At 43.2% G+C, this 72,089-nt stretch overlaps 1 protein-coding gene and 1 pseudogene across 2 annotated transcripts; both read left to right on the top strand.

Moving 5' to 3' along the window:
- Positions 1-29,189: 29,189 nt before the first annotated feature.
- LOC111155346 (zinc finger protein 366) lies at positions 29,190-50,520 on the top strand. The gene is made up of 4 exons (XM_022515498.1): positions 29,190-30,515; positions 34,186-34,377; positions 43,170-43,344; positions 46,408-50,520. Exons 1-4 carry the CDS (start codon positions 29,190-29,192, stop codon positions 46,968-46,970), a joined length of 2,256 nt encoding a protein of 751 aa, XP_022371206.1. The 3' UTR covers positions 46,971-50,520.
- Positions 50,521-53,732: 3,212 nt separating this feature from the next.
- LOC111155255 lies at positions 53,733-56,576 on the top strand (annotated as a pseudogene). Its single transcript, XR_002641129.1, has 2 exons — positions 53,733-53,941; positions 55,942-56,576. The product of XR_002641129.1 is annotated as a 40S ribosomal protein S8 pseudogene (transcript).
- Positions 56,577-72,089: the final 15,513 nt, after the last annotated feature.

Genomic DNA, 72,089 nt, shown 5'->3' with positions numbered 1-72,089 from the left:
GAGAAGGATCACAAAGCAGAGAAATGTGGTGAAGGCGGAAAGAACTAGCATTTACTTAGCACCAGCTCTGTGCCAAGCGCACTACCTATCACGTATCATGTTCGAATCTTTTTCCAGATCCACGAAAGAGTATATTAGTCAGGGTATACTCACTTAGACTTTAAAGACAAACAACTTTCAAATTGCCATGGCTATAAAAAAAAAAAAAAAAGAAAGAAAGAAAGAAAAAGGAAAGAAGAAAAAAAAAGGATTTTTATCTTGCTTCCGCTACATGGCTCCAACTGTAGCTTTGTTCCAGGTCATCTTAACTTTAGGCTTAAGGCTAACAGAATAGCTATTATTGGAAATATTTCAGGTTGCTATGGCAGGGGGATAGAAGATTATGCAAAATCATGAACTACTTTGCAAAGATTCCACAAGGAAATGACACATGTCACATATGCTCACATTTTGTTGGCCAAAGCAAGTCTCAAGGCCATGCCTACCTATAAAGGGAATCGAGGAATGCAATCCAACTGTATGTGCAGAAGGAGAGCTAGAAACATTTGGTGGATAAAGTGTTATTATAGCTGAGAAAATGGATGCTTACGAAAGTGAGTGGGTAGTGGAGTTGGAACTCCAAGCCAGGTCTTGTGACTTGGGCTCCTGGGCTCTCTACTCTCCTATGGCAGGTACGTTCTATGAGCACATTGTCACATACGTGGCATCATGTCTTCTCTCCAAATAAAGTGTCCTTGGGGCTTAAGAAGGAGGTGTGCACAGGCACCTGGGTATGAATAGGTTAGAGTCAAATCAAAGTTAATGTGACTCAGTCTTTCCTTTATTGTACCAATTTCTACTCTCTGTAAAGGTCTTTAACACGCTTGGCGTGAAATCATTATGTAATAGAAGTTTCATCTCTGAACACACGCCAGATTTTTGTTTTTAATCATAGTTTCAAGTACAACAGGTTTCCTTGCTTATTGCTTTTATTTGCTGTATAATGAGAAAAGGGTCACTGTGCCCTTAGTCTGGTAAGGCTGTTGCCTGGTGGATGTTCAAAGTCCAGGGGAAAGGATGTCCCAGATTCCCTCTATTATTTTCAAGATAATCTCTAGAAAAAAAAATCTTATTCAAAGAAACAAAATAAAAAGACTAATTCTACCAGCCCTTAGAAAATCATTCCCAATATTTCAACTCCCTGGAGCCCAGAGGAAAGGCTATGCTATGTTAGTTCTTCTCAGACTTTTCTAATCTAAGTACCCCTAATGGAAGGGAAAAGAAATCCTAAGTGGTCTGCCACAGGTGCAGTTTCAGATTTTAACCAGTCCTGGGTACGTGCGTGTGTGTTTGCATTCTGCTCCATAACATACCCACATTTGTCTGCATGTAAAATATTTTAAATCACTCACCACTGCATAAAATTGATACGCCAGAAAGATACACTTATTCTTGACTTTCACCACTCCCTAGGAACCTGACCTCAAGCCTTCCCTATCCACGAATAACAATATGTCTATCACCTGAAAATGCACCCCCCCCATAGGGATAAGGATTACTCTTAGGTTGGGGATATGTGGGTTTCCCTTGGCAACTAGAGTACCCCCCAAAACCAGGAGAGGATAAAGGTGAAAACAAAGAGGAAGTGGAGGGGGTTGCCTGGGTAGCTCAGTCGGTTAAGCGTCTGCCTTCAGTTCAGGTCAGGATCCCAGAGTCCTGGGATTGAGTCTCACATCGGGCTCCCTGCTCAGTGGAAAATCTGCTTCTCCTTCTCCCTCCCCTCCGGGTTCTCTCTCTCTCTCTCTCTTTCAAATAAATAAATAAATTTTAAAAAAGAAGAAGAGCAAAAGCCAGGGGCTTCCAACGTTATCCATGATGCAGTTATCCCCCTCCCCACATACCCTACCACACCCTCCATTGCTTACTCTACTCCAACCCCACTGGCGTCTGGTTCTTTCCCACACACAGAAAGCAGTCTCCCACCTCCGGACCTCGGCACTTGCTTCTCTTTCTGCCTGGAGAGCTCTTCCCCAGATATCTACATGGATCTCTCTTTTGCTTCCTTCAAGTTTTTGTGCAGTACCACGTTTTCATTGAGGCTACCCTAACCCTGTTCCTCCACCCCCCAGCCCTCATACTCTCTGTTCACTCTCTTTTCCTGCTTTGAAATTCTCCATACCTTTTAACATAACTTATAGATTTTATTCAGTGTCCATTTCCATCCACTAGAACGCAAGCTCCATAAGCACAGAGATATTTGTCTTTTGTTTCCTGAAATATCCCCAGTGCCTGAAACTGTCTGCTGGAATCAGTTGATACATGTTTGCTGAATGAAAAACCAAGAACCCACCCATGCTGAGAAATAGGCAGGCTTGAAATCAGCAATCTAGTGTGAATGTGCAGCAGTGGCCATTGTTGTCAGCAGGCTGACTTGGCCCTACCTTGGGGGCTGGTTCAGGAATCTTGGAGGTTCCCTAAGGCAGGATCATCTGCCCAGTTTCCCAGCGTCATTCTGGTAACTGTCTATGAGGCCCGAGGAAAAGGTCTGGTTCCAGAGAGCATCTAAATGTCTCCTCCCAACATCCTCTGCTCCTCCCCCTCCTTCATCACACACAAATACACCACACAACCCTCTCATTTTCCAAGGACACAACTCAGGCTATTTCCAAAACTGAGATTCTGATCCAAAACAGTAGCACGGTGTGTCTCCATGTGCACAGGAAGAGACAGAAGACCTCTGAGCAATTTCCTGGCCCTATATTTTTCCATTCCAGTAAATGAGGCCTTCTTTAGCTCTGGAATCTCTCTCTGAACCAAGCCAATGCCTTACTGCTGCCTGCCATTTGTCACCGCCTGGGCTTGCTTCTTTGTTCTTTTATTTTCTATTTTAAGGGACCAGTGCCAGGGTCCCTTATGTCAAAAAACTTTTGACTACCAGGTGTTGACTACTAGTTAAGGCACACACAATGCTAATGGAGAGTTCCCTTCCTAAATAGGCATTTTATTTAATAATATGTAATACTTCAACTGCACTCTGTCTTCAAAGAGTTCTGCAAACTGCATATGCTGTTAGGCTGAGCAGCACTTGAATTCGTGTTTTATGGCTCAGAAACCAGCAAGGTTAAATAATTGCTTAGACTCTCGCTAGCTGTGCTTCAGACAAGGCACTTTGCTTTTTATAATGGATAAGGAAATATAATCCATAATAATGTTATTCTTTAGCAACTGACTTAATAAATTAGTTTTCAGTTCTCCCCATGTGCTTTTTTTAAAGCCATATTTGTAACTTGCTGCCTTGGCTGTGCTGGCTTCTCTTTGTTTCCAGAGACCGTTTCATGGTCCTCTTCTCCCTTATCCCCATCCCTCCTCTTCCCCTTTCCTCTTTTTTTCTTTTTTTTAAGATTTTATTTACTTATTTGAGGGAGAGAGAGAGGGAGAGCAGTAGCAAGGGGGAGAGGCTGAGGGGAGGGAGAGAAGCAGATTCCCTGCTAAGCAAGGAGCTGGAAGTGGGACTCAATCCCAGGTCCCTGGGATTTCTCTCTCCTTCTGCCCCTTCCCCTGCCCTCTCTATCTAAAAATAAATAAATAAATCTTTACCCAAAAAATAAGCCAAAGTTCCTGGAAGAAGGCTGTTTGGCATGGGCCATGGTAGGGGCAGTCCAGGTGGTGAGAAATGGCTGGAATCTGCATGGACATTGAAAACAGAACCCACAGAATTTGGTAATCCATATACTTGGGCACTCAGGAGGTCTGTCCAGGACTGTCACTGAGCTGTGAAGGAATGGTTATGAATGGTGTGCCTTCTTCCCTTCCAATAAAGGAAGAAGAGGCAGGATTCTTGTTGGTTCAACCCCCTTGCCTTTTGTCCCTTTTCCTTCACGTTAATTGAAGGCCTATTGATGTGCTAAGCATTGTGTTGGGATATAGCAGTAAATGTGAACAGGGTGACTGCCCTTACAGAGCAAACAGTTTACAAAGGGAGTCAGATGTTAAGTGAATAATCACACACACACACGTAAATGTAAAATGACCACTCTAATGTACACTAGGTGTCAAAATTAGTTTATCTGGGGGCATCTGAGTGGCTCAGTTGTTAGGCATCTGCCTTCCACTCAGATCGTGATCCCGGGGTCCTCAGATCAAGCCCTGCATTGGGTTGCCTGCTCCACAGGCAGCCTGCTTCTCCCTCTCACACTCGCCCTGCTTGTGTTCCCTCTCCCGCTGTGTCTCTCTGTCAAAGGAATAAATAACATCTTAAAAAAAAAAAAAATGGTTTATCTGCCCTGGTCAGGAAGTGCTAAAGAAAGAACGCTTTACTGGGATCTGAAAAGACACGTGCCAACCAGACAAAGATGGCAGAGGGAGGGGAAGAGTGTCCCAGGCCATGGGAATGGCATGCACAGTGGTTCTGGAGGGAGGGGGAGCACAGTATGGATGAGGAACTGAGAGAAGGTCAAAGTGAGTAAAATGCAGAGAGCTTGGGGAATGTGAGCAAAATGCAGCTGGAGAAATGGACAGGGTCAGACTGTTGGGCTTGTGGGCCATGTTCAGATTTTGATCCTCATCCTGAAATCAATGGGAAATAGCTGGATTTCAAGTAGGGGAATGATGGTCCTACGTGCTTGCTGAGTGGAGTGAGAGTGATGTGGAAGACCAAGTACAAGACAAATGCCGCAGCTCAGGTGAGTCGATGCTTGGTGCTCCTGTGGAGCTGGGAGAGAGCTGGGAGGTCCTGATGAGAAGAAAGATCAAGATCCGAGAGCTATTTAGAAAGCAGACCAGGGTTTGGGTGGGCCAAGAGGCATGTTCCCAGTTCTTTGTTTCAAATACTTGTACCAGTGGGGGTAAGACTCTCCTATTTGTAGAAGTCACCTACTTATATTAGACCAAGCCCTAAGGCAAGCTGGAAAATCTATTTTTCTTTAAATATTTTTTAAAAAAGTGTTTACCATAGGATGGTTTAGTGTCTAGGCTTACCAGAAAGAGAGGATGAGACAGATGATTGCCCCTAGCCCTGTCCTGGCCTGCTTGTATAATGAATTAATATAGTCCTGCACCAACAACAAGGTCTCTAAGCCAGCATTGTCCAAAAGAAACATAATATGATACAAGCCCTAAATGTGATCTTGTATTTGTGAGTAGCTATATTTAAGGAGAAAAAACCCAGATGAAATTAATTTGAATAACCTATTTTATTTAACCCAGTAAATTAAAAAAAAAAAATACTGAGACAGGCAACCAACAGAATAATCACTAGTGAGGTACTTTTTTTATTTTTAACTACATTTTTAAAATCCGGTGTGCTTCTACACATATAGCATGTCTGCATTTGGATTAGCCATATTTCATGTGCTCAAAAGCCACATCACACATGGCTAGTGAGTACTGAACTGGACCACAAAGCTCTAAACCACCGAAGAAGCCACACAGATCTTAAAACCACGTACAAAACACTGAAAATATAAGTCCTTCTATAGTAATTTAAAAAGGCAAGTAGGGGCACCTGGGTGGCTCAGTTGGTTAAGCGTCTGCCTTCAGCTCAGGTCAGAATCCCAGGGTCCTGGGATCGAGCCCCACGATGGGCTCCTTGCTCAGCAAGGAGCCTGACTCTCCCTCTGCCTTCTGCTTGCCTCTCTCCCTGCTTGGGTGCTGTGTGTGTGTGTGCATGTGTGTGTGTCATATAAATAAACAAAATCTTTTTTTTTTTAAAAAGGCAAGTAATATTTTAAGTAGAGCTTCTTCAATTTCAAAATCAAATAATTTGCAATTAACTAACTATATGAATTCAAGGAAGCTGGTTTTCTTTTCTATGCCTCAGTGTACAGAAAGGAACCACAGTGGGACTGGATAGTATGTATCAGCCTTTCTGGTTTGACTTAACAATCACCGACTCCCTGTAAAGGAAATCCAAATAGTTTTTCCTCCTCTTTATTTTAATTCTCATTTCCCACAGAAATCTTTCCTTCCAAACTTCTAAATTCTTCTATGATAGCTGAAGGTGGGAAATAAGCTAGTTCAATAGTAAGCAGACAAAACTCCAATAATAGTTTTCATTCTAAGGCAAAAAAAAGTTGGATTTTCTTAGGAAATTTGAATACTAACTGGATATTTAATGATTAAGGAAACTTATGATGTTTCAGATATTATATACAGCACTATGGCTGTATTTTAAGAAAAAAATCCTTATGTTTAAGAGATACATCCTAAAATATATTTATAGAGGAAATAATATGTTGTCATGGATCTATTTCAAAATCATCCTAATTAGGAGGCAGGGGAGAAGGTGGGGTTTAGATGAAATAAGATTTGTTGTAACTGAAATTTGGTGTGAGATTCACATGGGATTCATTGTTCTATACTCTCTACTTTTATAGTGTACTTTTTCTTTTCCTAAAGATTTCCAGACTTTCTGAGGTCCTACTTGAGGTAAGGTTTTCAAACGTTCCCCTTAAATACTGTGTATGCCTCATGGCACGGATGCAAAAGCTTACCTAAGCACCGAGAATACACAATTCTTATTTAATACTGCAATGGAATAAAGCCATATGTTAAGGGCCCCAAATTCCCATCATAGTTTAAATCTCTGATATTTTCGGTGGTAACAAGACTTCACCGTTTCATCCTACCCTTTGGTACAGACTTAGGATCAACAGTGGTAAGCAAAGCCTGTGTCTTCTGTCAAGGAGAGCTCCAGACTCTGCCTGAGCCACATAGGGGCTCAGGGAGCATAGTGATAAATCATATAGACAAAGGACATTGCAAACCCAGAATGGTACAGACGCTTGGCCCATAGGCATAAAGACTATCACCTCTTCCTGGCATCATGGAGGCTGCATGTGACAGGGATAGGTAGGAGCAGAGGAAGGAACTCAGAGGACATGGAGCCCCAGAGGCCAGAAGACATAACACCTAAGACCCACAAAGGAGGATGTATGAGTATAGGTCACTTGTCACAAAAATGCCTGGGCATTTTGTAAAGTTCTGGTGTAACACTCTCTCTAAATTCCATGCAAGATTTCTGGCTACCTCCTGTCCACTCAGCCCTGTTGAACATCGTGATGGGAGATGAGGAGGCTGGAGTCTACTCCCAAGTTCTTGCCCGAGACAGTGTGAGGAGCTGAATAATAAACTGAGAACATAGGACTACCTTGCAGATATGCTGCCTTCAGGCACCCTTGACTGCTAAGCTCCGATCTTCCTGCCTCCAAGCCTTTGGGTGCTTGACCTCTCACCAAGAACTACAGAGCAGGTGCTCATTTTCACGCCCAAAGGAATATCACTGCTAGTGTCTACATAAAAGGATATACAAAGGAAGAGAACAGGACTCAGTCTGAGAATGTTTTCCTTTTGCATTTTCATCAGCCAAAGGCGTATTGAGTTTAGGGTACCAACATATGGCACAAATGTTAATTTTAAGGAAAATTTGGCACCCGTAATACGCTCAGCCATGCTACTCTCCACACATGTGATACTTGGCTTCAGTGGGGCAGTACTGTGCCAGATTTTCTTAAATGTCAAGCATTTTAAGAAATGGTTTCTTTGAATTAAAATTACACACCCCCCAAAATGGAAATACTACTGAGATGTTTCTAAATAAAATAAGGCAACAGCTGACCAGAGGCCATGGTAGACTGCTGGAGAACCAAACATCAGCAGAATGGTGTTTTAACTTCTAAGCAATTTATTACAGTCCTGTAGTGCATTAACCAGATGGTAATCTGCAAAGAGTATCCAAGTCTTTGGGGTAAAAGAAGACTTGACAGTTTTCAGTGAAGATCTGTCCTATCTGTTGACAGAATTCACCTGTGCTGCCTAAGTCACATGAGCAGGTAGGACTTATCCATGGACATGATTCCCCCTGGGTGAGCACACTCTGGCATTCCGCAGTCCTCACGGTCAGAACAGTCTGGTGGTGAATATGTCGAGCCTGGAGCCCTAGACTTGTTTTTATGAAGCTTCCCTTGACCACTTTGGTTTATCAAGTTCACTCCAAGTTCAGACCTGACTACCTCAACTCCACTGGCTCATTTTCATCCATATGCTTCTTTTCTAAGTCATCATACAAATCACAGATAAAATGCTCATTTCCAGATTGCTCTCTCTCTGCTTAGGAGTCTGAGTCTAGATTTCCAGTTATTCCCAAATCCCTAATACAGGGAGAGACTGAGTGGTATACTTCCCAATGGATTGACAAAAAAGTACAGGAGGGGAGGAAGTTGGGAATGACAAAGGCTTACAGGAGCCAGTAGAGAGTCAAGGTCATCCAGTAGGAAGTCATATATGAACTGAGATTATAGACACTTGGGCTCTAGAACTTTAAGACTCATATTCTCCCTTTGCGTCTATCACATAGAAACATTAATATAATCTGAACAAGATGATGCCTGAAATCCTCTCCCGTGATTGAAACATTCTACAATGAATTCTCTTCATCTCATGGGTTTTTTGTGGGAACTAAATGTAATATTGGGTATGAAAGGTTGTTTTTGTTTTTTCTTGTTTTTTTTTTGCAACTTGAGAACCATCTTGGTATAAGTTACCACAGTATCACAAAATAATTCTCTCAATAAACCTGGAATTATTTTTCATTTCTATTATAAAAATGTTGGGTCAAGTTTAGCATTTTATTTAATTTCAGGTGGAAAATGAAAGGATCCACAACAGGTAAAAAGATGCATTGAAGGAAATGAGTAGTTTTTGTATAAATTTGAGTGAACTTTCTGGAAATCAATTTAGCAATATGTACTAAGACCTGAAAATTCATAACCTTTGACTCGGTAATTCTATTTCTAGAGATGCTAATCTAAAGAAATGGTAGTCAAACAAGATTTATGCATAAAGTTATCTACTGCAGTGTTATTTGTATACTGCATAGAGATGTACAGTAAATAGTGTTGGAAAAGAAAACATTCATTCATATAAAAGACTTTCAAGAAACAAATCAAAATAGTAACAGTTACTCTTGGTGGTGGTATCATTATTTTCCTGTTCTTCTTTAAGCATGTCAGTATTAAATTTTATGATGGTAATGAATTCATATTATATAAAGGTCATTAAAAATATATTGTGTAGAGTTACTCACTCACTAATTGTGGTGTTAACACATTTTGTCTCTTAATTCATCTTGATCAATAGTGAGCTTAACTCAACTGCTCCCATGACTTTCTTCGTATTCTTCTGCTAACAACAACATTCTGTGGGCCTTATATTATGCCTGTCGTTTGCCCGCAGGTGAGACAGCACCCAGAGAGCTGACTCACCAGTCAGACTGAGACTGTCCACATATGTGAATATCCCATATATTCTTTTTCTCATGAAGTTCACAAGATGTGAATTGGCCCAGGACTCATTTCTTCTAGAATAGGACCTACCAAATAACACTCTTGAAGTGTGGCTTGCTTGATTCTCCCTAAAAAGCCCCCAGGCAGAGGGGTACCTGGGTGGCTCAGTTGTTTGAGCGTCTGGCTCTTGATTTTAGCTCATCATGATCTCAGGGTAGTGACATGGATGGCCCCTGTCAGGCTCTGTGCTGGGCATGGACCCCAGCTTGAGATTTTCTCTCTCTCCCTCCCTCTCTTAAAAAAAAAAAGAAAAAGAAAAAGAAAAAGAAAAAAAAGTTCTCAGGCAGAGGCATTCTCTAGTCACATTGAATTTTCCATCAATCCCTACAAAATAGTCTTTTATTCTAAAAAAATCAAAGGTTTCAGAAATTATAGGCAAGTCCCTAAACTCCAGATCGAATTTACTCCTATTGTGTTATTAAATGGAATTCACATGAGTTATCTCTTACCAGATGGTAAGCAGAAAGTTGTTTTGTTAATTTACTCACTACATTATTCACTCAACCAAAGAGTTCCATGTTAAGTTACTCCAGCATTTCTTTAATCAGCATGAATGGAGATGAAAACTTGAAGGAATTATTTCCCAAATACTCCATTAAATGATGCTATCTATCAAATGTCCCTTTTCATTAGAAAGCCAGAGAAGGTTAATAATCTAACAGAATCAGCCTGCCTGTTGCTGGTAATGGAGAGTGAGGGAGAGGGGGAGAGAGACAGAGACAGACTGATTAACTAAAACCAAAGTTATTCCTAACCACTCAAAGTCAGAAAGCTCCAAAAAACCAGATAACAACCTACGGAAAAGCCCATCAAAGGATTCTTTCTTTGGCTAACCCTTCCAAGGAAATAGTCTTTAGCCAGAATCTTCCAGATTCAGTCTTGTAGCATTCAGACTCTCAGAGTAAGCCTGTAAGTATCTTAACTGGCTTTTCTTCACCACCTCATCAATTCGTTGCACAATTCTTGCTCAGTTTAGATTCAGCTATTTCTTCACAATTTTACACTGATTTGGAAAATGTCCTTCATACTTTGGTTGTTGTCTCTCCTCATGAAATGTCATTTACATTAGGATGATTCAGTTTCATGAATGGATTTTCTTCCTGTGTGACTGCAGCCTTTGATGAGCCTAGGGCCTTGTACACTTTATTCCAGATATCGTTGCAAAACAGGAGTTGTGAGGCTGCTTCTATATTCCTCCCTAAATATACACCTTTTTCATTCTCCCTTTGTCCAAATTCTCAGTCTTGAAATCTTAGTTGTATTTGTATATGGTGTTTTCATAAATTTTAAATCTGAAACTCAGTCCAATCCTTGTCTCTGGTACTATTCTCTTCTGTCATCTAAACTGCCTCAGGCAGGTGTGGCTTACACAGAGATTACACACCCATGCACACACACACAACTTACGAATGGCACATATGATCCTGTATGTTTTGTCAAAACAATTCCATTACTGGCGATTCCATGAGAATTGGAGGTCTAGTGTTACTTGAAACTAGCTTTAGATCTGTCTTTTGAACTGTTCATGTGCATTCCCTTTTGATGGCTTTTGCCCAATTTTCTACTTTAAGTAGTCACATTTCTGACTAATCTGTGGAGGCTCTTAGATATCAAATCATACTATTTCTCTGTCATATGCTGCAATTATTTTTCCAGTCTGCCATTGCCTTTTTAATTTTTTTAAATAAGATTTTATTTATTTGAGAGAGAGTACGGGTGGTAGGGTGGTAGGGTGCTGAGCAGGGAGCCTGATGTAGGGCTTGATCCCAGGACTCTGGGATCATGACCTGAGTCATCCAGGTGCGCCAATTTATGTGATTTTTGACATATGGGTTTTTTTTTCCCTTAAATTATCAAACTATTCAAACTTTCCTAGTTTTTTTTTTCTTTCTTTTTTTTTTTTTTTTAACCAAGGGCTTTAAAAGGTTACAGGTATAAGGCAAAGACACATGAAAGCCCTCTTCCCCATGAGCTGGAGCTTCAGGCTTTGAGTGAAGCTGGTACAATCCTTCCCTACCATGTTCTTGAAACAACTGGGCAGGGGATCAGTCTGGAAGATATGGTTGGATTTACCCTCATCCTGAGGAGAAAAAAGCCATTGTGAAAATAAAGGAGTAGAAGTAGGGTGAATGCAGGGTGAGGAGGGACAGCAATGACACTCATGTGTCACATGTGCTCAAAAGAATCACTTATGTGACCAGAAACTGGATGACTACTTCTGTAACCTTTTCCTAGTTCCTGAGCTTTGGGTTGATTTCAGGGGATTTTTTTAGGGGCCAATTCCTTCCCAGACTTGAGCAATCTGAATGATTCCGTGGCCAGGGTCCCCTGGGTGCAGGGGAATACTTTCAGTGGCCAGCAATGTGGTGAGGAGGTGAAGGGACCCGCCTCACCACAGCTGTGACCAGGTCCCTGACAGATGCCACTGCTGCACATCCAATGAGCGTTCCGCCCTTTACAAGTATCCTTCAGATGCTCAACCTTATTGGGTTATGGCAACAAGTATGTGAAGCAGGTAGGGCACACCGAGGTTTCCTCTTCCTCTTCTACAGACTAGAAGTAAATAGAATACCAAATATAACTGACTTTCCAAACTTACGTGAGTGTGTGATTGAGTTCTGAAGCAAGGTGAGGTATGTGGTCCACTATAAACAGGCAGCGTGGCCAACGGGTGTACAGGCAAAGAGAGGGGGCACATCTAGGCGGAAATGCCAACTTGGCCAGTTATTTGCTCTTTGGCCTCAGGCAGTGGCTTCCCTCTGAGCTTCTAGTTCTCATCTCTGGAACGGAATAATGGTCTGGCAGGATTGATGTGAGGATGAAGTTACATAATGCTCCATCTCCTTCAGTCTTCTGTCTTGTTGGGGCTGTGTGGTTTTGAGGGCCACCTTGAATTGCATGGAAGGAGTAGTATATAAAGACCCTATCAGGAAGGGCAGAGCATGAAGAGCCCCTGCACCGTGCCTGGCAGAGAGTGGGTGCTGCAAGAACCTAACGCCTCCTCTACCGTGCCAGCTTCTAGTCTCCTGAGAGCTAAGAGCAACTTGGGGGCTTTCCTCTGAAGAGTCCGTGTGTGGTTTATAACCCTGCTCATCTAGAATCCCTCCCCTATCTTAACACTTACAGTGCTGCTGGCATTGAGGATTATGGTTCATCAAAGAGCTCAATTATTTGCCCAGTAGGCCATTGTATAAGTTGGCTTGATTAGCATTTGCAATAGCCCATATGTAAATGTAAAGGATCTTGAAAGAGGGTTGTTAGAACAAGAGTTCAGCAACAGCCCTCAAGAGAGAGCTCAGTGTCATGGTTAAGAGTAGGAGTGGGAAACTGCGGCCCCCTGGCCAAGTCTAGCCCATCACCTGTTTTTGTATACAAAGTCTTATTGGAACACAGCCCCACTCCTGTTTGTTGATGCGGCTATGATGGCTGCTTTCATTAGAAGGACAGGGCTGAATAGTTGCAACAGAGACTGTAGGCTTCACAAAGCCAATGATGTTTGCTCCTTGACCCTTGAAGTAAAAGTTTACCAATACCTGGCTAAGAGCTGCTACTTTCAGGCTATGTGACCTTAACAAATAATTTACACTTATTGTGCCTTAAATTCCTCTTCTGTAAAATAGGGATAGTAATAATAGTGATTGAACGAGATAATCCATGTCAAAGCCTTGCATGTGCTGAGTCCTTGGTTAATGATAGTTATTATTTTACTAATAATACCATTGATTTATAGCAAAGTCCCTTGAGTAAAGCATCCTGACCCAGGGACAAAAAACCTGTTTGTTCAACCTCAGTTAAAAAGCCCCCAGGCCCACTGCAGATATCAACAGCACCTAAAATAGTCACCTCTTCCTGCCACAATGGCTTTCTTAAGAGCAGCCATTTCAGTGCCAATAGCTCAGCTTCTGGGATATTAAATGCATACTCTACCTTTCCTTCACACTTAATATAGACATTTGGATTAGTGTCATTGAATATTTTCCGATAGTCTGCATATCCTATCTGGGGGAGGGGGGAACTGGATGAGGCCTTTTGATGGAATTAAATGTCAGTAGTATCAGCTGTTTCTTTCTACAAACACAAGCAAGATATTCTAAAAGATGTGAACAATCAACCAATGTACAGGGAAGACCTTGCCTTTAGTCGCTCATTGTTTGCAAATGAAAAGATTTTCTTTTTTCAAAGACAATCAAGCTTGACAAATGGCATTAAAAGCCACTAAGGAAGCTGAAAAAAACAGCAACTCACTTTGCTTCCTAAATATAATGGGAAATGCTTTCTCAATGTAAAGAAGAAGTCTTATCCTACAGTCCAATGAGCATATGGAGGTGATTTCCAAGAGAGAAGTGAGAAAGAAAAAATCCCACAGCTCAACCTTTCACAAGTATCAGTCATTCAGGGAGAAAACCTTCTTGTACTCTCTTCCGCATTGTCAAGTTTTGCAGGTTAGAAGAGCCAAGACGAGCCATCCCTATGAGGGACCAGATCTGCAGCCCAGCTTCCCAGCAGGTGGCTAGGCAGGGCCTTGGGCTAGGTTGGGGCTTGGGAGGAGGAAAAAAGGTGGGGAAGGTTCTCTAGTTTGAGACTCACATGCCCTCAAATGATGCATGGGTGGTACCCCACCAGCACCAGGTACAGCATGACCCGCCCAGGATGCTCCCTTTGTGGATTACATGGACCCCACAATGGCCATTGCCTGAGCTGTGCCTCATCAATTCAGCCTTGTCATAAAGAAGAATCTCATCACCCCTGTATCCCACCCCTAGTAGCCTGATTGTGTGGAAGAAAGGGAAGGATGACTGCATGTCACAGGGCTTCTTCCATCAGAATCCTTCTTCTGCCACCCTAGGCCCCATCACCTTTCTCTTATCATAGAGTTTCTGCCATTGATAGATAACACAGCTTTATGGCACGCCTCCCTGCAGTAGTTCTTAATCTTGGATAGCTGTGAGAATCCCTTATAGAGCTCTTAAAATAGACTAATGCCTGGTTCCCACCCCCAGATCCTGATATAATTTAGATCTGGAGAGGAGTCTAGGCATGACATTGTGTTCAGGCATGGGGGTGGGTGGGTTCTGTGCATTTACAAGTTCTCAAGTGATTCCCATGTACTAACTAACTATGCAGGGTACTCTTCTCGGTGGGTATGACTGTGAATAGAACAGGCAAAGACCTGGTCTCATGGAGCCTATGGTCTAGCGGAGTAAGACAGAGAACAAATAAATGAATGGTAAAGATTTCTTCTGACTGCCACTGGGAAAATAAAGCATGGCGCTGTGCAAAGAGTTGGAGGATAAGAGATGATGCAACTTTAAAATGGTCAGGGCATCATCCCTGTGGGGTCCTACTCTGCTGCTTTGCTTGTGGTAAGCTCTGTTAGCTCTCGGGGCTAGTGACAGGGTTGTGGTTAGACATCTACTTCTTGTTCAGGAAGTGACAGTGTTCCTGTATCTCCTGAACCCAGTTTCCATAGACTGATGCACCATGCGAGACTCTCACTGGACATCCCAGATCAATCACTGTAACCAGAAGCAGCCCCACAGGGCGTGCCTTCTCCTCAGTATGCCAGCATGCCCCCTCCCTCTTTCCCTTTCACCCACTATTAATTGGGTGATATCTTATCACCAGCATCCTTACTGAACATAATTTGCTGACTTGTAATAATGATAATATTAAAAACAGACTGAATGACATTTACTATGTGCTGGCACTCGACAAGATATATTCTCTCATTCAATTCACTACTAAGGTAGGCAGTATCAGCTCTGGTTCATAAAGGTGGAAAACAAGGCCCTGAACGGTTAAGAGACTTATAACGTGGCTGACATTTTAGACCTTTTAGGTCCCCCCCAACTCAGACAGTCTGTGGTCCTACAATCTCCAGCTCATTTCCTCAGCTAGGTGGCAAGCTCCCGGAGGAAAGGCACTGTGTCATATACATCTTTGCAGGAGAACCCCTTCACTCCTCACCCCCATGTGGCCTTGCCTGAGGTGGGCAACAAATACATCAGAGGTCAATTTGTGGAGGTAACCTGGCAATCACTCCTGAGCCCCTGAGGTCCCCAAGGTATCCTTTGAGTCCTGCAAGCCTGGGTGTCACTGCTCATAAGCTTAGACTCTGTCCTCTTCTATCAAGACTGCCTGGTGGAGTTTCTACCAAGCAACAATGAGACTCCTCAGAGTGCCCCAAAGCAACTCACAGACACTTATAAATGGGTCCTGTGGGCGTTTTCCCCAAGGTCTTTCCCAAAAGAGATGATTACTTCATGTTCCCCATCATTTTTGTTTCACTAATTAAATTTTTTAAAAAAAGATTAATATACGAAATAAAAAAGTCATTGCAATTTCTTAGACTAGAGATTGCTATTCAATAAGACACACTTCTGCTGATGTTTTAAGGTATTTGGAGGATGTATCTTTGAAGAGACTTTCTCATTTTTCCCCAGCTTTTCTGAGGTATAACTGGCAAATAAAATTGTAAGATCTTTAAACAATGTGATGACTCGATATGCCTATACATTGTGAAAGGATCCCCTCCAACTAGTTAAGTAACACATGCATCACCCCACATATTTACCACTTTTTTTGGGAGGGGAGAGGACTTTTAAGTTCTACCCTTTTAACAAATTTCAAGTATATAGTATGGTGTTATCAACTAGAGTCACCATGTTTTACATTTGATCCTCAGATTTTTCATCATATAACTGAAATTATATACCCTTTTACCAGCCTCTATTTCCCCCACACCCAAGCCTCTGGCAGCTATTTCTCAACATTCTGTTTCTAGGCGTTCGACTTTTTTTTTTTTTTTTTTTTTAAGATTCTACATATAAGGGATGCCATGCAGTATTTATCTTTCTCTGTCTAGTTTATTTCACTTAGTAGAATGCCCTCCAGCTCCATTCATACTGTCACAAATGCTAGGATTCCTTCCTTTTTAAGGCTGAATAATATTCCAGTACATAAACTTTTCTTGATTTATTCATCCAATGACAATCACTTGGATTGTTTCCACCTCTTGGCTATTGTGAATAATGCTGCAGTAAACATGAGAATGCAGGTATCTCTTCCTAGATGGAAATACAACCTAAATTCACATATCCTCGTAAAGCCACAAACAAATGTATTTCAAAAAGCAGCTATAGCAGTGCATAGTAAGAATCCTAACCTGGCAACAGTTCTCTACCAAGTAACTTCATGGCAATTAGTACCATGCAAGGCACAATGGGAGACAGATGGGTTATGAATCTCAAGCTGAAAGGAGCTTATGGGAAAACAAAATCTAAGTGTGAAGGAACCAGAGTGAAGTAAAGAAAAAAAAGAAACAAACAAAAAACAACAACAACAAAAAAAATCCCAAACAAACACTGTATTTAACCCAGGGTTCAGTGGGGTGATACAATAAGATTTGAAAGAAGGAAGGGCCACCTGGGTGGCTCAGAGGGTTAAGCATCTGATTCTTGTTTTCGGCTCAGGTTACGATCTCAGGGTCCTGAGATAGAGTCTGAGTGGGCTCCATGCTCACTGGAGTCTGCCTGAGATTCTCTCTCTCTCCTTCTCCCCTTGCCCCACACCCCTCCACTCACAGGCAACTCTCTCTCAAATTAATTTAAAAAACTTTAAAAAAGAGAGAGAGAGAGAGAGAAAGAAAGGAGAAAAAGATAACTGGGCATAAGGGTTAGGGTGGAAAAGTTTCCGGGAGGAAGCCTGGAACAATAGGATGGATCAATGGAAAGAATATTCCTGGGTGGCTGACCAGTCTAAACAAAGGCCAGGAGGTAGAAATCAGTTTGCTCTGCATAGAAAGAGGAGTGAAAGCCTGGTCTCATTGGTACTGAGAGGGTTTTTGTGAGAAGGAGAACTCAGCTGGATCTGTTTTAAGGGACCTGAAAGTCAGGGAGAGGAGTTCACATTTGCTTTGAATGTCAGGGAGCAAAGTTTACATTGCCCTGTGTATCAGGTAGGGATTTTGTTTAGTTGTAGCCACAGAACTCTGTATACATTTTCCTAATGAAGTAAAGGATTTGTTTTGCCAAATAACCAGAAGACCAGCACCAAGAGGGTCACTGCAGTTTCATACTGACAACTGCTCTCTTCCCCTCTACTATACTTTGTGGGAAGCATTGTCATTAACTTTGTTTCATGGTTGTGATATGACTGCTGCACTTCCAACCTCATATCCACATTCCAGAAAGAAAGAATTAAAAAAGGAAAAGATAAAGCAGGTGGTTTCTGTGTTAGGAATGCAAGGGCTTTCTCGGAAATCCCTAGCCCCCACTGTTTACATCTCATTGGCCAGAACTGTGGCACCAGACAACCCCTACCTGAAGGGATGTTGAAAAGGCTAGCACTTCGGCTGGGCACATAGTCACCACAAGCAAAATCTGGGTTCAAATCCTAAAGATAGAAGGAGGAATGGATATAGGAGCAGCAATTAGCAAGCTCTACAAACTATGTATAGCAATATCTATACACTATTGTTGTTGGTTCCTTAACAGAGAGTTGTCTTAGAAAAAGAGATGAGTTTTCCTGATGTCCTCCATGCTATTCCTTATGTTCCACAAATAAGTGAAACCATATGATAACTGACTTTCTCTGCTTGACTTATTTCACTTAGCATAATTTCATCCAGTTCCATCCATGTTGATGCAGAAGTTGGGTATTCAGCAACATGGAGGACATTAGGAGAAGGAAAGGAAAAATGAAGGGAAGGAAGTCAGACAGGGAGACGAACCATGAGAGATTACAGACTCCAGAAAACAAACTTAGGGTTTTAGAGGGGAAGGGGATAGAGGATGGGTTGGCCCAGTGATAGGCATTAAGGGGGGCATGTATTGCATGGAGCACTGGGTGTTATACACAAACAATGAATCATGGAACACTGCATCAAAAACTAATGATGTACTGTATGGTGACTAACATAATAAAAAAAATACAAATTGTGTTTAAGAGTTTAAAAAAAAGAAAAAGGGCCAAATTTTTAGGAGATTAATTTGACTCTGGTATTCAAGAAATCTTTTAAAAAAGGAGAAAAATCGTCTGGAAGAGTGGATGGAAACTGTTGAAAGAAACCTGGGAGTGAAGTGGGCAACCAGACTACAGTCCTTGCTCTGGGAATGGAAACAAAGAGAAAGGCTAACAGCCATTTCTAAGAAACAGTGAACAAGATTTTCTAGCAACCACCCAACAATGCATGGCCAATGTGGAAGGTGTTGGCAAGCTGACTTCTTGGTTCCCTCCCTCCTTCTCTTTCTTCCTTATCTTTTACATAAAGTTAGTATTGGGGATTTATGGGAGAGAACACATTAAAGGGAGAAACTGTCAAAGAAGAATGCTAGAATGAGACACACTGAGGTGATTACAAATCTTGGAGTATTATTACATTTTAATGTCATAAGCACTTGAGGTATGGAAAAGAGACGAGTTAGATTCGAAGTTATGGATTCTGATATGAATGTGCTCCTTCTTGGGAATGTGAGCATTGCTTTTCAGGGCCATTCTCTAAACACAACACTTAATTAGCAAGATGAACTACATCTGAAAATAATGTTCCTTTTGATGACTAATCCTAAACAACAACAGAAAAGCATTGTCTATTTGTTAGATGGGAAGTAGAAAGAAAAGAGTACAAGGAAAGAACGCCACAGACTTTTTTTGTAGTTTTATCTACTAGTTAGTGCTAATGAACAGAGTAAGATCATTTTATGACTAGAACGTTATTGCAATTTGAAATGTCTCACTTAAAACTGTAAGTACCAGTCATTTTACAAGGCCGTGAAGACTCAGAGAAGTTTAGGCATCAGTCCAACTCTCAAGGGGATCCCAGTGACATGGGCAAGCAGGTTGTTGCAGTGCTCAGGGAGGAATCGGCGTGACAGGTGTGGGCACAGACTGTGGGAGCTGAGAGGAAGGAGGGACTATTTCTGTCTGAGGGCTGGAGCAGGCTTGCGCTTTGACATTTTATGATTGTGCAGTGTCATAAATAGGCTTGGACTTTTGCCCTGGAAGAAGATTTTAAGCACCCTAATTACCTTAGTGCCCTGGGAGAGGACCTGATAATCCAAGGGCCTCATCCTTAGCATCCCAAAGTTGTTTCTCAGCACTGGGGAAGGAGCCAGGATAAACTCAGGAATGGGTAGCTTGAAGAAACTGGATTAGTCATATTTGCCTTGTGTGATTCTGTAATTACTGTGAATCTTCACATCAAACTCATTTAATCTGAACTTCCAAGGTTGAATGTATTTTTGTCTTATATACTCCCGGTTTTCTTAATGCAGTTCATCAAAGTTCAGCCCAATTTTCTTTTTTTAAAGATTTTATTTATTTATTTGACAGACAGAGATCACAAGTAGGCAGAGAAGCAGGCAGAGAGAGATAGGAGGAAGCAGACTCTCTGCTGAGCAAAGAGCCCGATGCGGGGCTCGATCCCAGGACCTGGGATCATGACCTGAGCCGAAGGCAGAGGTTTTAACCCACTGAGCCACCCAGGCGCCCCTCAGCCCAATTTTCAAGTCACCAAAGTCTTCCTCTGTTCTGCAGGATACATGGCTAGTGGTGACTAGAGCACTAGTTGGGGAAAAGGCAATTTCATTTCTCTCACATTCACAGATACTCTTCCATCTATTTTTTTGTTATTCTAATGGAAGTTTTAATGATTAAAAAAAAAAGGAAATAAAGGAATATCTTGAAAGAAATTATTTTATGTCAAAGAAATGCCATTCTGCTTCTTGTTCCCTCATATCCAGCAAATCAACCTGCCAGTTCAAGGATTCTCTATTGTAGCTCCTAGACTTTTTTTTCTCCACTTCTGTTTGTCAGTTTCTTCTCCCAGACCATGAATTCCTTGAAGTTGGCTTTTGGCAAATTAGACATTATTCTCTGGCTCTCACACCGTACAGGCACAGCGAAAGCACTTGAAGGAATTTCCTGAGTGAATGCCTTTGGGGAGGTTTCTTCATGTCTGACTCTTTGCGGTTGCTTACACTTAACTTCCCTGGGTCCCAAAGCTGCAAGCCCAAAGTCTAAACCAGGATTAACTTTGCCAGGGGCATCAAAAGACCTTGGGCAGATAACTTGAGAAGTCCAAAGAAATGCTTCCAGAGAGTTCTTAACCACTCAAAAGAAAGGGGATCCCAAGTCTAATTTTGTCGGAATGTTTGCTGTTTGAAAGCCAATATGAATTTTTCTTTTTTAGTGCAAGTATTTGAGCAGTTAAGTCAGTCACAGTCTGCTAAAGTATAAGTTGAAAAGCTACACAATTAAAAGTTTCCTTTCCACCCAGGGAACTCCACACCCACAGGGCACTTTCCCATGTCTATAGACTATGATGGCAACAGTCCATCCAGAATGGGTAACTTGAGTGCTGGACTCCCAAGCCTTCCTCCACTAGCCATATAGTCTACCTCCTCAGAGGCAACCAGTCTTACTAGATTCTTGTATTTCCTTCCAGAGACAGGTTAGGGGTACAAGTACATGAGGAAATAAATACATTTATGTATTTTCCAAGAATGCTTTTAGTGAGCAGAATCAGTAGAAAAATCAACATGAAACAGAAGACCTTAAACTAAAAAGTGTGAGGTGAAAACTGGTATCCAGGATAAAAAGTGATCATGTGTCAGAAGATAGAAATAGAGCAGGAATTTTCTCTACATAAAAATAAAAAAGAAAGGGTGAGGTCACAGATCCTTTTGCCCATTAGGGTGGGCAGGCAGCCGAGATAGTGCAGCAGGGAGAGTGTTAGACTGAAGATCCATTAGGGTGGGCATTTCCACAAAACTAATGGACATTTGCCCAGCAGATCATGGGGGAACTCGCAATTATGGAGTGACTGAGAGAAATTGTGGTGGCCTGCCTTGTTGGGATATTGTTTGCTAGAACGTGGGCATGTTCTGCTCTAGGGTGACACATTCCCTTAGAGGCTCGGTGGCATTTGATCACTGGGCATTTCCAGAGCCTTCCCACATTCACTCAAATTATTTCAGTGTAACAGGACTGGAATTCCACCTTCTGGGTCAAAGGAATACAGCCTACACTGGCTAAGGATCCTGCACCCACAGCAAGCAAAGAGGGCCGTGCTTTCTGAAAAGCAAAACCCTAGCCATTGCTATACCTTAGCTAAACCACCTTCCTCACCAGAGTTGTTCTTGGCAGTGTATTTATTGATGTGAAGTTGGCCTAGGATGAACTGGGACAGGGTAGGTCAACCAGTTATTCCTTCTTTCAGGTAAGAATAGGGACCAGGGAACAAGAACAAGCTAAAACGTGGGACTTATTAAATCAATTTCTACACATTTACTGGATCCCAACAACAGTTAACACACTAGTTAAGTTTCTGACTTTCTAACCAGATTGTTAGAAATATAAGATACCTACCCACAGGAAAGGTGACCAGCAACATAGGAACTAGTCAATGAGTCAGACAGACAAATGTGATAAACGTCAGAGAAGTGATGCATTTTCTTCCAGCTTTGATAGAAAGGAGAGTTTCACCTGTCCATCTCCATAAAGCCTCCAGTAGGTGAGGTTCTCTCTGCCTCCTGTCTGGCTCATATCCAGGGACAGTCTGGCTCATATCCAGTGTAAGGTATAAAAGACTGATGGCAGGTGACTGCTCAGGTAGACCTCATGGGATAGCAGCATCTGATGGGGTTGCCATGACTCAGGATTGGGTCTGTGGGTTTGGACATTCATGTGTTCCATTTCATAAAATCACTCCATTAATCACTCTTAGAGGAAATGATTCATTCACAAGAGTTATCGTTGGACCTGCATGGCAATACCAATCTATTGATTTACAAGGGGGAGAAATATCTTTCCTAATGACCAGAATGATCCTGTCCACTGATGGTAGACAAACATTTCAAAAATGTTGGAGAAGCAATGGAAGATTATTTACGAATATGCAATTGGGGCCAAAAATTAGACCTTGAAGTGTAATTTAAAGCACCATCCCTGCCTCCATAACATTCACACGGAATAGAAAACATACAGAACAAAACAAACAAACAAACAAACAAACAAAAAAGCTGATATATCTGCCACATTCAAAGTCTCCCCTTTGGAAAGATCAATATTTAAGATCACCAAATACTTGTAACTGAGTTCCCCTCTTCAAATATCATATGCATATTATTGGATGCATTCCAAAGATAAGACTTGATTAGAGGGTGAAGTCTGCTAGCCCTGACTAGTATTTTCCAAATATCCTCAGTTACTTTTTTTATACTAATGTGCAGAGTAGCATTTTGGGGTATGTTTCTTTTATATTTTTAAACTTATTTTTAATTTACATACTGTAAAATTCATTTGAGTTCTAGTAGCTCTGACAAATAGAGTTGTGTAACCACCACCAGAATTAAGACACAAAACAGTTCTTCACAACCCTCTCCCAAAAATACAGCCTTGAGTTACGCTGTTAAGATAGGTTCCTTCCACAGATGGCTATCCTCATTTATTATGTGTTAATTCTTACCACCCTTGCTTGCCAGAGGGTCATATTTTCTGGCATTAGCTACCTATTCTAAGGCCTACCTAACAATATGCTGTCATTCCCAGAGATAGACAAAACTAAGCTTTATAATATGCATGTGCATATTTGCATAGCTAGAAGAGGCTATATTAAATGTACTTCATCTACAAACATAAAACAAAAAAACAAACAAAAAAACCCTGACATATATTCTAAGGATAATTCCCCCAAAAGAAAGGAGGAAAAAATTTTAACATTCCAGTTACAGCTCCATCCACAAGAAATATGTTAGCTCTGAGGGTTGGGAAAGAAAACTGCTAAGTCACATCTCCAGTTCATTTCCTTCCTTTAAATGGGTCACGAGGGCAGAGATAACCCCAACAACCTAGCAGCTGTTCCAGGGCTCAAGTCATTATATTCACTCCTGCTTTCCAGAAACTTGACCTAGGCATTAACACTTTCCTAAATGAAACCCACATCTCTTTATTTATTTTTCCCACATCTACTTAATTTATGCACGTTAATAGCTGAATTTGTCGCTGTTTTAATAAGACCTTTTTGGTGTACATGTCAATATATATAGTATATATGCATACTCAGCATGGACAATCTAAACAATGAAAAACTAAACGACTTTAACTATTTAATGTCCTGGTGATTTCTAGAAATTTAAGAAAATAAATTATGTGAGTTCAATTAACTGTTTTACATGTAAATAGGTCTCATCACCAATTAATATCTTCTTTGACCACCATGCTGTAGGCTGACAGATTACTTTACAACAAAATGGGAGGAATTTGGGTTTATAAATTAAATAAGGGCCACAAAGCCATCCAGAAGGGCCCTACCTGGGATCTTGCTAGCAGGTAGCTGGTTACCTCTTCTTAGATATACTACTAATCCAGGGTGTGACAAGGCAGACAATTCCTTTCTTTGAAACATATTGCCTTATTTGCCAGCTGCATACAGAGACCCTTCTATTCCTGCCAATCACAGGAATACAAGACTGAATCCTTATTTGCCAAATATACACAGATGAAGAACTCAGCAATACAACTACATATATATTAAGACAATAATGTTCCATCATTACAATGTTTAATTCTAAGATTCGAATCTTTTGTTATCAAAATCACAAAGAACCAGGTGATCCAATAACATCTCACTTTGGAGGAATGTTACAAAACCTTCTTGCATGAACAGAATCCATATATCTCCCATCCTGCCTTCCTGATTCCTTCCCCCTCAACTCCCTTTGCTTCTCTTACCACTGTTGCTTTATCTTAAATGTCTCCTCAATACCCACCTCCTCCCTGCATCCATCTTTGTTGAGAGCAGCGCTCCAGGTAGACCACATAAGAAAGTGCCACTCTCTCAAATAAAAAAGGAAGTCAGTGCCTCCAATAGCAAGATGTAACATTTTCCAATGAAATGTGGAAAGCTTCAAGGAGTAAAGAATGTGAGAGAATATTTTTCCATGAATTTCAAGATGAACAAAAATCAGTATTATGGAGGTAAGGTAAGCAGATCTGCCTCTGGCATGCTGACTCACCATGACTCTTCTTATACCATTTACTGGAATGACCTTAGATTCGAGTGAGAACCACAAAATACCAGTAATTTTATCTGGGGAATATTTATATTTTAGTGCAGTAGGTGAATTCCTGATTAAAGGGCATTATTAGAAGAATTTTTTTTTTCCCCAAACTAAATGTGGTTTCATCGTAGGCCTTGCGTTTCTAATTGGTCTTTATGGTTCAGAAGATTTTATTTTTGTTTTTAAAATCCTTTCATTCCCCATTTCCTCATCCCTAACTCTTGTGGATAATACCCATGAAAGAAGACATCTTAAGTCCCAGATTCTTCTAACACAGATCAACCCAGTATTTTCCTCCTGAAATTATTTGCTTCCTGATTTACAGCCCATTTTCCTTGGTGATTTGAGTATACAAGGAAGAAAGTCAGGGACATTCTCGGACAGTAGCAATGAAAATCTGTGATTATTCTAAACCTCCACACTCACCTCACAGCACAAAATGTCTCCTTTGGGTGGAAGAGCACAGGGTGACTACTTAGTCTTGGTCTAGGTTTCACATTCTTGATCCACGCCTCCCCCCACCTTTTTAAAGTAGGCTCCATGCAGGGCTTGACTCACACCCCTGAGATCAAGGCCTGAGCTGAGATTAAGAGGCAGATGCTTAACTGACTGAGCCACCCAGGCACCCCAAAGGTCTGTCTTTCTAGTCACTCTTGCCTGTTGGCCTTTTTGGGCATCTGTTTTCCAACTGGGTTGCAGACCCTTATAAAGCACTTTGAGGATGGCTTCCCAGCATTAGCTTCCATATACTTTGCATCCTGGAAATAGCCAGGATGTAGGGCTTACCCTGATTTGAGGATCAGGTCAGGGAAGGCAGCCCTTGGAAACTGAGGAGGGTAAGCAATAGCACACACAAGGTGTATATTTCAAGTTCCTCCCACAATAATTACCTGAGAGTTTATGAATGTGCTCATGCTCTGATTAGGGATGTCTCAAAAAGTCATCTGCAGGCTAAATAAAGATAAAATTATACATTGAAAAGTTCCATATGGAGACTAAAAACAAGAGCTTTCCTCCCTTCTCTCCCATAGCAATTTCTTGAGCATTTCCTTGGCATCCGGCACCGTGCCGGGTGAACAAAACAGACCCAGTTCCTGCCCTCACAGTTTAGCAGGAATTGTGAGAGTCAGTTGGCCACTGTTGGCTCAGCACTGTCCTAAGTATCTGAGACTTGGGGTTTGACAAACAGATCCTCCTGTCTCTGGGAAGGTGACCTCTGATATTAGACTAGGGGCAATCCTTCAGCTTCCCACAGACTGGCTGAAGACCTTACAAGCCCACCACATCCCTTTGGTCCCCACTCACCAAACCCATCTGTTCTTTTTTTTTTTTTTTCCTCTTAAGAGATGTACAATGTATAATTTGACTTTTTATTTTGAAAAAAAGTTCAATTTACAGAAAACTGCAAGATTACATCTGCAAATGAAAGAGACTTTCATTTCTCTTAAGAGATGTATACATGTGTAAGTATTTATTGAACAAATCATTTGACAGTAAGTTGCCATCTATTATTAATGTAGGCCCAGAGCCATCACCATAATAGGAAAGACAGCCAGAGAGAAGGGATGGGGGAGTAGTCTCAAACCAGAAGTTTGATCCCCACACTGAATGAATACCCATGTCCTGACCTCACCCACTGGCCTGTTGTAGTGTGGTTCACATCCACTGCTGTGACAAGATCAACTCAGGGTTAATGAGTCCAGTCTATGTTCTGACTTGCAAAGCAGAGACCCAGAGGCTGACCAAGAGCTTCAGCATGGAGAAAAGAGATGCTGTCAGTCAGCATCAGTCTACCGATCACAACAGCAATCCTCCCCTCCTGTCTACTCTTTCTTATACCTCGAGAGTACCATGCTGTCTTTCACATACATGCTCTATTTTAAGTTTCCAACAACTTAGTGGGGATATCCCAACTCCCAAGGAAACCAAGCCCCAAAGTTAACTTGCTCAGTTCCTCACAGCTACCAACACAAAGAATTCAAATCTAGATCCTCAGCCTCCAAAGCAAAGCTCCAAACTATCCCACAGGTGGCTATTTTACAATTTCAGTTCTTCTTTTTTACATATGGTCTTGCTCATCCTAGTGGGGAACGGTCTTACGACATGCCAGTTTTCTGGGGGAAGCCACGGCTTACTGGCCAGGGGAGGGCCTGCCGTTCCCCACTCGTCTGCCTTTGACCAAGAAGATGACTGTGTCACTCAGATCTCTCTTGCCACCTGAATGGGAACCCATTCTTGCCGCCTGAATCGGAATCCCTATCTGCCATGGATGCCTGTGGATGTATTTTTAGAAATAGAGGGGAGTCTGTGGGTGGCCCACATTGAGGATTTCTAGGAGTTTGTTAATATTTTTGTAGAGGCCAGAATTGTAAGTTGACTGATTTCAAGATAAATTACCTCCTGGGGAAAACATCCTTTCCCTGTTCTTCCCTTCAACGTTCCCCACCCCCAATGAGTTTGCTTTTTGTGGTTTTCTTTTACCCCTTAGGGCTTCTCCTTAGCACCCTGTGCTCAGAAGACAGGGATATTAATAAGTAGCAGCAGCTATGGCTGATTTCTCTCTCAAGAGGGCTGAGAGGAAACAGATCCAGTTTTCCTTGACCTCTGTAGGGACTGGTAGTATCCCTTAAGATCTTTATGCAGAGGGGACTGCTGTTTTAAAGTTCTGGGAAAATGCCTGTGGATGGATCTCAATGTCTTTTTAAAGCTCCTGAATTAATGATTTTATTCCAGAATAGGCACACTACTGTTTTAGGGGTAGGGTATGTATACACACAAGTCAGAAACTGGGGAAAATTTTAATCATATTAAAATAGGGAGGAAATTGAAATGCGTATACAGAAAATCTCTGCCTTTGGGGGCCACAACTCTGCTGCGGATATTTAAAAACACAATATCTCTGTTCAACAATGTTTCTTTGCCTTACTAGGTTGATGGTGATAAAATGCAAACACTGAAAACAAGTATGCTTTTGAAATTAGTATTGTACTAAAAATGTCACCTCTAACACAGTAAAGTGACTCAATTAGTAGACTACATCACAACTAAAAACAAAGATACTAAACAAAGGCAATAATAATATGTATATACCAAAACAGCTATTTCAAATTTAGTGGTAACATCCATTTCCATGTAAGTAGCTTTCTAGTAGAAGGTATAACACGTGGTATAGAGATACCAGACATCATTAGCCATGCATTATCTAATACCTGCTTAACAAGAAAATACACACACAAAAAATTAATAAATTCTGGTCAGTGCTAAATAAGCAAGCTCTTGCTCTTAATCACTAAGTTCCAAACCCATGGAAAGAAGACAAACCACCACATAAATACAAAGCAAAGATTAATGCCATTATTTTTTCATTTTCTGATGATTTTATGTAACAGTTTTAAGTAATGCCCAAATATTCATATAATAAAAACACATATATTTTCTCTCAGTAGGCTCATCTGTATATGGAATTGGTAATCCAATGTAAAAAGACCCACTTTGTTTTAACTGTGCTTCAGTTTTTAAACCTCCCATGAAGACACATGTGCAATTTTGGGACTATCTAGGTCCTTGTGAATCTACATTTGGTCCATCAAGGACTGAAGAAAATCAGTAGAAGCCGTTGGTTCCCTCACCCCTGGGACCCTCACCCTACATTGCTCAGCATGTAGCCATTCTCACAGGGCCAGGGCCCTAGGTATCCTATTCAAGCTCAGAGGACTTCAGTACAAAGGGCCTCCCTGGAAACATGGAGTCAGAACCACTTGGTTCTTTCTACCACTATCCACATGAGGAGTGTAGAAAAATGGCAAGGAGACACGTGAAAGGAAGCAGAGTCCTTGGTTTACACTCCAGTTCACAGGCTCTCCCCCATACCTGATGTAGTCACCAGGATGCAGTCAGTAACTGGCTCAGCAAGGAAATGTCACGCACCTCAGGAATCACTGAAAGTCAGGCTTTACCCGAACACCTGTGTGAAAGGAGGAGCGGCAAGCACAGTTTTAGAGATCCACAATCTTGGAAATTTGCACCTGAGGTTGCTCCAGGTGGAAGATGAAAATGCAAAAGTTGCCAAGATGACTCTGTGACATTGGCTTATAGGCTTTTCTGGATCCCATTGACCTCATCCACTTGATATACCCCGGCAGCACACCTTGCTTGGAGTGGGTAACTCAGAAAATCTGAGATCCCAGTTAAGCAGGCAAATCTCTTCACCTGTGTGGACCTGAGTACTCCCCACCCTCCAGCAGCCAAGGCCCCCAAGACAGAGAGGGGCAGGGGAAATTGGTTCCTTCAACCCCAAAGACAAATGTAAGTCACCACTAACAGATGACAGTTCCATCTCACACTATCAGAATGGGTCCCAGTTCTGACTCCTGCCCTGACCAGCTGTGGGCTTCAGCACGTCACCTCATCTGTCTGGGTCTTGTTACCCTCATTTTTTTTTTTTTTTTTTTTTTTTTGTAACTTCATCCTAAGTGGGCACCATGGCTGGTTGAACTCTCAGGTTTCTTCCCAGTTCAGTGTACTCTCACGCCCTCCCCGCCAAACCCCAGCTAGGATTCTATGGCTATGGATTTAGACTGAACCTCTAGGGTCCCAATCCAGGGGGCCAGGGCTCTCCAGGAAATGGGTCTGTAAGAGGAAAAAAAAATCATACTTCAAACAGCCCTAGGATAAGTGAGGGTCAGTAGTAAACAAGCATCATTCTTCATAAATTAGTACTGATACATAGCCAGAACCCTTCAGGGGAAAAAAGGGACTCTTTTTTTAAACAGCAAGTTTCTTTCTCTTTAAAGGAAAATTGCCAAGGATGCAGAAGGAAATGAAGATGATCAAAGATGAGGATGTGCACTTCAGTCTGGGTGTGAAGAGAGCTCCCTCCTTTCCCCACTGCCTGCAGCCAGTGGTTTCCCGAGGGAAAGCTCCCCAAAGGCACCCCTTCCCAGAAGCTCTCCGGGGGCCTTTTTCCCAATTTCGGTATGAGCCTCCTCCCGGACACCTAGACGGATTCCCGGGGGTCTTTGAAGGAGGAGGGTCCCGGAAACGGAAGAGCATGCCCACTAAGATGCCGTACAACCACCCCGCGGAAGAGGCCCCTCTCTCCCTCCACTCTGAGGAGAGCAAAAACCAAGGCCCTCCGAGCCTCCCTCTGCTCTTTCCGCAGCCCCCGCGCCCCAAGTATGACTCGCAAATGATCGACCTGTGCAACGTGGGCTTCCAATTCTACCGCACCCTGGAACACTTGGGGGGCAAGCCCGTCAAGCAGGAGCCCGTGAAGCCCAGCGCCGTGTGGCCCCAGCCGGCCCCGTTCCTGCCCACGCCCTACCCCTACTACCCCAAGGTGCCCCCGGGGCTCATGTTCCCCTTCTTCATGCCCTCGGCCTCCCCCTTCCCCTTCGGCCGGCACACCTTCATGCCCAAGCAGCCCCCGGAAGCGCTGCTGCCGCGCAAAGCCGAACCTCCGGAGAGCGAGGATACCAAGCAGAAGGTGGAGCGGGTGGACGTGAACGTGCGCATCGACGACAGCTACTACGTGGACGTGGGCGGGGCGCAGAAGCGCTGGCAGTGCCCCACCTGCGAGAAGTCCTACACCTCCAAGTACAACCTGGTCACCCACATCCTGGGCCACAGCGGGATCAAGCCGCACGCGTGCACGCGCTGCGGGAAGCTCTTTAAGCAGCTCAGCCACCTGCACACCCACATGCTCACCCACCAGGGCACGCGGCCCCACAAGTGCCAGGTGTGCCACAAGGCCTTCACGCAGACCAGCCACCTGAAGCGCCACATGATGCAGCACAGCGAGGTGAAGCCGCACAACTGCCGCGTGTGCGGCCGTGGCTTCGCCTACCCCAGCGAGCTCAAGGCCCACGAGGCCAAGCACGCCAGCGGGCGCGACAACATCTGCGTCGAGTGCGGCCTCGACTTCCCCACGTTGGCCCAGCTCAAGAGGCACCTCACCACGCACCGCGGCCCCATCCAGTACAGCTGCTCCGAGTGCAACAAGACCTTCCAGTACCCGAGCCAGCTGCAGAACCACATGATGAAGCACAAGGACATCCGGCCCTACATCTGCTCCGAGTGCGGCATGGAGTTCGTGCAGCCCCACCACCTCAAGCAGCACTCGCTCACCCACAAGGTACCGTGGGCTCTGCCGGCCCCGGGGGCGGGCACTTGGGGAGCAGGCGCAGAGCCCCTGGTAGGAGCGGGGTGGAGGGGGCCAGGGGCCCTTCGCTGCCCTCCGCTTAGGACTGGAGGGGCAAGGGGCTGCTTCCCTGAGTCCTCACCTCCTTTCTCCCCTTGGTTGAGACACCAGCAAGCAAGTCCTTTCCCATCCAGCCTTCTAGAGTCTAAGATGGGCCTCGAAATAAATAATGTGGCCAGTTTGGAAAGGAGGGTGAGGAAGGCCGAAGGAAACAACAGGTTCTTGTGCTGTTGCTTCTTAGCCTCCTACAAACCCTAAAATTCAGTGTCTGGAAACCTCATCCAGGGCACTAGCACGAGTGTGTTCTTAGGCCTCATTTACCCAAAACCAGCTCTGTGCCTGGGATATACTCATCAGAGCCTTCTTCTAAATACTTCTATTGGTCCTTTGCTGCTGGAGCAGTGGCTACATTTTGGGTTGTTTTCTCCCTTCGCTGTGAGAACTGCTTCATATGCATATGGTTCTGGGTCCAGCAAGGCCTGTGCTTCCTCTAGCAGAGCCCCTGGCTGGTTGCCTGCAGTGCCCTGTGGTGTCTTTTGTGGGAGGCATGAGATAGCATCCTTCTGTTTGCTTTGGTTTTATCTTCCCTGGGCTCAGGTCTTTAACGGGGGAATACAGGCCCAGGGTTCTAAGCTCAGCCTAGTCTGCAAGCAGAGCTCTGGAGACAGGCAGGATGAACTAAGGCCAGGCCCCAGTCGTATCCCAGAAATCTTACCCCGCTAAGCTGACTTGGGTTGGCTTCGAGCTTCCCCAGAGAGGAACTTTGCCCCACTGACCTCTACCCTCACGCTTTTGACCTCAAGTGGTTTTCTTGGCAGAAGAGACTTCTAGTAAGCCAGCGATTTTTTTTTTTTTTAAAGATTTTATTTTTTTATTTATTAGTCAGAGAGAGAGAGGGAGAGAGAGCAAGCACAGGCAGACAGAATGGCAGGCAGAGGCAGAGGGAGAAGCAGGCTCCCTGATGAGCAAGGAGCCCGATGTGGGACTCGATCCCAGGACGCTGGGATCATGACCTGAGCTGAAGGCAGCTGCTTAACCAACTGAGCCACCCAGGCGTTCCTAAGCCAGCGTTTCTAAAGCACTCTTTAGCTCAGAAAGGTCAGTGGAGGACTTTGCCCAGCCAAGATAGTATCTCTACTCTGCCATAATGAGTTTCATTTGCTAGGCTAGGACACAACATGGGCATTTTTGGCTCTGCCGCAGAGGTGAAGTGGGTGGCTGCCTTGTGGGTAGTGTACCAACAGCTTCTGCCCTATTAAAGGCACCATCCGGACAGGAGGCACCTGCCTAATGCAGGAGCCATCAACAAAGAACCTGTGCTGAGATTCAGCCACAAAGGGGACCATATGCTGATTTCAGGGGCTCCTACATGCATGGAAAAGGAGCCAAAGATGCATTTTGGAACACAAAAAAATTCTGTAAGATAGTAGAAAATGAAGTAAAAATGGACAAAACAGCCTGGTATCTGAAATGTCGCATTTGAATTAGGAAGCTAAACACATTTTAATCCACAGTGTCAGCAAACAATGAGAGGTAGTATTTATTGAACACTTGCTGTGTCACAGGTGCTTTACTTCTCATTTGATCCTTGTCAACAACTCTAAGAGCTACCTGTGGGTATCTTTTTTTTTTTTTTTTAAGATTTTATTTTATTTATTTGACAGACAGAGATCACAAGTAGGCAGAGAGGCAGGCAGAGGGTGGGGGGGAAGCAGGCTCCCTACTGAGCGCTGAGCAGAGAGCCCAATGTGGGGCTCGATTCCAGGACCCTAGGATCATGACCTGAGGCGAAGGCAGAGGCTTTAACCCACTGAGCCACCCAGGCGCCCGTACCTGTGGGTATCTTTGCTCCAGATTTGCAAATGAAGGCACTGAGGCATGGGACAGTCACCCAGAATCCGGGAGTCCAACTTTTGAATGCTACTGTCACGTGTCCCCCTTCTCCTCATTTCTCTTCCTCACTTCTGACAATTCCCATGGGCTCTCTCTCTACGCTATCACTGATCCGCTTAGTGACACAGTCACTTCCTTTTTTCCCCAAGTTGTGTCCAGCCTTCCATTCACTGGAGTTGTAGGCCAGCCTACATGTGAATTTTACCTGGGACACTGAATTCTCTTTAGAGAATTCCAAAACCAGTGATAAGTAGACTCTTCTCCTTGGTTGCACAGACAAGTGTAGAGACAATCTTGAGAAGAAAGATGCTAAAGTAATGTTTAAAACCCATCAAGAACATAATTTTTATTAATTTTAAAATTTTAAACTCATGGCTTGAATATGCAACACCTTGTTAAAATTCATCTTCTTAGGAGGCCATTAAAATTTAGGTCTCTTCCTTACCATAGATTCATACTCACCTACAATCATCTAGACTCAAGAGTATTCCAGCTGGAAAGAGTCCCTGATTCTCATGACCCACCACCACATCTTGAGATGAGGGAGAGCCATCACCAGGAAAGGCCATGAAACTTGTCTGAAGTTACACAGCCAGTACATGACTGGGCAGAGACCTGGACTCACCCTTGCGTGCCATGGGCTCACCAGAACTGAGCCAGAACTCACCAGAACTCACCAGAACCATTCTTATCATGGCCCACATTAAAGAAATGGACATATAGGCAAAGAGACTCAGAGCTAAACTTGGAACTCCTCTCTCCCCAGGTCACTAAGGATACCAGATAATATGTGTTTTATAAGGTACAGTTATTAGCTAAGTAACTTGTTATAATCCTGTAACAACCTTAGTTTTAACACCATCATTCTCTAAGTTTTCCTTCTGAAAAGCCCTTTTGTGTTAAGATGGCTTGCAAATATCTTATCAGGAAAGCACTGGTGAGTCCAGAATAGATAATATAATGCTATGAGTCCCTGGGAGTGCTTTCAACTGAGGGCATTGATGTTTAGGTATTCAAACACTTCTCCATAAACAGCAAGGAAAGTAGAAAGTCTCCTTCTGTCCTGTTTTCTAATTTAGAAAGCTGTCCTCTGCCAAATTTCCCTATAGGACAGAAGCTAGCTGAGCTGAGCCTCCATAGCCAAATCACGTAGAGGTCACCGTGACCTGTAGGAGCCCAGGAGACTATTTCAAGAGGTGATTATCAAATTGTAATTTATTCAAGTGTGCATATGAATTGTTCTTCTGGGATTTTCAAGTCCATTAATGAGAAGGCAAGGAAACATTGGTTTTCATATGAGAAATGACGTTATCACTTGAGGAGGTTTATTTTTCCATTATCAGGAAAGGTGGATTATAGAATCATTTCACATATCATTCCATAGTGCTCTTACCAAAATCCTATTAATGCCCAGAACTGTTACTGTAGAATTAACCCCTGTAGCAGCAGGAATAAGAGTTGTAGCTTTCTTTTCCTCTAAAGTTCTGGCTTAGTTCCTGGTTTTCAGAAAACAAAAAAAGAGTATGTAAGCAACACTTTTCAAGAAAACAGCAATTCACAAGGCTAATGCCACACCATTTGGGACTCAGCATCTGTCACCAAGCTTTTCATGGACTTGTGTGGCAAAGAGAAAAATGAAGACAATAATTCTGATGAAAGAAAGCGTGTTACCTGCTAACCACAGCATGTTTGGAATCTTGCTTCCCTCCAGGGCGTGAAGGAACACAAATGTGGGATTTGCGGGCGGGAGTTCACTCTGTTGGCCAACATGAAGAGACACGTGCTGATCCACACCAACATTCGCGCCTACCAGTGTCACCTCTGCTACAAGAGTTTTGTGCAGAAACAGACCCTCAAGGCACACATGATCGTCCACTCTGATGTAAAGCCTTTCAAATGCAAGGTGAGCAATGGACCCCAGGAGGGATACGGGTGGGGAGGACTCAGAAGGTTATGCTAATGCCCTGTGGGGGAGAATCTCTGGGAAACTTTCTACTTGCTTCATCCGTGGGGTCACCCAGGCTCAGAGTAGGTCTGTGGCCAGCCCCAGGCCCATCTGCTGCTCTGTTCCTCCTTGCACCACCTATGCTCACACCAGGCCTTAGCTGGTCCCTGAGAAGCCTGCCCTGTTTGTCTTACTGTGGAATCAGACTGTGCAGGGGAGGATGGAGCTAGTAAGGGAGGTCTGAGGATGGAAGGCCCATTTGGGGAATGAGGTTGTTAGAGGATGAAGGTGATGCGGAGAGTTCCCATTCTAGAAAGGAACAGTTGGGTATAGTCCTCTTCTCCTTACAAGCCAATGAGTAGAATAGAGAAAGGAGTCAGAGAGGCTTCTAGCACTGCCCCTCCCTTCTCATAGCTCCTCTCTTGCCCTCCTGACACTTGGACTGAGCCATGTAATTTGAGGGCAGGTCTCCCAAGCAAGATGAATGAGATTCTGAGGTTAGCCCCTCTGATGACCTTAGAAATACTTGTTTGGGTCAAGGTGAGTGCAGTCATTTGAAGTGTTTCCCATTTGTTCCTAAGTACCATGGAGTGCAAGGACTGAGCACCTTCATTAAAATGTCTGTATCACGTTAACTTGTTGGATTTTTATTTTATCAGCAGAGATCACATGGGAGCTGGAGATTTGTAAAACTCAAAACAGTGACTGGTATTACTTAGAAATGCTTGGGTTTTCCAGACTCTTCCCCACTCTTCCCATCCCCTCCTCACATTGTTCCCCTTCTCCACCTCCAGAGTGAGAAGGAATTTTGCTGAGGATTGGGTAATTTAATTCAAGGAATGCACAGACATGTGTCATCCCCATGGTGAAGAGAGGGCTGAGGGGGAAGGAGAGGGGAATCACAACTTCAGTTAGAGCCTCTCTGTTTGAAATGAAGTTTTTCTTCTTAGTCACTGTATGTCTGATGGGGTCCCCATGATATGCTCCATCCATCCAAGGGGCTGTTCCTCCTTTAATCCCTCTATAGCATGTCCCCTGCCCCCCCCCCACTTGAAGGAACCCCCTGTGAAGCAAACTGCTTTCCTGTGTTGGCCGCTCCTGGACAGGGTGAGAGGGGTCAGGAACCAGAGCTTCCCTAGACCTCTGTGAGCATTCTCTGGAGGTGGGGGAGGGAGGTTTCTCCCTCCAGCCCTTTCCTGCCACCCACTTGTGTTTCCCCTCTTTTCCTTCAAGTTCCCAGTGGTTTGAAAGTCAATTTATGTCCATCTTGAGTCATCTGAGCTCAAGGGGGAGGAAGCTGCCTGCAAACGGGGATACATGATTCATAGTGCCTGGAGCAAAATGAAAATATGAGGGCCCTTGTTCAAACATTATGAAGAATTTCAAGGTGGTAAACTCAGGACTCTTGAGTTGGGGCCTGTGTGACTGCATTGGTCACATGTCCATGGAGCCAGTCCTGGCAGCATGAGCCTGGGGATTCCACCCACCTCTTTGCTCTCTCATTAGACACCTTGATTTCCCTCCCACTTCCCACTTGAGCCCTTGCTTTTAACAGAGCTGTTCCTGCCTGCTAGGGGTTTGCTGTCTCCTACAGTGGGGGTGCAAACAGGCACTGTCGGTCACTCCTCATGCGTTACACTGAGTTTACTCTTGGGTTTTAAGCATGAACTGGGTTTTCTATCTTATCAACCGGTGGCTGAACATGTACCTTGTTAAAACATGAAGGGAGTCATGCTTGCTGTCCCTTCCATACGTGTTCAGTCCAACCAACTCCCACTTCTACCTCATCAATTCAGGTCCAGCAGTAGTGGTTAAACCAGGCGGAAAATATCTATGAAACAAGGGATATGTCAGGGAGCACAGCAGCGACAGGAAAAGGGCTTGCAGGCTGGGTTTGACCTGGGGATGCAGAGGCAGTTCTGTGTGCCTACCTCAAGGGCCTCAGAGGGGCCTGGAGGATTTCTTGAACCAGGTGGTATCTGAGGGTTTAGAAGGCTCTCTCTGGTACCAGTGTCCAGAAGATTGCACATGGTAGTGCAAACTGGGCCCAATGATCAGTGAGCCAGTCCTGCTCAATGCTTTATGCCTCCCCTCGTCCTCCATCCACCCCAGTGATGGTGCACCATACAGGGCTCAACAGGCACCTGAAGTTCCACTCCATGGTTTAGAAACTCAATGTGACCTCTCCTTGAGTGTGCATTAGGCTCTAGATGTATGCTCACACCACCAGCTTCCACAAAAGAGTCCTGCAGGTTGAAATGCCAGCTCTGAGATGATGTATACAGTTTATATTCTTCAGTGGCAGATGGGCCTGTTGTGGGAATTAGATGAGTTATCTGCAGAAACCATCCTGGTTTTCCCAGGAGACCAAACTATGGGTCAGGAGGTTGCCTAGGAGAATGTGTCTATCTGTAGAAAAAACAAGTTGTCGTTGAAGGGTATTTTGTCAAACAGGTGGCCCTTCTCCATTCTTAGACATCTCTGAAACAAGAACAGGTATCCGTCATCTCACTGAAGAGCCTTCTACTTCTGGGAAGGTGTCAGAAGCATCTCCCTTTCCCCATCTCCCTGTCCCCATGTTCCTGCCAAGTGCTCCCCTGGTTGGTATCCTCTTTGTGTCATCACCTTTCTTCATTTCAAAGGAATTTCAGCACATGTCTGAGTTTCCAGAGTATGTGACAGGGCTCTGTGTGTTTGTAAACTAGCTCCAGATCCCACTGTAGGACTGGGCCATCTCGAGATGGTGTCCTACCATATGCTGGAGGGCCATGTGCTCATCGCTACAAAATTCACAGCCAGTGAGAGATGAGTGGCTGGCTGACTGCATAGTGATGTTGGAGAAGAGGCCCAGAAAATGAAACCCAAGGTTTCTCACGGGTAACAAGGAGGAGATAGTCTCTTTTCATGATTGGCATGGCTGGAAAAAGAGGCAGACCTTGCTCCAATCATGCTCTAAGAGTTAGCTTTGTCTCTTTGACCCAAAACCTTGTAAAAAGGGGAGATTGTTTATGTAACAGGTTCTACTCTCTCAGGTTTCTCACCACTAAAAATCCTGGCTAACCTAGAAGTCTGGCCCCTGTTGTAACCTGGCCTGGCTCTCTCTGGCCCCATGCTCAGTGGACACAGCTGTCCACAACAAGCAGAACATTCGCTCACTGTGAGATTAAGCATTAACAATGGGATGGAAAATCAGAGGAGAGGAAAGATTTTCCATTCTATATTTCTTTTTTTTTTTCCTTAAAAAAAATTACTGCCCTTCTGGGCTCTTTTGCTATTGGCTTCACTTTTGGACTCCCTGCTTCTTGGAGCCAGCTGGAATAGCTCCAAAGACCTGCGCCTCTAGACTTGAGCCATGTTTCACAAATATGCTTCCCAGATTCTGCGTAAGCACGCAGGGGTTGATCGGGATGCTATCCTTGTAGCAGCCACACTCCATAATAGCAAAGAACCAGCTGCCGTCTTTGGGAAACCTGTCCAGGAAAAGCAGCCATCCAGAGTTTCCGGGACAAATTCTCCTCTGAGATGGGTGAAGCCGGGAGCTGCCTAAGTTATGAGTCACCAGGTCATCTGCAGCCTCGTCTGAGGCAGAGGCCTGAAGGCGGAGGGCAGAGTTGATAGAAGAGGAGGAGGTCTCCTTGGAAAGGGTCCCCACCGCCTTTGCCACCGTGGCTCTGCTTCCCGTTCCAGCTCTTGGAGGCCCCGTGGGGGACAAACCAGAGGGGGACTTTTAGGGGCCCAGAACTTTGGGTCAGGGCTCTCAGACTGGCATGGAGAGAGTTAAGGCAGTGACCAGATAGCAGCCTTTTGGCAGCACAGCCCTCCTCAGCAGAAGGAAGGATATAGCTGTATGAACTGCCTGCTTCACAATGCCTCACATGTCCCCAGGGGCCCGCCTGCAAATAGATTTCATCTTGCTTTCTCTTGTACTTTTCAAAGCTTCCTGTTTTCTCACGGTCCTTTTGGACAGTTTACAGTCTCTCTCTCCCTCCCTCCCTCTCTCTCCCTTTGAGGAAAGGAACACCCTTCTTATTAAAAGAGAGAGAGAGAGAGAAGAATGTAAGGGAAGGGCAGCTGAGCAGAGGCCATTCTCCTCGGCTGCAGGCTTCGGCTCTTTGACCTTTTCTCTTAGAATAGGAAAACACAGGCTTCCTGGTGTATCACAGTCCTCAGGCTCAGAGTAGCTGGTTGGCACGAAGTGGCGTGCCTCTTCTCGGCTCTGTGGGCCTCTGGCCCAGGGTGGCCTACTGCCATCACCTCGTCTCTGCACGCAGCCGGCTTCTTGGTGTCGCTGGCTGTCCACATTGTCACTGCAGCTCACGGGAAGTGGCCTGAGGTGCCTCCAGGCCCTGGACAGGGAGGGAAGGGGTATGAGGAGGCCAGAATCTGGATAAGTGAACTGGGCATCGGCCAGTTATTAAAAGGGCTGAGGATTGGGGAGCCACGGAAAGGGCTCTCCCAAAGGCTGCAATTCAGGATGAACTTCTCTTTCCAACCACATTTCTCAGTGTGGGGTCAGACACAGCTCCTTCCATTTCTGTATGCCTCAAGTGACCTGGTGACTATTTACTCAAAGGACTCCTTACTTCGTCCTCCTGTTAATATTTCCTCCAAATAATTGGTTTAAAAAACACTCTTCTCTCTAAAGATCTCTCGATTTCCAGAATGTGAGAGACTACTATGTACATGATAATGATGCTAATATTTACTGTTTAGCAAGCCCTTTACATGAATTATCTCATTTGATCCTTACAACAACCTTCATAAGAAACTATTATGGTCATTGACATTTTACAGAAGAGAAAATGGAGCAAGTTCTCTCTCCTTCTGTGGTCTCACCATCACCTCTCTGCTCTGCTATCTCCAAACCTAATGATTCACACAGCCCACTTTTAAAGGATGGTTCAAAATATTTGTTCCAATTTTCTATTAAATGTTGAGGTCCCCCTCCATTTAAAAAGTAAGCATAAAAGTGGGTCTTTGATGAAAAAGTGAGATTTGAGGTCAGAGGCACATGAATACCCCTCATTAGAGCAACCGAGAGTTCAGGAGGGGCAGACCCCTTGAGATGACCACCTGCACCATGAAATCTGAGACTTCACCATTCCAGGAGCTTCCTGTATTGACAGCTGCCCTAATTTAATCCCCCACAGACCTTGGCAGGAGATGATTCAGCAAGTCTTGACGTGGGTAAGCTCTTAGCCGCATATCTCATGATTATAAGGGGCCTAGACATAGACTAACTGCATTTCCCAGGAGAAGAAACTAGCATTTTGGTGATCCTCCCCGACTCTTCTTCTTTCTTCCCATCTACTTCCCCTTCTCTACTGTAATGACTCTTCTTGGAGCTCACATCTCAAACCCCACCCGAGGGTGCCATCTTCAATTCACCCAGTTCATTTTCTCTGGCCTCTTTTCACTAACAGGGAATGATGGGACTCTGAATTTCACAGACATAAAGTACCTTCTACAATCATCTATTGTCATGTGAGGATGGTCTTCTGAGAAAGAAAAAGAGGCCAGATATTCTGGACAAGGACCAAAGGGTTTTGTGGAAGGGTCAGAAGTTGAAAGGAAGAAGCTAAGGGTTTCTACCACAGAGATGTGAATAGTGTCTAGTATCTCAGGTCCTGAGTACTTGTCCCTATCTATCCTTCTCCCACTAGGGATTCTGGTTTATGAACTAGTGTGTATAGGGCTTATACGTATTTTAGTGGGAGAAAGGAAGATATTTGGTGATGGCTGCTTTTTGGAATTTTTGCATGGGGTAGTGATATTTTCCTGACTTGTTTGCTTCTTCCTGCAACTAAATACTTAGGTATTTATTAAGTGTTACTGTGTGGATAACTCTGTGCTTGATCCTGAGGCTGACCACAAAGATAAGGAAGGTACCCCTTGCATTTCAGAAAATAACCTAGGGCTCCTTTAGTGCCCCGGACATCTTTCTGAGTTGACACACCTTCCTTCAACCCTGCAAAAGCTTTCCATTGGTGGGCCCGATAGGCTACCATAAACCATGAAGGGTAACTCTGATATATAAACAGTTAACGTTACCAACAGCACAGAAATAAGTCTCCTCTACCAGTCACTCTCAGATAATATAGCTGACCAGTAATCCCATCCCCCACTGTGGACCTTCCCCAAGCCATATGCTTTGAGTTCAGGGGACAATATCACTTTAATGTCCTGATATACTCTTGTACCACTAAAAATGTCCCACAATGTTTAGGAGTGAATGAATTGAGTCAGAAAAACATTATGGTAGAAAAACACACTGGGCTATATTAAAGGATCATAAAATGTGGCTTGTTTAAAGCTAAGAAAGAATGTGGAAATTACTTATCGGTAGCCATTCTGGTGTGTGCACACCTCTCTGTGCATTGGGGTGGGAGTGGGTTGGGTTGGGGAATGGGGAAAGGGAAGTGGGACCTCAGAGCAGGTGAACTGCATTATTCCTCTGACCCTCAAGTCACAGTAGCTGTGGCAACAACAAATAGTTGGTCATTACCACAACGGTGATCACGATGTTGCCTGTAGATTAAGGTTGAATAAAGTCCCTGAAAATAATGAAGAGATTTTATTCTGTATGAACACAAAAACAAACAGCACCCTATACATTCCTCAAGGTTAGGCTAAAATTCCATCTCCTTTATAAAAACCCTTTCAGACAAGTCCAGCTTCTAATACCTTAGCAACTAGAGATAATAACTAAAAGCAGAATCTCCCCTTTATAGGAACCAAGTCCAGAAGGCACCCATCTCTTCAATTTTGTCTCGATTAAACTACCATGAGACCCATTCAAGCTTGGACTAGTGTAGTAGTCTAATCTTGCAGCCTTCTGCTCCTTTCCTCCTATGTGTCTTATGCTTAACCACCCAGGGTTTGTGTTGTTTTCAGATCTTTTGTGGCAACCTCACTCCAAATAATCAGGAACCATCCCACAAACCAAAGGAGATAAACTTTTTCTAAAAAGACTCATGAGTGGAAATACCTAATATAGAATCTCTAGACTTAAAGCTTGCTTTCCTCCCTAGCCAGGAGGGAGAACTAGATAAACTAAGTGAAGCTAATAAATAGTACTGTACCAGAACTTCCACACACGTGCAAAGCTGAGTTACAGATTGATTCATCTTACCAAATCGTCTCTATTGAGAATAAAAGAAGGCAAGTGTCCATCCCACATGCAGGGCTTCTCCCCAGGACATTAAAATTAGACCAACACTCCCAGCCTTTTCCCTCTTGGGTCACCTTTTCCCCATGAATGTGGTGTGCAGATGCTCTGAATACCGAGCGTGGGACACCAGTATGCCAAATTCATTCTTGCCAGTAAGGAAGTTAAAAGGGGAAAAAAGTACTCAAAACCCTGAAACATGAATCATTTACAAATACAGAACCAATTATTCATTATCCATGCGAGGATTGTCTGTGACAAAGTTGTCATCCCAGCTGGCTGTCTCTTACCACCCAGCATTCTTTTCGTCTGGCCTCCCAAGGTCACTGTTAGGTCTACCCATTTTGCAGGGCCAGCTTAACTCTTACTTCCAAGGCCGCCTGAATGAAACAGTGCCTTCATTAATAAACATTCCATTCAGAATCCACAACACTGTCCCTGAAAATCTCTCTCTGTGAGAAAGGAAAACTGGTGTCAGCTCAGGGGACACTGTACCCCAAGACCTCTCTCCAAGCCATCTCTCCCCTCATCTCAGTGCCCTCACAACATGGGCCTCCAAGGTTGGAGAGGGAAGGAAAATGTTCCTCCCTTAACTCTGGCCTTAGCACAGACAGAAAACCTTCTTTCTCTTTTTTCCCTGCACAGCCAAGGAAGGGCTGGATTCTCCAAACCCTTCTTACAAAAGAAGTTGGAGAACCACCGTTCTAACCCAACACACATCTGCACTTTGTTGGAAAAAGAAATGACAAAAGGACAAAAAGAAAGAAACAAATAAAACACATTTACTTTTTGTATAGCTGAGATAATATTTTCAGTACTTCAAATCTCTGCCCACAGACAAGACGCATTCCTTCCTTTAGGTCTCTATTTGTTTCTTCTAATTTTGACACCCATCCCCACAAGAAGCCAATTAAAAAATTAGAAAGACATTGCACGATACAGTCTAACAAAAAAATTATGTTGAGGGTACACAGGATGGTGTGGTGTTTGACCATATGGCCTCTGGTGGCTAGTGGCCTTAGTTCATTTTCCCAGCTCCAGCACCCATTATCTGTGTGCCTTGGCCAAAGTGCCTTCATCCCTCAGTTTGCCCGTCTGCAAAATGGGAGTGATAACAGCACCCAACTCAGGGGACTGATGTGGGAATTAGATGTGATACTCTACAGCGGCCTTGGGACAGTATCTTCTATGCTATAATGCTCCATAAGCATTAAACAAGCGATCATATACTTGCTCTTAAAGTGAAGCATACTTGGAGACTTGCTTTTCAGATCAGCCTTTCTCCTTTTCTACAGCTTACATTAAAATGAAGCTGTAATAGTTTTGCGAGTTTTGCCTTATGTTTAATGTAATAGGGACACAATCTCAGGAGTCCATCCCTACCGGCTTCCCCTCTGAACCTAGGCACCATCTAGGCCCTCCCTAATGTCACTGGGGACCTTTCACTTGGAGGTCACTTCAAATGCCAGGATCCCCACAAAGTCAAAGCACGTCCATCCTTACTCAGGCCCGGGTGTGGGATCATCTGGCAGGGCCCACCACCGCAACTGACCTGTCTTCCCCTCATCATTGTTTCTGACAGCTGTGTGGAAAGGAATTCAACCGGATGCACAACCTCATGGGTCACATGCACCTGCACTCCGACAGCAAACCCTTCAAGTGTCTTTACTGTCCAAGTAAATTCACCCTAAAGGGGAACCTGACACGCCACATGAAAGTCAAGCATGGGGTCATGGAGCGGGGCCTCCATTCTCAAGGTAATCTCTCCTCCAGGAAGCACCCAAGGCTGCTGAGACCAGTGGATAACAAAAGGGAGCTGAATTTGTTTTTAGGGGGCTTTACTTTGGGGGGCTATTCCTATTGTTGAAAAGGGATCATAATTTTCAAGACCACAGCAGAGAAGGAAGAGGCTTACAACATGACTATAACAAATACAGTGCCACTATCTGAAGGTAGTATGTAGAAGTGAATTATAGAGGAGAAATTGGAATATCAGAATGATGCCAGTCAGTACCGTTATTAGTTTTGGCTCCTGACACCACATTAGGTGTCTTGGCTCCTTCAATCTTTCAACAGCTCAGGGTGAGAGGAACTTCTATTACCCCCATTTTACAGATGGGAGTAACTGAGGCTTCATGACTTTCCCAAAGCTGCTCAACTCAAAAGGGGCAGAGTCAACATTTGAATACAGACCTTTCCAACCCTAAAGCCTTTAGTGGGTCTTTTTCATCGCTCTGCAGTTAAAGAACATGTGATTTTTCTTTCCTTTCTAAGAAACAGGTCTCTGTAAGCTCCTCGTTGGCAGAAGTGTGTGTGTAGCAGGCTAGGGTCAGTGTTCACAACCAGAGGCACCCAGGGACAGTTTTCCTGCTTGGTGGGGCTAACTGGCCCGTATGCAGAGCAAGCACCACCGCCTCCCACACTGAGGCCTCACTGAACTGATAAAACGTTCTTACCTCTTTCATTTTCTCACTCCCAGGCCTTTAGACGCCAAGAGTCTATGTTCCCGATCTGCTAAATTCAGCAGGTTGCTCTCTAGTTCCTTAATCAACTGGTCCTTCAACAGACAGGCAAGAAAGAAATGCACCTCTATCCCAAACAGCACACTACGTGCTGACAAAAAGACTGGGGAAGTGAGACCATCTTTGCTCCCTGGAAGGTCCATGTACGGGAGAGCAGACACACAGTGATGTAACCTACGAAATCCTATGACCTGCTGTTTTCTGATACAGCTGTGATGACAGCACAGACTGTTTGTGCCCACAGTTTCACAGACTAGCCTGTGTTAGTCCCGTTTTATATGAGGAGACCAAGATCAAGAGGCACTATAAAGCGTTCAATGTCCAACACCAAGTCTGAAGGCAGAACTGGGATTCCAACTGCCAAATTTCTGAATGAAGCCAGTGCTCGCTACACTCGGTGAAAACGTGGGGTGATCCGTTCATGTTAGCTGCTTCTCCTACCCCTTCTCAGAGGTGGTCAAATAGGCACACGTATTCATAAATATGATACTCATGTATACCCACAGCATGAAACAGAATGATGATAGCTTTTCTGGTTTTCATGGCACCCACTGAGCTCACACTGCTCCTGATGGACAAGGAGCTGTGGCCATCGCAAAACAAAGCCTAGAGTTTATGCAAAAGCCCTGAAAAAATTCTGGTTAAAAAACAAAAGCCATTTTCTTTCTCCAAATTGGTTTTCTCCTGAATTATTCTTTGCATCTCTAGTTGTCTGAGCCAATTTCCAACATAGGCCTGGATTTTTCCAGAAGGTGAAGTTTGTTCAATCACCGGGGCTGGGGACAGAAGGCAATGAGGAGACTGTCCTCCATTTGAGAACCTAACCTGGTCACTGTATCTTACCCCAATTGGGGGCTTAAATCCTAAAAAGCACCTAACGACTCTGTCATTCTTTTGGAAAAATAAAGAGCATCACTATATATCAGAGAGATGCTTTGAAAGTTAACAGACTTTCAACAATTTTAATGTTTTCATCTACAAAAGGTGTTAGCACTTTTTCACTCTAGTATTTGAAATGGCTCAAAAATCATGAGTCAGATTAAAAAGATCCTCCCTGTGCCCCTTATATGATCAAAGCTATAGACATCTCCATTGCCTGACAATATCATAAGGCAGGCTGAGTTGGACATCTGTCTCCTTTTTGTGCCCCCACCCTGGAAGCCTGATTGTCCCCACCTCCTCCTCAGGGCCTGGCTGCTGGCTTATCAGGAGCAGAGACCTTTAAGATCAAACCAGGCAGAGCCTTACCATGTGTTTGTTGGCTCCTGAAAAATCCCTCCCTGCAGGGCCCTCAAAATGAAACTCAAAGTGACAGCCTTTCACAGGGCTGTGCCCAACTCGAGATACTCGTGGTTGGACACGGGGGCTTTGGATCTCTCTGTGCCCTCTCTATCCTATTTCTGCTCAGGGGCTGGTTATGGTGGAGTGGCCTCCTTGGCCCCAAATGGTATACATATATTTTTCAAGATGAAAACATCTTTCTTATAGTTTTATTTTTTTCTCATGGCAAAATATATGCTCATGGAAAATAATGAGAAATGTATTAGAAGTGAAAAGAAAAAAATGTCAGAATCACTTAATATTTGAGATTTTGACATAAATCCTTCCATCTGTTTTTTGATGAAGATAGATAAAATTGGGACTACACTATAAATATATGTGTATATGATAAATATGTTTTTTACTTAAAATACATAGAATACCTTTTCATCACTACTAGTAGGTCTCTATATCTTCTACACATGGTTCATGTTATTATTCATCTAAATAAACCTCTATCATTTCAGTTTCACTGTAAAAAAAAAATGTGGTGATGAGCATCCTTATGCATTTTGTGCACCTGTCTATTTTCATAGTTTAAATCCTTAATGGTATAATTGCTAAGTCAAGCTATGCTTATTTTAAGCTTTTGGCACGTGTCGCCCAATTTACCTTAAAGGAGTTATACTGATGTAAACTACATCTATAACAAGGCCCATCTGTCCACAGTCTTACTGGGAATTTACTTTTATTTATTTTTATTTTATTTTAATCTAGTTTAATTTTTTTAAGTAGGTTCCACATCCAATATGGAGCCCAGTGTGCAGCTTGAACTCATGACCCTGAGCTCATGACCCTGAGCTCATGACCTGAGCTGAAGTCAAGAGTGGGATGCTTAACCAACAGAGCCTCCCAGGTGCCCCTGGGAATTTGTTTTTAAAATGTAAAATCAAACTATACTAAATGGCCCTGGGTACCACCCAATGACCCATTTTCACAGCTTTTCCTGGGGCCTGAATATTACTTTTGCTCTCACAGGTTTTGGAAGGGGGAGAATTGCCCTGGCCCAGACGGCAGGAGTACTCAGGAGTCTGGAGCAGGAGGAGCCCTTTGACCTTTCCCAGAAGCGTGGGCCAAAGGGGCCAGTGTTCCAGTCAGATGGGGAGAGTGCCCGGGGCAGCTCCTGCCATGAGGAAGAGGAGGAGGACACCAGCTGTGAGGTGGGAGGAGACAGCCCGGGCCTGGCGCCCCAGAGCAGGCAGCCCTGCACACCCCACAATCTACCCACACAGCCCGAGCAGGCTCCCAGGGCACTCGAGGACACCTGTGAGGAGGAGGAGGAGGAGGAGGACGAGGCCGAGGCCGAGGAGGACAAGCCAAAAGGAGAGCACCAGGAGAGGAACAAGGACAGCCTCGGGGCAGAGGGCAGCCAGGAGAGAGAATTGGCCCCCAGAGAAGAGTGTCTCCGCCTCAGGGCTCTGCAGAGTGCCCGGCGGGGGCCCTCCTTTTCTGATTACTTGTACTTCAAGCACCGAGATGAGAGTTTAAAAGAATTACTGGAGAGGAAAATGGAAAAACAAGCAGTGCTTTTAGGTATCTAAGTGGACAGTTTTAAAATTGCATTTGGAAAATGAGAACTAGGCAGCTCAAATATAACTTTCTGCATGAGCTGTCATTTGCTGGAGACCGGCGAATGGTGCAAATCTTTACAAATGGCTCAAGACTACATGACTGGGGGTTTATCCTCAGTCATGTAAATGCTTCTCAGGTCTTTCCCTGGGCCCTTGGTTTCTAACACCCATGCAGGGTCCTCCAGTGCTATTTTACACAACTCCACTATAATAGACTGTCCATATTCTAGATACCTAATTGCAAGCTGACACTGAGGTGCTTTTCAGAAATTCTGTTTTCCTTTGACTAATATGCAATACATGGTAAATTTCCTTTTAGTTGCAAAAATATGGTGCTTGATATGTTACCTTATTAATGATGATTTAGTTGAATGTGTGGAAGTAATAATCTTTTTCTAGATAGATAAAAATGTTAGTAGTTGTATATATGAAAATCACCTTTATTAAATAAGCCAACATACCAGAGACGACAAGGAGAGTGAGGTATTGAAGAGGATATTCTCAAGTAGTTGGTGCAGATATAAGAGAGAAAGTTAAAGAAAATACGAATTTTAGCTAATGAAAAACCAGCAGTACTTAGATTCCTGCCTAGGTCTGCCTCGTTTGACATCAGCTCACTTCATTAGATGTGGCATTTGGAGCATATTTTCAGAGGCCCCCAAAGTGGTCAGCACCTGCAGGCTAATCTCTTGTGTCCTCAGTAGAGCTCCCTCCTGGAGATCTTGCTCTGAGGCCCTAGGCCCCATAAAGTAACTGCAGAAGTTGTTGCCTTACAAGCAGTGGATTTCTCCTCAGCACTGGAACTAGGGGCGTGGGGAGGAAGCCTGGCCATCTAAGTGCTGCTTATTGAGACTATCAGAATAGCCATCAGCTCATTACTGCTAAGGGAGATGCTGGATTGTGTTCTCAATGCTGCCAGCATGTTAGAATCATCTAGGGGAACTTAAAAATATATATATCAATGCTGAGGTCTCAACCTCTGAGATTCTGATTTAGTTTGGCCTAGACCGGATCCCCAGCTCTGGTCTTTTCTAAAAGTCTTCCCCAGATGATTCTTCTGTGCAGGAAGATGGAGAAAGACCGACTAGGCTAATAGGGTGGTTCCCAAGACCCTTCCTTTGGACTCCATAAATATGTGTTTCTGGCTTCAGACTCATTAAAATACAGATCAGGAGACCTTGAAATCATACTGCTCGCTTAGGGCTTCTTACCTGATCTGGAAGAGTCTCACAAGGACACAGACACACGTATGTGTGCATGCGCGTACGTGCGCACGCACACAGACACACACACACACACACTCTGTAGAAACACACACTCTTTTTATTAGAAGATGATGCCTGTGATGTTTATGGTCACCTAATATGTTTAAAAATACATGGCCAGCCTACAGTGACTCGTTATCTCTCCCTAGATGCTTGAATCATGATTCTAGTGGGTGGCGATGACTGTCATGGGTGGGTGGAACCCAGCTGTAGGCTTTCCTTAGGCACGGGTGCCAAGTAAAGCAGGGGTCAAGGGACATCGCAGACTGACCATAAGCAGTAACCCTCTGGTACTGTGTCTGTGTTTAAGTAAAAACTGCCTCTTGGTTAGTAGTTTCAACTCTTACTGATAGAGCTAGGTACTGTTTCTTGTGTTGCTTTCTCTCCTCCTAAAGTTCCAGTACATTTCTTGAGAAGACCTGGCCCATCTCTGATGGCTGGATGCCAGCTTTTTCTCTTGGCCAAGGCTTCCCCCTGAGCCTCATCCACTTCTAATCATCCCCACCCCCCACCCTGCCCTCACTGTGCGCTTTGTCAATCCCTGACACATTTCTCCTGCCCCCTTGCCTAAAGCTCTTTCTTTCAACCTCACCACCACTGCAAAGTGCCAAAGCTGTTTGGGTTTCCTACCCACTCATCTCCTGAGGTCAGGCTCCTACAAAGGGTATGCTGAAGGGAATAGTGTGGGTTTCTGAGGGTACAAACCCAATTCTGTGCCGGGAAAATGTCCCAAGACCTCAGAGGCATGGCTTGCCTTCTGTTCATTATTAATATAGCTCATTAGTGCCTCTGGTAAAATCATGCAGGAGGCTGGCAACATGGTCTGTGAGGCCTCCAACTCTCAGGGTTCTGTCACAAGTTCATTCTCTCAGTAGCCTATAGTAATTGAAGACAGACTTCCATGGTGCTCTGGGTATGCCTTACCAGAACCAGGAAATCTAGATTACCAAACTCTAGTCTTTTCCAACCAAATGAATCATGTGAGAATGTTCGAGGATCAAGTTTATGTTGAGATGGAGAGAGTATGGTCTAGAATGGTGGTTTCCAAATTGTGGATTGAGGAGCCAGAGGTCCCTCTTAGGCCCCTCCGAAGCTGCTAGGGAAGAAGGAGAAACTCTCAGCTCTCACACCCACTGCACTCAAAGTGGCTCACATTTCATCTGTTTCTCATGTTAGCCTTCCAAGTAAAATTTCATTTTGAGGGAGAAAAAAGATGTCTAAGAAAAGTAATTTACAAAGTGTGAGGAAGTATATTATAAAGCCTGTTTTTAGTTCTTGACTCTGGGTATGAGAGACTTAATTAGATCTAGCCCAATGGTAAATATACATTGACTTTGTAAGAATTAAGGCTAAATCTTGGTTTTGTATGATATTGAGTGACCAGAATCCTGATTTGCCTGGACTGACCCTGGTTTATAACTCTGCCCCAGGAAAATTCTAAGAGCATCACCTCGACTCTCAAAAGTATCCCAGTTGGGGTGCCGAATTCTATGAACACCCATGCACAAGTGCAGAGCGAAGGGAAGGGTTGGCCAAACTGCCTACTGGGCTAATGAATAAGAGTGCAAACCTGAAGGACAGCACATGGGGATCACCCCGAGAGAATTCAGGGTAAAACCATCCAAGGTTATCAGCTCTCTAAGGGCTAGGGCAGCATAACATTCGCCTTCTTGTGACACTCTGAAAATAGGTCACTATCGAACGCTCTCCAGGATTTTGACCGCTGTCACTCTGAAACAGCCAAGTAACCAGCCAAGTGGCATATTTTTCTTTTATCCGTTTTCTTCAGGCCTATGATTACCTCCCTGTTTTTCCTTCTAATTCCTTCCATTCTTTCTTTAAAAAAAAAAAAATTTGACTCCCCATTGGCCATTAGACTGAGGCTGATCGTTCATAACCCCACAAGGGTAACTGGAATATTTGTATATGAGTAGCTGCATGAGAAAGTCCAATGTGCATACTGTATTTATTAAGCCCGAAAGGCATTTAATAAAATATTAACATTGCATTTTGAATCTTGATCTTTGCTTTGCTGGAACAAAATGTAACAGAGCTAACATTTAAAAATCCTTCACATATTTGGACAACATTACACCAAATGTTGATTTTGTACAGAACTCTGGCTTGCTATTTAAATACTAAAACTCCAAGTATGTAGTACCCCAAGTTGTGAATATCGCTTTCTGCTTCGGTGAAAAAGCAGTTTACCTGAAAATAGCATGTAACCTATATTTTGTTAATTTAAGCAAATAAAGACATGTTGAAAAGGCTGAGTCAATTATTTGCACATACCTGAAATTTTGCAAGGAAGCTACGATTATCAGTGTCTCACTCCTGCCCTTATCCCTTTTGCCAGGGTGGTTCCTTTTGGAGCTTCAACCCCAGGGATATACAGATTTTGGATTCTCCCTGTCTCAAGGCTTCAGAAAGGATTCATGAACCTCAGACAATCTGCAGGAGGGATGACACCTTCCTCATCCTCTTTTTCTTTCCCATTCAGAAAAACTAGTTCTGGAAGGGTGTTATGAGGAAGTAGGAAGTGAGCAACAAGATGGCCTTCCTCTGTGTCAAGTTCTTTGTAGGATAAAGTTGAACCAAGAGGCCATGTACCATACTGGACATGAGCACCAATTCTGGTGTCAGCTTCCTGGGTTCAAAGCCCAGCTCTCCTATTTGCAATCTTTAGGACCTATGACCAGTTTGTGAACCTCTCTGTGCCTCTGTTTCCTCACCTGTAAAATGGGATTAGGAACCTTCCTCACCAAGTTGTTTGTAGGTTAACTGAGTCAATTGTGCAAGACACCTGAAAAGTGCCTAGCTCATGGTGCGTGCTGTGGAAGAATTCGCCGTTAACTGTCTCCAGCAAAGTGGCCAGAAAACAGAACACTCAGCTCTTCTTCTCAGCCCACAAAGCTGTGTTGGCAAGGAAAGTCCCCAATTCTGTGAGTGCTTCACTTTTAAACATCATACACTGTTCTATGCCACGCATGGTGCCAGGTGATCACACACTTGATTTTATTCAAACTTCACACAACCCTGAGAGACAAATGTTGTTATTTCCATTTTACTGATGAAGAAATGGAGGTTCAGCAGAGTGAAATAAGTTGCTCCAAACAACCTAGTTAGCAAGTTCTTCATTTGCCTCCAAAGCACGTACCGGGTTGGTTTCTTTGGAAGTAGATGATGAGACAAATCTGGGTGCAAGATGTTTACCAGGGATTAGCCCTGGTGAAAAGAAAGGGGAGGAGAGAAGGCTGAGTAAAGAGAGAGGACGAGCTGTGATACAGGCCTGACAAAGGCTCACTCAACATAGCAGATGGCTCACTGCCATGATTGGCCATCAGAGTTGTGCCATGTTGGGTAGAGATGCTCAGGGCTTTGCACAGCCTCCTTGCTCAGTTACCAGGTATGGGCTGCCCTGGAAAGGGCACAACCTCAGACGGTGTGACTCTGTAGCAGGGACAGACCCTGAAGGAGCCAGCGGCTGGAGACTGTCTACTGACGGACAGCTCCATACAAGCCCTTCCTTGGAGACACACTGCTTGCCTCATCCCTGTGTCTACTACAGTCTACCCCTTGCATTACTCCAGTACACTTGTCCATATGCATTCATGGAACATCTCCTCAAGGATACCAGTGGGCTTCTCTTTCTGAAGGAAAACTTAGAAGAGGAAGATGAATGGGATAAACTTTAGCCCTCACTGTTGTCATTAGTCTAGGAGACACAGCTGATACTCCTTCTTCCTCCATTACCTGTCTGGATCATTGTCACCATTAGATACCACCTCTGCTAGTTTCAGTGGCTTTTTAAGTAGTGTGACCTGGAGTCTCATTCCCAAGGGGTCTGAGCCTTGACCACCAAGTTGCTATAGACTACAAGTTTGTGTCCTCCCACCCCAAATTTATATGTTGAAGCCCTGATCGCTAGTGTGATAGTATTTGGAGGTAAGCCTTTGGGAAATAATTAGAGTTAGAAGAAGTCATAAACCTGGAAGCTGCTCCTGATGGGATTAGTGCCCTTACAAGAAGAGGAGGAAACCAAGAGTTCTCTCTTTCTCTACCACATGAGGACACGGCAAGAAGGCAAACCACAAAGCTGGCCCTTAACCAGATACAGAACCTGCCAACACCTTGATCTTACAATTCCCAACCTCCAGAACTCTGAGAAATAAGTATTTATTGCTTAAACTACCTAGTCTGTGATACTGTGTTATAGCAGTCCAATTGGATGAAGACATACGGCCTTTTCAGAATGAGGTTGCTGTTCTTGTTCATTTGTAGTCACAAGTAGGAAAGGAAGTACCAAAAGAAACCCGAATGGGTGACCTGGGTTCCACATGTATTCCTCCATGACCCATTTTGTAATAATCACAGCCTTCTCCCTCCTGATGATTGTGTTGATTACCTCTGCCAGAATGGTGACACCATTCCTTGTTTGCTGGTCCCCGGAAACAAGGAACAAAAAATGCCTAGACGGCAGCTGTAGCTTCTAATGTAAAGGTACCCTTGCTAAATCCACTGGTGAAAGGGTATTCCTTTTTGAGGATGAGAATTTCTAACCCTGCAGAACCCAGAGTTACAGGAATGAGAAATCTAATAGTGTGTTACTATCAGTATTGACCGGGGCGGTGCAAGGGGGGGCAGATTCCTGTCTCTACCCTTGGAAGTATGGGTCTGTTCCTATGATGAAAAAACCACTGACTCTTCAAGATGGAAAGGCCTCAATACAGTCAATGTCTCACTAATTGATTAATTGATCTTCCTGAACAATGGTGCCATATTGGAAGATCAGCATCAGCTGGCATGTTGGATATTCAGTAGTAATAAGGGTTAGAGCAGACTTGGTAAATGTATTTTACATTGTTAGGTGCATGTGTAGCCTCCATATCTATCACTGTGGCTACTTCATTCATACGTGGGGTTTTTTTGTTTATTTTAGCACTGGAGTGGTTGTTGATAAGGGCTGAATTCAACTGGCAACGTCATTGTCTGGTTTTTTAATGTCTCCTCCATAGTGCATGCTACCTGGTGAATGTTAACATGTGATACAAAGATTTTCATTCTTCTGTTCACTCTCCTATGTCCATCCACCCTAAATAATAGTGAATACCTACTTTAATTAGAATGGTCAGGAATTATCTCTCTGAAAAAGTGACGTTTAATTTGGGAACTTTAGAATATAAGGAGGCTGGGGTGCCTGGGTAGCTCAGTGGGTTAAGTCCCTGCCTTTGGCTTAGGTCGTGATCTCAGGGTCCTGGGATCGAGCCCCACATGGGGCTCTCTGCTCAGCGGAGAGCCTGCTTCCTCCACTCCCCCGCCTCTCTGTCTACTTGTAATCTCTCTCTGTCAAATAAATAAAATCTTTGGAAAAAAAAAAGAATATAAGGAGCCAGCTGTGGGGAAAGCCAGGGGAAGGGCATTCCAGACAGAGCAGACAGCATGTGCAAAGGGCTGTGGTATAGGGAACATGGCCAAGGAGAGAACACAGTGTGGTCGCACACAGCAGGAACAAAAGAGTGATGTAAGGAGAGGCTGGCATGGAAAGGCACTGAGCAAGGGGGCTGAAATGATGACATTCACATGTTCTAAAGCTCATTCTGGCTGTAGTGTGGAGGACGGATTGGAAGGAAGCCAGGATGATGTTGGGAGACGACTAAGAAGCAGTTTTAATAGCCTGTGAGAGATAACATCGGCCTTGATTAAGGAGGTAGCAAGGAAGAGTCATAAGTGAATGGTTCAAAAGCTCTTTTGAGGGTTGAATTGATTTGTTCTATTGAAGACTAATTGTCATAATAACAAAAATGTATATTTTTCTAAATACAAAATAAAATGCCACTTAATACAAAGTCCATCTCCTCACATAATGATAGAAAGGATGAATCAGAGTCTCAGAGCTATCCTAAAACCCATGCTCTTTACTCAGTTGGCAAGAGAGCATACTTACCAAGTAATGTAGGTAGAAATAAGCCCGTCTGGTTTCTTGGGGTTTTTTTCTGGGTTACAGTTCTGATGAAATAAATAATCAGGACCAAAGAAATCAATGAAGCTTTTCAGACGCAGAGCCTGGGAAGGAATGGTGGAAGTGAGGACAAATGAGCACACGGTCAGAAATCCGAAAACCAAGGAAAGATGCTAGAACTCCCAAGACGGTAAGTGAAGCTGCAAAGAGTCCTTTTGGTCTCTGTAGGCCCTGAGGACATCTCTGATGCAGCCAGTAAAATAATGCAAGTTAATAACAATGAACTTGCCTGTTTATTCACTAGATGCCCTCCAAATAACATTATCCTTTGAAGCTCTTCGAAGGGCAACAGTACCGTCATCCGGAAATTTTTATCCAGTGCACATATTCTTCGGCAACAATGCAGGACAAATGAGATGTTGTCATATTTTAAGTCCCCAACTGAATTGGCCCACAGCACCACAGTCAATGCCTGAAGAAAAAGTAAAACACAAAAACGTGTGGAAGGAATTGGTTCCTATCCTTAAGAAATGCACAGTTCCTAGCAAGGCCTATGGAGGCTGGCAGGAGCATGGCTAATGGTTTTTTCAAATCTCCACAAAGCCTTCAAACTGAAAACTGTCTTCCCTGTGAAAACCCAGGTGTGAACACAGCCTGAATCGTGAAACACTGCGGCATTTCATAGTTTTGCACAGCAGAGCTGAGCCAAAAGTAACTTCCAAGCCCATTACAAACTTGCTGTGCAAGTGGAGGAAGACACGTTCATTTGAGAGCTGGGGAGTGACTCTTATAGGGTCCCAGGGGACCCAGTATCAGTGGCGCTCACTGCTTCCTCTTCCCTGGATGCAACAATATATTAAGAGAGAAAAAAAAAAGAGGAGGCTGGTTCTTTTCATGATTTTTCCTTTTTAATTTTTGTTGAAAATGGAACTGTGTTCTCTTGATCCTTCAAACAAATGGAAGGGAAGTGGAAGCCCAAAAGTTTCTCTTAGGCTCCCCAGAGAGGGGAGCTGTGTTTGTAGTGCGATGTGGGAAAAGTCCTTGTGTATCTGCCGCATTGTCATGTCGTACCAGAGTGATTTGTAGTAGGAAATGTGGGATGAATACAAATTTTATGTAAGAGAAAGTGAAGGAGCCCCAGTCTTTGAATCCAAAGATCTCAGTTTGCCCTTCCTCCCTAAGACTTGCTTCTCCTGACCACAGCACACCCTGCCCCCCATCCTCATTAGATGATGAAAGAAACACAAGAACACTCTCTGAACTTGACCCAAACATTGTCCAGCCAGAAATCTTTGTTATTCAGAATGCCCTTGGGCAGGGAAGGGGGAACAGGAGGGAGTTTGGAAGGACAAGCCTGAGAATACAGAAGCATTGCAAAGGGGGGCATTAAAGTTTCTGGCATCCCACCTGAAGAATCATTTTAAACTGATGTTTGCAATAAGTATTGCAAACTGGGTACATCTTAATAAACAAATGGTCTTTGGAAAGAAAATGAAGAGATGCATTAAGAGATGTCTAAAAGGATTATAAAGATACTTCTCTAATTTCAGCAATTCATCATTTCAAGCAAACTGGCAAATAATTTTGTTTCTTCTTCCAGAAAGTAGTAATAATGAAACTGTTCTCCAACTTCTGTCAGAAGAGGGGATGGATGAGGTAAAATCTATTAATCATTCTGGACTTGCAATGATAACTGTGTCATTTGCCTTTGTTGAAGGACAGCTTCCCTTCCAACCTGTCACAAGCCTAGCGAAGAAAATAGCTGTGCTGGACGCCCCGCTGCCAACACCAAGATCGGCCCCCGCCGCATACACACAGTCCAAGTCCGGGGAGGCAATAAGAAATACCGTGCCTTGAGGCTAGACGTGGGGAACTTCTCCTGGGGCTCTGAGTGTTGTACGCGCAAAACGAGGATTATTGACGTTGTCTACAATGCATCCAACAACGAACTGGTCCGCACCAAGACCCTGGTGAAGAACTGTATTGTGTTCATTGACAGCACACCTTACCGACAGTGGTACGAGTCCCACTGTGCACTGCCCCTGGGCCGCAAGAAGGGGGCCAAGCTGACGCCTGAGGAGGAAGAGATTTTAAACAAAAAACGATCAAAGAAAATTCAGAAGAAGTATGATGAAAGGAAAAAGAATGCCAAAATCAGCAGTTTTCTGGAGGAGCAATTCCAGCAGGGCAAGCTTCTTGCATGCATCGCTTCACGACCAGGCCAGTGTGGCCGAGCAGATGGCTACATCCTAGAGGGCAAGGAGCTAGAGTTCTATCTGAGGAAAATCAAAGCCCGGAAAGGCAAATAAATCTTCCTCCCTCCTTCGGTCATGTAATAAAGGTGTTTATTGTCCTGTCAAAAAAAAAAAAAAAAGAAAATAGCTTTGCTTCTCAAATCAGGCTAATGTTTAAAATCCTCAGCCATGGTTTTGCAAGACTGTAGACCCCGAGCATTGAGTCAACTGCCTCTTCTGAAAAACCAGCTGAAAATAAAAGGAATATGAAATCCCCAGTGATAGTAGAGTCTTTAAAGGAAGAAAAAGCAAAAACCAAAGCAAGGTTAGGCAGAGACTTAGAAAGAGATAATTACAATGCCAGCCTCTCAGGGGACCTTTCATAAACATCATTGACAATAATGCTGCATCTCTAGGAAGTAGCCACCACCACAGGGTCTAATCCCCTCAGAAGTCACTCTAAGCCCCTATCTGAGACACAGATGATTTTGTGGATTTCAAAGGGCTCGGTCTTTCCGAAAGCTCTGCATGCCTCCATGCTGTTAATCCCTTTACCTTCCTGCAGGGACACTTTACTTTTGACCTCAGGTTTATCTAATCAAATCCTTTGCCTTATTTGGACTGTTAACTCCCTGAGCAAAGGGCTTGCCCACCACCACATCATCTCCAAGTTTTTAGGCCAACCAGAGACTGGATGTGACTGCTATCTCTACTTCTCCTTGGGATAGTATAAGAAGGTATGAGATCAATACATGAGGTTACAAGAAAGATCCTGCAAAGGGACCTGCACAAAATGATGCTGTTCAGAAATATACATCTTTCCATGAAGGTTAAACTCTACAGAGAAGGAGGAGCTTCCAGAATGGTCCTGTGAGGATCTCACTGAAACCTCAACCCCAGAGAGACATCTATTAAACTATTAAAAGTAGCAGAGACAATCATACAAAAATCTCCGGAGATGGACCAGAAAGGGCTTACAATAATTTAAGTAATATTTATTGACCACACCTAAAGAAACTCAGTAGGGAGAGTAAAAGACATGGCTGCACCCATCCCATCTACCCAGATCCAGTGTGGTGGGAGATCAGTTCAGTGAGGTTGACAGCCAAATGGCAAGTCCCATGTCCTTAGCTCTGTGCAGACCTCTGGGTGGGGGGCCAAGCTAGGGTGCCGGTTTCCCCACCCCAGACCCCTGCTCCATAAGGAGGAGCTGAGTGGGGCAGCTGTTGAATGCAGAAACTCCTTTCCCCACCTCTCTGTGTTGTGGAAGAGCTACTGAGGAGACTTGGAAACACAGTGGCAGCTCCCATCTCTTCCCATTCCTGTGGAGGCAGGCTATTCAAGACCACCCTGCCCCTGGGCTATGTAACCCCTCTTCCGAGGGAGGTGGTGGCAGCTGGTGATAGGTTTTTACAACGCCGTAATTAATGTAGTTAATGTATTTAATGTAATAATTATATATTACAATGTAATTAATATATTCACAAGTTTTATAATATATTCTTTTTTATTGTGATAGAATATACGTAACATAAACACGACCATTTAAACCATTTTCAGGTGTGCCCTGCAGTGGCCTTAGATACATTTATAATGTCATATAACTGTCACCACTCTCCATTTCCAAAGCTGTTGCATTGTTCCAAACAGAAACTCTGGACCTACTAAACACTAACTCCCTGCTCTCCCTCCCCCTAGCCCCTGGTAACCTGTATTTTCCTTTCTGGCCCTATGAATGTGACTACTCTATATTCCTTCATCTGCTCAGCTGTTAATGCTGAGATCCATATTTTGTTTTAAAATCTTGTGTTTTTTCATGAATATAAAAAGAAAATAAAGGATGAAACTGGAGTTCTTTCCTTGTAAATAATCTAAGTGGAATTATACAATAGCTCTCCTTTGTGTCTGGCTTAGTTTACTCGATGTCAATATTTTCAAGGTCCATCCATGTTGTAGCATATGTCAAAATTGCTTTCCTTTTTAAGTCTGAATAATATTCCATGAAATGCATAGAGCACATTCCCATTTATCCATTCACCTGTTCTATCATGAACAGTCAGTTGTATTGTTTCTACCTCTTGGCTATTGTGAACAAGGCTGCTGGGAATAGTAGTGGAGAAAGATCTGTTTGAGTCCCTCTTTTTAGATCTTTGGGGTATATACCTAAAAGTGGAATTGCTGGGTCGTGTGGTAACTCTATGTGCAACTTTTTGAGGAATCACCGGGCTGTTTTCCCCGGTAGCTGTACCATTTTACATTCCCACCGGCAATGCACAAAGGTCCCAATTTCTCTACATCCTCTTCAAGATGTGAAATTTTCCATTTTTTGCGTAACCACCATTCTAATGGGTCTGAAGTGGTATCTCATTGTGATCTTAATTTTTAGATGAACACATTTAAATTCCTTCATCTGTTCAGCTGTTAGTGCTGAGATCCATAGTTAGTTGGTTGTTTTTTTTTTTTACTTTTTAAAAATTTTTTACATAGTTATCATCTCCTTGTGTTTTTCTCATGAATATAAACAGAAAATAAAGGATGAACTGGAGTTTTTTCCTTATAAATAGAAACGGAACAGCCCAGTAATTTATGTGGCTTTTATTCCTGTTGTCTTGCCATTGTTTTGTACCTCCTATTCTTCAAAGGGCAAGGACTCTGCCTGAATTTTGAAAAGAAGTCTTTAGTTGTTTTACTGTGTTTTACCAGTCTATTTACTTTTTGGGCGTCTGATGCTATTTTCCCTTGACCCTGAATAGTCAGGTGCCCCTCACAGCTAAAGCAAGCTGACTGTACCCTAGGGTGGCCCTTGTAACACTTGCACCAAAAACATTGAGGGCCATCTTCCCTGGGACTTGTCTCTAAACAGTCCGGAGAAACGCATCATCCACGTGAGTGGGGTGTGGGGCGGGAGGGTGGAGACACGCGAGCAGGGAGCAGCGGGTGCAGGAGGAGACCAGGCATTCACCGGGACTCAAGTCGCCGGTAACAGTCTATTTTGTTGACCGAGGTCGCCAATTTTAAACTGTGCAAGCTTCCCAAAACAACTCCAAAAAGAAAAAAACCTCTATGTGACATTTGTGTGTCTGGAGAGAACGAACCAATGTGGCAAATTTTGTACTAATATGAGTTGTTTAGGGATGAAAGCCTCTATTTAGCCTCTAAAACTATGGAACAGAATTCATTCGCCAAAAACTTGACACTTACTCTTAAGCTAAAAACATGTCTGCAGTATTTGCCAACCATTATTTTCCCATTTGAACTAAAAAAGGAGGGAGGATATCAAAAGCTCCACTCATCCAATGAAATGTTTATTGAGCACCTCCTATGTGACAGGCAGTGGGCTGAGAGGCTCTGGAGAGACCAGAATGAACATTACAGACACAGTCACTGTCCTAAATAAACTTGCAAGGGGGGCCCCTTGGTGACTCAGTCGGTTAAGGGTCTGCCTTCGGCTCAGGTCATGATCCTAGGGTCCTGGGATGGAGCCCAGGATTGGGCTCCCTGCTCAATGGGGAGTCTGCTTCTCCCTCTCCCTCTGCCTCTACCCTGGCTTGTACTCTCTCTCAAATAAATAAATAAAATCTTTAAAAAAGAACAAACTTGTGAGGCCATTATATATAATGGCTATTGATATGAGTACCTTAATAAACAAAAATATATCAGTTGTAGAAAAAAATGTCCAAATTATAAGCAGAATAATTACATTCCTGTTGAGAGAATGATTCTAGAATTCTACTTATGTTAATTAACTATAACATTAACACCTATTACAACTATTTCTTAAATGCCTACAGTGGTATTAGCAGGGGTTGCCCTTTCCCCTCCCTCCAACTTGTAAATATCTTCCCTGGCACTGGAAATTCCTTCTCTGGGACTTAGTAGGTAACAGGGGAGAAGGACTTGAGGGCTAAGTATTCTAAGTACCATGCAGCATGGTTCCTGCCCTCCAGGAATTTGTTTCTATTTATATAAGCAATGAAGTATATAACATTTCTCTTGGCCTCTCATAAGATGCATGTTTAAGAAGGAATTTTAGAGTCTAGTCTTTCTACTGGGTTAACAATTTTCAAAGCCCTCAGACCTTTAGGTCTGATCCTTAGGGAGCTCAGAAATGTCCATGAGCTTGCAGTGTTACTGTTTTTGTTTGAAGATACAGGATGATTTATCTGAAACATCCCTCTCCTTACCCTCCACTCCTAGCAAGCTTGTGGGGAATCACACCAGAGTCCCTGTTTCTCAGTAGCAGCCCTGGGATTGTTTCATCCTAGCCTATTCAAGCTAACATTCCTGGAAGAACCACATTTCCCCTTAAATTATTGCAGGTCGCCGTGGTCTTGGGATACAGCAGTGTTGAGAGGTTCCAGAGAAAGGACATGATGTCTGTACGGACTCTCCATGAATCCCAGCTCTGCTACCTGTTAGCTGTGTGACCTTGGACACAACATTTCTGAGCCAGTTTCCTATCTGCCAAAGAGAGATGATGGAGGGCGGTGGTGACACACACAAGCTCTGGGCTCAGGCAGATCTGGGCTCAGGTCCTGGCTCCCTCTTATCCTGGCAATGTAAACTAGAGGAAATTATTCTCCACGCCCCCCCCCAAGCTTCAGTTTTCTCTGCAAAATTGAGAGTCACATAGCATCCGCCTCAGAGAACTGTGAGATTTAAATGGGATAATGCATATAAATGCCTCAAGTAAAATAAGCCCTAAGTACATGTTAACTCCTTTATACAGTGACCACATGAAAATGTGCCTAGAGAAGGGCTTGATGCACAGGCGACTTACTGACCCTTTTGGTCTCTCTCCCATCCTCCTGGACTGACTTGAACACAAATGTGGCATTATTAATACCACTTTGGGCAGAATGGCATAAGGTTAGGGAGAATTCTCCCATACCTGTACTCCTTTCCTTGCCTCCTCATTGCACTCGATCCCCTTGGTTTCCCCGTACAACACATCACTCTTCTCAGTGACAGACACACTTGCCTCTCTGCCATGTAATCCAATCAGCAACAGGGAGATGGATTCTTGGCCAGAGCAGACTAGCATTTGCATTCTCTTCCTGCTAGCTGCATCAAAGGGCATCTGGAGGGAAAGTACCTCCCCAACTGTGACAGACAATCAAGCAGAATGACAGAGCCAGGTGCACTTACTGATATTCCCAGCGCTGGCACCAAATTACAGCACATTAATGCCAACTTCTGAGAAAGTCTCAGATTTATGCGGCTTCCAGTACATTTAGTGAGGACAACTTTTAACTTTTAAAGGAAGAACAATTTAGCAAGTGGACAGCACTGGTTTTTAAGGTTTTTATTATACAAGGCAAACACCTGAAATTTACCCCAGGCCTGTGGTGTGGCACAGACAGCTGTGGTTTTCAAACTACAGGTCACGACCCATTAATGGTTCATGAAATCGAGTGGGTTAAGACCAGCATTTTTACAAAAAAAAAATAGACTAGAATAGGAAATACTTATTCTAGAGTACTATGCATATAAGGCTACGTGCTTTGGGTGATACTATCTTAAAAAGACATATATAGGGGCGCCTGGGTGGCTCAGTGGGTTAAACCCTCTGCCTTCGGCTGAGCTCATGATCCCAGGGTCCTGGTATTGAGCCCCGAATCGGGCTCTCTGCTCAGCGGGGCGGGGAGCCTGCTTCCTCCTCTCTCTTTGCCTGCCTCTCTGCCTGCTTGTGATCTCTGTCTGTCAAATAAATAAATAAAATATTTTTTTTTAAGATTTTATTTATTTATTTGACAGACAGAGATAGGCAGAGAGGCAGGCAGAGAGAGAGGGAAACAGGCTCCCTGCTGAGCAGAGAGCCCGATGCGGGGCTCAATACCAGGACCCTGGGATCACAACCTGAGCCGAAGGCAGATGCTTTAACCCACTAAACCACCCAGGGGCCCCAATAAATAAAATCTTAAAAAAAAAAAAAGACATATACAGAGAGGTGGATAATTGGATAAATTTAAGGTAAATGGTTTTGTTACTGTTGGCCATGGTCAAAATAGTTTGAAAGCCATTGAAATACTAGACGTGCAGAAATACACGTGCATTTTCATAAAATAAATGAAAACACCCACTCTGGATTAAAGAATTACATGAAGATAATGGGAAACCCAAGTCATTCAGCCAGTACCTTCTGTTCATAATAGCATAATTTTATCACACAAAGTAGGTTGGGAGGGAGGGGGAGAAAGGGAAGGAAGGAGGAAGGGCAGTGGTGGGAGGGAGGGAAGGACTAGTATTGAGCGTCTTCACACCTTCAGTGACCTCAGGGCAGTTCCTCCCCCTGGTAACTGGACCTGTATCAGTGAGGAAGAAAGACTGGCTGATTGGATTCAGCTCCTCTGGGTCCCAGCTAAAGGGGTAGACTTAATTTTCAGTTTCTGAAGAGTAAAGATCAAGTCTTTAACTTCTTTTGACTCTCTTCCAGGGTCTTATCACAATAAGGGCTTAAGAACGTAGCGTAAACCTAAAATTCTGTGCAAGACACAGTGGTGGACTTGTTGAAATAGTTCTCTGTTAATGTCTTGATAGAACTCACCCATAAGGTTTTCAGGAATTTTCTCTGTGTTCACATAAAGTGCCCTTTGTATGATGAGTGCAGTAGGCTCTCCAGGCAATTCACAGAAAAGAAAGGTTCTAGCACTTAGGCAAGAACCAGGTGTAGGTAGATGAAGCATGAAGTGCCCAGCAACTCCTATAGATCAGTGCTGAACAATGAGTGAAAAGCCCGAGTATCAGCGGTCCCAACTCCAGGGTTTAGTTCTGTGCTTTCCTCTGTGAGTGTGTACAAAGAGTATGTATACGTAGGTATATTTAAGCATGTTTTGAAATAGCAAGGCTATCTAAATGTCCACCAAGAAGAGATTGTCTCAATAAACTATGATATCTATCTCCACACAGTGGAATACTATGTACTTGTAGAAAAGAATAAGGAAGTTATGTATGAAATGATAGGGAATGATCTCCAATAGGCAGAAAAAATAAAATTGCTATAGTTTAAAAAAAAAAAAAGTATCACTGTAAAGGATCATGAGAACTTCAGAAACTCTCATAGGGTCGGCTGAGATGATCACACCTCAAACTGCTCTCTCTGCCCAAACCTAGCTCTGCCCCTTCTGTTCCACAGGGGGTTAAATTGGTTATTTACTCTACTGAATCACTGAAAAACTTAGCAGCTTAAAACAACAGTAAACATGATTATCTTGTAGGTCAAGAATTCAGGAGGAGCTGATCTGGTGGTCCTGGCTGATGGTCTGTCATGGGTTTGTGATCCTTGTGTCAGTTGCGGTCAACATGTCAGGCAGAGTCTGGGGCAGGATGCTTCTGGTTGAGCAGACTGGCTGCACTTACCAAGCCTGAGGTAGGGAGAACAGTGCTGAGGGTTGGGGGCAACCACTGAACCCTACCAGAACAAGGGCATCTCTTCTGTTCCAGAGAACTCCTGGGGAGGAAATTCTATTAGCCAGATCAATGTCCCCTCTTGCTGCAGTCTATTTTCTTTTATTATGTCTACCCTGGGCATGGAATATATGATCATTATTACCCAAGTATCCCTTTTAAACTTAGTGATGAATTCTTTTGCTCCCTTTTTCTTGATAGGATTAAATAATCTTATTATTATTTTATCTTTTTCTTTCACCCTTCTTTTCATTATTTCCCTGTTTACATGGATGAAAATGTGAATACAGCCTGGAAATATGAACTGTATTCCTTTGCATCACTGGTTATAACTTGTTGGCATCAGGCAGTATCTTTGTGTGTCTTGTCCTCCACACCATCACAGCCTCCACAAAACATCTTGTTCACAGTTCTCTGCATCTTTCACAATATCAGTGAACTTAACTAATTTGATTGCGAAAGGAAGTGGTGCCAAGAAGTGGTTTGAGGACTCTGGGCTTTCTGTAGCCACCAGTTCCCATCTCCATCAACCTTAGAGGTGCCCCAAAATAAATGCACAATCTAACTGAATCTAGCTTCCTCCTAGACTCTTCTACCAACAACGTTTTCATCCCCAAGATCATCCTCATGCTACAAAGACATTCAGGAGTGGCTCCTTGTTTAGGTACACTGTAAGATAAACCATCCCTTTCACGTTTCAGCTTCTACTCACTGAGGGGAACATTCTAGAAGGAGGTCTCTAGATTTTTCCTTTGCTGTTAGGTTAAGAGAATGAAGGATGTGTCTTTAAAACCAGTGGCTCTTATGCAGTATGTCCAGTGCCTTCAGCCCAGGCTGCCCTACCCATACCCTGGAGAGTCGGTCATATGAAAGAGAGTGCTCCAGTCTCCCAGCCCTACTCAGGGCAAAATGGTCTTTCCTACTTCTGGCCTCTTCTCCTCTTTTCTTGTGTTGTTCTTGAATCTGTGGGCCATGAACTTGGCTTCCCTGTTTGACTCTTAGCATTCTCTCAGATGTTATTTTACCCTCAGCTTCCCTCACATGTAAATACCCCAGGAAACTACTTTGTCTAGTAAGTGCCAGAGCCAGAGCACTCGCCATGGCTGCTTGCTTGGCCATTGTCAGATCTCATGAATTCATTAAAGACAGTTGAAAGGTAAGGAAACAGAGTCATGGGCAAGTTTCAAATTTCCAGATTAGTATGTCTCTGAAACTAAGAGGGCACCCCAATGACAGGTTCCAATCTAAACTACCACTACTACTACTACTACTTCTTCTTCTTCTTTTTTTTTTTAGAGAGAGAGAAAGAGAGCACACACATGAGTTGGAGGGGAGGGGCTGAGGAAGAAGGAGAGAGAGAATCTTAAGCAGGCTTCACATTCAGCATGGAGCCTGGTGTGGGGCTCAGTCTCAAGACCCTGAGATCATGACCTGAGCCAAAATCAATGGGGGAACAAATGGTAAAATTGGAAGAAATCTTCAATTCTCTGATTCTAGATAGGAAGTTAAAGAAGTAGACATCACAATAATTTTTTATCCCTTCTTATTGCAGATTCTATCTTTAAAAGAAGATGGTCATGAGAAATGATCAGCTAGCTACATGGCTGGCATAAGTTGCTGGCAAAAGTTGAGGACCACTTATGGAGGCTTGAAGGAATGCATTTAATAGGATAACGATAAATGACATTCCTGAAATGATGAGAAGGGAGAAAAAGTCCAAGAAAAACTATAATATCAAAGATTATAAATGGTATTTACTAAGCATGAATAAGAAAGATGAAATGGAGTATCAGGAAGTCCAGATTCAACACTGTCACCGAGTGGTTATTAATGTTATTGAAGGGATGGCTCATAATTTTCAGGAAGAAATAATGGGAAAGATTCAGGAACAATATTTATGATTCCCAATGTCTGATAAGCTCAAAACAGATTGTTAGAGTCATTCAATATCTTAATAGAAGATAAACGGATTTGTTTGTGAATATTTCTCTCTAAAAGATTTGGGAGCACAAGGGAAATAAAATCTTAGCGGTATTGTCAAAATTGGCATGGACATTACTGGTATTCCTGGGACTTCCACTATTCAGATAGCTATGGGAAGTCTCCTGGTAAAAGCAGAACATCTCATAAATTCCTACTACCCCTTGCTAACAACACCTTTTTTCAGAAGTAGATAGATCAATAAAGCAATACTGACCAATGTTAGTTCCAAGAAAAAAAATGTAGAACTTACTGGTAAAGTAGAAGTGAGGTCAACCTTTGGCAACAGTAGCTAGTGAACATTTGTTGTTCTTCAGAGTTCCATTCATCCCACTACAGGCGATTGCACCCCAGTTCCTTGTGGAGTGATTATATCCCCACATTGAGGGCAGTCTTACTGGACCTGTTAAGAAGTGTTCCCTGCCTCCCCTACCCAAGGGGTAGGTGTTGCACACGTCAGTCAGGTGCACTGTCTCTCTTAGAAATTTTGATCTTAAGTAGCTTGACACAAGGAGAGAACAATTCCTGCTAAATGAACCTTTGGAGCTGCCTTGGTTGTATCTATTTCAAAGGCTGGTCCCGAAACTACTCATCAGTCTTGAGCTTCAACTCTCTCAACAAATTCCATTTCTGTATAACTTAGCCATTGTCTGTTTCTACTGCTACTAACCTAATAACTGTGCTGAATATGACATCCATATACTCCTTATTAAATATGACATTCCATATCGTCTTTGTGAAAATCCAGAGTAGAACAGGGGGAATAGTGAGGTATCTATCTGATATCTCAAAAACTCAAAGAAAAGGTGGGTATGTTGATACAGCTCAGAGCCTATCTAAGGGTAAGTGGCTTATGACTCTACACAAAAATAAATCTGAAAATAGGATTTTCAAAAATGATCTTTGTGTAAAAGAGAAGAGAAAGGAATGTAAGGAAGCAAATGAGTGCATAATGGGCCACTTCAATGAAATCAGATTGTGAAAGATCATACACACACAGGGTCAGAGAACAGTATATTGCTAAGAGGCAAAAGAAAGGTTGGTATAAAAGAACTAAAATTAATAGCTTGAAGGCTTGAGCTGAGAAAAAAATAAATCAAAGCACATGGAAAAAAATCGAGAGCCATCAAAATGGTCTTTTGTTGGATATGACCAGAGCAAAGCAGCCAGAACAATGTACTGAGTCTGATGTTCTAAGGCTAAAAGATGACAGTGGCTGGGGGTAGGGGGGGAGTGGAGAAGTTCCTCACAACTCTTGCTTCCATCTTCTCTATAAAAGTAAAAGTCTTCAAAGCTGAAAGTGTGGAACAAACATGGTTAAGAGATAATTGAAGTCCAAGATAGGAGCCAAGATAGTAAGGGAACAGGAAGCCTCTGTTAAAGATTTCATTCTTCAGACCTGGCTGAATTCTATCCCAAGGTGTTGAGAGACCCAGCCAAAGAAATTATAGAATTGCTGCCAGTAATTTTTGGAAAATTGAAAAGAATGGAAAAGATGCCTGAAAATTGGAAGTGGACAAATGACTCTATTTCTGAAAGGAAGTAGAGTAGTATAATCTGGGTTTTGGAAACTACAAATAGTCAACCTAATGTGAAGCCTGGTTACTTCAGAATTACAAGACTGGGATCACACTTTCAGGTGGCACAATGATCATCACAACTTAAACAGGTGAAGCCTCTCGTGCAATCTATCAGAATAAGATGGAAAACTGGACGAAGGTACTAACATGTGGATTTCTAACTGGTTGAAAGCTGCTAGCCAATGAATGTCGAATGATGAATCAATCAGTAGCCTTCTGGAGGGCAGGATCTTGGGCTATGCTTCAGGACGCTGTCCTTGCCCATCCCATACAGTATTTTATTAACAAAACACAGAAGCCACTTTGTGGCTGGCAGAGCTAGAAGGAATATAAAATATATTGGATTTATATTGAGCCTTAGAATAATCCCTGGATCATTTATGTACAGAAATGTGTGGACATTTTAGAAGGATGTTCATCAAGGTTGTAGGAAGATACACACTAAGGTATTCATAATGATTAGCTTTGGGTGGGTGGCATAATAAAATTTTTAATATTCTTTTTTTTGTTTATCTATATTTTATGACTTTTTTTGTAATGAAGAAGCATTCCCATCATAATAAGAAAGAAATAATAAAGAGACTTATTTCAAAAAGAAAAAAATCCATTGGCTGGAAAAATATAAAAACATACTAGGTGCAAGTTAACATAAATAACTGTAGAGTCCTCTGTCAAGATGAAAACGATTTTACAGAAGCATAAAAGGGAGGAAAGATAGGTGTGAGAATGGTTTATTTGAAAAATATTTAGAAGCCTTAGGTCAAAATTCAATATGTGCTAAAATATGTGGTAAATATGTGGTAAACTGATGCAACCATGGGCAGTGTTAACAGGATATAAAAGTCTGGAAGAAAGGAAGTGATGGTTGCAGTGAATTGGGGTCAGATCCCATACGGAGTGCTGTGTCTAGTTCTGAGCTCCATACCCCAAGTGAGTATAGACGGCCTAGAGAGAGGTTGGAAGAGGTTCAGCTGAACAGTGACAGGTTTGAAGACATGGTACCTGTGAACATGTGACCTCCATTAATTGTTTTAGGTCAGAGACGATTTAAGGGATGATAGCTCTCACAGCTACAGCCTGGCCAGTACTCAGACAGGACAGAGCAGAATAAACAGATGAGATAAACCCGTTGTGAAATGGCTGTGATTGGGGAGATTTCTAGCATCTGAAAGTGCAAGAAGAAAGAGCACAGGAACACCTTGCAGATGACAATAGACAGAGATTCAGGAAAACAAGTGGTATCAGGGTTATCTCAGAGCAGAGTGGGAGCCTAATCATACTCTGGGACTGAGAAAGAGTTGTCCAGTTCCTGAGGAGTTGGGGTGCCAGGCAGGCAACAAAAGACAGAACTCAAAAATGGGGATCAAGAGAAGGATTTAATTAGCACCAACTAGTGGTTCTCAAAATGTGGTTCATACTACCAGCCCCAATATAATCTAGGAACCAGTTACAAATGCAAATTCTTGGGATGAGTCCAGGCTTATTGAGTCAATTAGAAACATCTAGCAATCTGTGTTTGAACAGACCCTCTGTGATTCTAACGCTTGCTCGAGTTTGGGAACCACTTGGCTTAGAGATGAAGTATGTGAACTCTAGAGCCAGAATGCTTCGATTTAAATCCCAGCTCTGCCAGTAGCTAGCTATGTGATCTCGATTCTCTCATCTATAAAATGGGGATAAAAATAGTACCTACCCCATAGGGTAGTTCCCAGTATTAAATGGAATACATGCTTGTGTAGTGTGTGTATGTGTGTGTATCACCCTGACTGACCTGCAATGAGGGACAAGAAGTTCCAGCTGTGGACACTGGGGGAACTCAGAGAACCAGATGGGAGAGTATGATAACTGACTTTAAATTATATTTAAATATTCAAATATTTAATATTTAATATTACCCCTCAAAAAAACAAACAAAAAAACAACAAAGAAACAAAAAGACCTATGGTTAAAGGACGAAATAGAGAGGTTTTTTTTTTAAGATTTTATTTATTTATTTGACAGAGAGAGAGAGAGCACAAGCAGAGGGAGCAGCAGAGGGAAAAGGAGAAGCAGGCTCCCTGCTGAGCAGGGATCCTGATGCGGGACTGGAACACTGGACTCTGGGATGATGACCGAGCCGAAGGCAGACACTTAACCAACTGAGCCACCAAGATGTCCTAGAACATTTTTTATTTAAGATAAGGAAGAAGTTTAAAAACTGTTAGAATTGTCCAGGGATAGAAGGAGCCATCTCCAAAAGAAGCAGGCTCTTTCCCACCATACATATGTAGTCTGAGGCAAGGTCATTATTTGCAAGAGAAATCCTGAAACAGATGTCTTAATTCGAAGGGAAGTTAGAGTCTCAATGATTCCTTCCACTCTTTAGTATCTAGGAGTCTAGACCATTGAGCATTTAGACATGCAATAGGCCCCTGCTTCCCCCTTCCCATGAATGTAGTTGCTATTAGCATACATGCTCCCACCCCCACCCCCCACTGTTTTCTTTTGGTTCATATTTATTTCAGCTTTGGAATCCAGATGTGACCTAATTTTGAATCTGGAATGAATTAATATGTAACAAGAGAAGTTATTGTTATATTAATTGCTGCCTTTTTGTTTGTTTTTTCCTCCTTACTTTAGACTTTTGGAAAGAAACAAAAGGGGAATTTTATCCCCTTCTCCCCACAAATAAAGGCTAGGCATTTAGGTCTTTATTTGTACTTTCAAAGAGGAGTTAACACTGGTCTTATATGTCTCAGTGATGCTATACACACACACACACACACAGAAGGAAATCTTTAGATACTAGGAAGACAGCCCCAAGGAAGCCTTATTGTCAAAGGCCTGAGTATCATCCAGCATGGAGAAAGCCTTTTGTGTTACACAGATAAAAGAGGAGAGTATTTCTTTTCTTTTTTTATTTTTTAAATTTTATTTTTTATAAACATATAATATATTTTTATCCCCAGGGGTACAGGTCTGTGAATCGCCAGGTTTACACACTTCACAGCACTCACCATAGCACATACCCTCCCCAGTGTCCATAACCCCCCCTCCCAAACCCCCTCCCCACATCAACCCTCAGTTTGTTTTGTGAGATTAAGAGTCACTTATGGTTTGTCTCCGAGGAGAGTATTTCTTATTGAGTTCCTTAGTTTCCAGAATACTAGGAGAGAAGTAGGGCTGTGGGTTATCATGGGGCAGAGTTCGACCTGTAGGACCTATGTGATGCCTGCAGAGGCCAGATGCCAAATGACTCTGTTGGTTTTCAGAACAGAGCTGGGACCTTTTGTCCAGATCTCTAGTGAGGGCCGAGATCTGCTGAAACCTCTAAAGTGGCCTCCCCAGCAAACAGGGGGCCAGTCCATGAGAGAGGTATGCAGGAAAAGCCACAGTGACGTTGAAGGTAACCAGTGGAAAATGACAACCAGATGATTTTCTTGTCTCCCCCACTCCACCATGCACACACACATTTGGAGACACATCTATAAGAAGCCACGGTCCAGGTCCAAGCCAAAAGAAATGACAGACATTAGAATCTTCTACATGATACAAAAGGGGGAAGGATTTCTTATTTCTAGGAGAATCAAAGCAAGTTTTATTCTGACTGGGTTTATTAAAACAAGGTCCATTATCTGAAGTCATACTCAGTGGCTTAAAAGTTACAAGGTAGCTGAAAAAACTAAAAACCAATTTCTTTTAATAGAAGCACAAGTCAATAAAATTTCCTGCAAAAATAAACAAATAAGCAATAAGGTTATATAGCCAGAAGCAACAGCCATTAGCAGCTCAGAGAAGTTTCCTATAAATTCAGGACTGAATTTTATGATGATAAGACACAGAATAAGAGTTTATTTGATAATTTTTAACAAAACTTTGCTCCAAGTTTTATTTTCTCAGAATCTTCAAATATCTGATCTGAACACATTCTTTTATCTTCATTTGTATAAAAGTTTTATTCTCAAAGCCTTATGCCAATACATCAAAGTTTCTCCTTTCCTCAAGGTTCCTACTATTAAAACTTTGTGACTTTTAGTTTCACTTTAGTTTCTGAATTTAAAAACTTGGGGAGTTTTGAATTTTCAAGTCTACAGTGGCCTTGGAGAACATGTTACTGCACTACTGTTTATACTGTTGGAAAATATAGGACATTACAGTTAGGACATTAGAATTATCTACCATATATTAAATATCTTTTAAAGATGCTTGTAGACCTAGCAGTTCTCAGGAAATTATTGGACAGGAACATAAAGATGTAGGTACAAATTATTTTCAGTAGTTAAAGGAAGAGAACAATTTAGATACTTAGTAAGAGATTGGCTAAGAAAATCTAGGTATATTCAATTAAACATAATGTTATGCAGACAATAAAGTTGATGTTAATGTACACTGACATAAAAAGGTATTCAGATTATATTATGAAGTTTAAAAAATAGGTTACTAAATAGTTTGCAGAGCATGGAAAAAAGTCCAGAAGGTTACACATCAAAATGTTTACAGAAGTCACAGGTCTTCATGGTAGGATACACTCATTCTTCCTGTTTTCCTTTCTATATTTTCTAATGGGGCTACAGTAAACATGTCTTCCTTGTGTAATTAAGAATTAAAGGAACACTACATGAAAGAAAAAGGAATACTTCTACTTCTCATCATAAACAAACACTCCTTTAGCCCTATATCGCTTC

Source organism: Enhydra lutris, unplaced genomic scaffold (assembly GCF_002288905.1).
Source record: "Enhydra lutris kenyoni isolate GAN:26980312 unplaced genomic scaffold, ASM228890v2 scaffoldscaffold40, whole genome shotgun sequence".
Classification (NCBI taxonomy): Eukaryota; Metazoa; Chordata; class Mammalia; order Carnivora; family Mustelidae; genus Enhydra; species Enhydra lutris.
The sequence above is the reverse complement of the archived record's forward strand: the minus strand, read 5'-3'. Positions and strand labels throughout refer to the sequence as shown.

What these genes read in the sequence shown, in the direction of transcription:
- LOC111155346 (XM_022515498.1), top strand. Translation starts at nt 29,190, where the DNA reads ATGCAGAAGGAAATGAAGATGATCAAAGATGAGGATGTGCACTTCAGT. An exon ending in AGCACTCGCTCACCCACAAG is followed by an intron (nt 30,516 to 34,185) that starts GTACCGTGGGCT and finishes GCTTCCCTCCAG; the next exon opens with GGCGTGAAGGAACACAAATG. An exon ending in GCGGGGCCTCCATTCTCAAG is followed by an intron (nt 43,345 to 46,407) that starts GTAATCTCTCCT and finishes TTGCTCTCACAG; the next exon opens with GTTTTGGAAGGGGGAGAATT.